Source organism: Salmo salar, chromosome 16 (assembly GCF_965601325.2).
Source record: "Salmo salar chromosome 16, fSalSal1, whole genome shotgun sequence".
Lineage (NCBI taxonomy): Eukaryota > Metazoa > Chordata > Actinopteri > Salmoniformes > Salmonidae > Salmo > Salmo salar.
Window position 1 is genome coordinate 56382165 of NC_138306.1, and position 60948 is coordinate 56443112.

The 60948-nt window shown below is 44.2% G+C and overlaps 1 protein-coding gene and 1 non-coding gene across 2 annotated transcripts; both read left to right on the plus strand.

The window, feature by feature from the left end:
* Positions 1 to 12382: 12382 nt before the first annotated feature.
* Positions 12383 to 55086, plus strand: LOC106574198 (bcl-2-related ovarian killer protein homolog A). Its single transcript, XM_014149864.3, has 4 exons — positions 12383 to 12739; positions 31968 to 32096; positions 43537 to 43700; positions 52015 to 55086. Exons 1-4 carry the CDS (start codon positions 12517 to 12519, stop codon positions 52138 to 52140), a joined length of 642 nt encoding a protein of 213 aa, XP_014005339.1. The 5' UTR covers positions 12383 to 12516; the 3' UTR covers positions 52141 to 55086.
* trnas-uga (transfer RNA serine (anticodon UGA)) lies at positions 15487 to 15562 on the plus strand. Its single transcript has one exon. It is a non-coding gene; the product is annotated as a tRNA-Ser (tRNA).
* Positions 55087 to 60948: the final 5862 nt, after the last annotated feature.

Below are 60948 nucleotides of genomic sequence, written 5' to 3' on the forward strand. Positions count from 1 at the left end.
GGGTGCAATAATTGAATAACGTAGATTTCTAAATTTATTTTGCAATGCTCGCGCACGCGACACGAGCAGTGTGGTCAGCCTATTAGTGCGTCACTGAACATGTTAGGGTTCATGTGTATATCTAATCTGTCTGTACGTTATAAGCTCCATATTACTATGTAACTGCGTTCTTATACGTGCCTTATTGATGTTAGTATGCTGGTATTTCATGCCTGTGTACCAGCCCTATTGCGTATTGTGTTTATCTCGCCCATATGTGACATAGTTCATGTGTGTTTTTACAGTTCAGGAAGTAAAATCTCAACCCATGGGTCTAGATGACTACCAACTAGACATTGCTTACTACAGTCGTGGCCAAAAGTTTTGAGAATTACACAAATATTAATTTTCACAGAGTCTGCTGCCTCAGTTTGTATGATGGCAATTTGCATATACTCCAGAATGTTATGAAGAGTGATCAGATGAATTGCAATTAATTGCAAAGTCCCTCTTTGCCATGCAAATGAACTGAATCCCCCAAAAAACATTTCCACTGCTTTTCAGCCCTGTCACAAAAGGACCAGCTGACATCATGTCAGTGATTCTCTCGTTAACACAGGTGTGAGTGTTGATGAGGACAAGGCTGGAGATCACTGTCATGCTGATTGAGTTCGAATAACAGACTGGAAGCTTCAAAAGGAGGGTGGTGCTTGGAATCATTGTTCTTCCTCTGTCATCCGTGGTTACCTGCAAGAAAACACGTGCTGTCATCATTGCTTTGCACAAAAAGGGCTTCACAGGCAAGGATATTGCTGCCAGTAAGATTGCACCTAAATCAACCATTTATCGGATCATCAATAACTTCAAGGAGAGCGGTTCAATTGTTGTGAAGAAGGCTTCAGGGCGCCCAAGAAAGTCCAGCAAGTGCCAGGACCGTCTCCTAAAGTTGATTCAGCTGCGGGATTGGGGCACCACCAGTACAGAGCTTGCTCAGGAATGGCAGCAGGCAGGTGTTAGTGCATCTGCACGCACAGTGAGGCGAATACTTTTGGAGGATGGCCTGGTGTCAAGAAGGGCAGCAAAGAAGCCACTTCTCTACAGGAAAAACATCAGGGACAGACTGATATTCTGCAAAAGTGACAGGGATTGGACTGCTGAGGACTGAGGTAAAGTGTCACGGCTGTTTGAAGGAGCGGACCAAGATGCAGCGTTTTGTGTAGTTCCACATATTTTATTTAATCCGTGAAACGTAATGCAATAACAAAATAAACTTAAGGACAAAACAACAAACCGTGACGCAGGAGGAACACACACTACTCAAAAAATATAATCACCCACAAAACACAGGTGGGACAAACATCAACTTAAATATGACCTCCAATTAGAGACAACAACAACCGGCTGCCTCTAATTGGAGGTCATGCCAAACAAAAACCAACCTAGAAATACAAACCTAGAAACTAAACAGAAATAGAAAAACGGACAAACACCCCCTGCCACGCCCTGACCACTCTACCATAGAAAATAACAACTTACTTTGGTCAGGATGTGACAAAGTCATTTTCTCTGATGAATACCCTTTCCGATTGTTTGAGGCATCCGGAAAAAAGCTTGTCTGGAGAAGACAGGTTGAGCTCTACCATCAGTCCTGTGTCATGCCAACAGTAAAGCATCCTGAGACCATTCATGCTCAGTCAAAATTGTGCCTAAGAACACAACCATGAATTAAAGAATGGTACCAACACATCCTCCAAGAGCAACTTCTCCCAACCATCCAGATACAATGCCTTTTCCAGCATGATGGAGCACCTTGCCATAAGGCAAAAGTGATAACTAAGTGGCTCGGGAAACAAAACATCGATATTTTGGGCCTATGGCCAGGAAACTCCACATACCTTAATCCCATTGGGAACTTGTGGTCAATCCTCAAGAGGACAAACAAAAACCCATAAATTCTGACAAACTCCAAGCATTGATTATGCAAGAATGGGCTGCCATCAGTCAGGATGTGGCCCAGAAGTTAATTGATAGCATGCCAGGGCGGATTGCAGAGGTCTTGAAAAAGAAAGGTCAACACTGCAAATATTGACTCTTTGCATCAACTTCATGTAATTGTCAATAAAAGCCTTTGACACTTATGAAATGCTTGTAATTATACTTCAGTATTCCATAATAACATCTGGCAAAAATATCTAAAGATACATAGGCAGCAGACTTTGAATATTAATATTTGTTTCATTCTCAAAACTTTTGGCCACGACTGTACTCAGTCAAGATGGCTTGCTAGTGATGTCATCACGTCCAGAGTCATTTCCTGGCCACAACTAAGATGGCTTTTGTTGACATACTAGCATTGTTAGCAACATAGCATGCTAACTCCTAGCCGCTAACCCTAATGCTAACTTGTCCATATTGTATATACTACTGTACACTACAGCCTAAAGCCTACTAGCCCTTTTTCTACTATGCTAGCTTCCCCCTGTAGATATTGTATGCTATGGTAACCCCCCCTGTATAGTACATTGTGATGTAGCCTGTTAGATATAGACGGCTAGTAGGCTAACATGCTAGTACTGCTAATGCTACTGCCATTGTCTTGGACTGCATATAGTTTGCTATGTTTGACCTACTAGCTGCTGCCAATACCTTAGCCATTATGCACACTACTTACATTGATTGGGAGTCCCATATGGCAGAGCACAATTGGCCCAGCGTCGTCCGGGTTTGGCCGGTGTAGGCCATCATTGTAAATAAGAATTTATTCTTAACTGACTTGCCTAGTTAAATAAAGGTTAAATAAAAAAAATAAACATTGCTCTTTTAGGCTACATTGCTCCTTGCTATCAGTATTACACAGCTATCTATTCTAATGCTATTACATAGCTATAACTGATCGGAAACTGTCACTGTGTAATGGATATATACTCTTTCTCTCAGTTTACTACATCATTTTTTATTGAACCTTTCTTTAAAGTCAGTTGTTTTAAGGGTCAAAGATTGTGTGGTACTGATTGAACTCAGACAAAACTAAAACTTCCTTGTGCAGCATCTCCCCTCCACGACCCCACACATGACTCAAGTTCACAGACTAAATTTAAAAAAAACAATTTCAGACAAAATAAACATTTCTTGAAAGCATTGTTTACTAATGGGGAATGCAGTCAGAGGCTATAAAGGTGCTGCAGATGACAGTCCCCCCCCCCCCCCCGCAGTTCTCTCTTTGTTGAAGCCATGAGTGCACGTTTCAGTGCCCTTTCTTTCCAGGAGGAACAAGAGAACAATGATTTTAGAAAAGGAGGAGGTATCTGAAGAAGAAGAAGATGGGGAAGAATACAACCCAGAGCACGATGCGTCATCTTCCGATGAAGAAGAAATTCCCCAAGCAGAAAGGGTGACATTTTTGTCAAAGAAAATCAAAATAACATGGTCCTTGTCACCATATGACAACCAGGGCAGGATGGCAGCACAAAATGTCATAAGGATGAACCCAGGGCCCACAAGACATGCAGTTGCCCATGCCCAGGCCATCACCTCAAGATTCTACATGTTCATCACACCAGCCATCGAAAAAAATCATCCTGGAGATAACACATTTGGAGGGTTTCCATAAATATGGAGACATCTGGAAAACGATAGATGAGATTGACCTGTGTGCCTACATAGGGCTGCTAATCTTAGTGGGTGTGTATAGGTCCCGAGGCGAGGCTACATGTAGTCTCTGGGATGCAGAGAGTGGAAGGGCGATTTATTTTTTATTTTTTATATTTTTATTTTTTTTCCCCCTGTGCCACGATGCCACTGAACGTCTTTCACACTTTCTCAAGAATGCTACGATTTGATAACCGTGAGTCAAGACCGGCAAGACGTGTGAGAGACAAACTGGCGGCCATAAGAGAGGTCTGGGAGAAGTGGGTGGAGCGTCTGCCGTACCTCTACAACCCTGGGCCTGAAGTAACAGTGAATGAGCAACTGGTTCCATTCAGAGGTACATTTTTTATTTTCATATCTGTAATGTAAGTGATTTTCACTGTTCATTTTATTATGTATTGCTGTAATATCATTGATTTATGTGATTTTTTTCTGTGACACTGATACTAATTACTGATAGTAATTTCTTTTGTCAAAATGTTGCTGTCCTTTCTGGCAATATATGCCCAGCAAGCCAGCAAAGTATGGCATCAAGATATGGGTGGCCTGTTAGCTACGCCTGTTAGACTGTTAGCTACGCTTGGAAGATGCAAGTCTACACAGGGAAGCCGACCAGTGGAGGCCCGGAGAAGAACCAGGGGATGCAGGTTGTGCTTGATGTGACAGATGGGCTGAGGGGGCACAATGTCACGTGTGACAATTTCTTCACCTCTTATGAACTCAGCCAGCAGCTCCTGAAGAGGAAGATCACCATGGTTGGCACAGTTAGAAAGAACAAGCCTGAGCTCCCCCCTGTACTCCTCGCAACAAGGGGGAGAGAGGCCTTCTCATCAAAGTTTGCCTTCACCCCCACCACCACTCTAGTTTCTTACCTCCCAAAGAGGAACAAGAATGTGGTCCTCTCGAGCACACTGCACAAAACGGTGATCGTGAGGACAGGAAGCAAGCCATCATCATGGACTACAACCACAACAAAGGAGGCGTGGACAAACTGGATTGGAATTTACAGCTGCAGGAGGATGACTGCCCGTTGGCCCCTGGTCATCTTCCATAACATCATTGATGTGTCCTCATAAAATACTTCATGATAATGAACAAGATCAACCCTACATGGATGCCTGATAAGAGGAACAAGAGGGTGTTCCTGGTGCAGCTGGGAAAGGCACTTGTAATCCCACACATTCAAAGAAGGGCGCGCCTCCCCCGCACAGCAGCCTCTGCAGCGCTTGTGAAAGCTCTTCAGGGGCCTGAATTTTGTCCTGATCCACCTGAGGCTGCAGCTGGGGCAGGCATGTTGTAATAAAAACGAGTGGTGTCCACTGATTAAATGCAGTCTTTCTGCATTGTGAAGAGGGGTAACCCAGATATTCACAAAGTTTGTGATGAATGACAGGTTGTTTCTTCTCGCAAAATAGATTTGGGGTTTAAAATTCAATTAAGCTGCTTTATTTTAGGGGTTTAGTGAAGGAAGGTCATTTTTTTACCCCTTAGGACAAGGGGAGTATACAGAATGTTAAGACTACACAAGGGTTAAGAACAAATTCTTATTTACAATGACGGCCTACCCCGGCCAAACCCTAACCCGGATGACGCTGACCCAGTTGTGCGCCACCCTATGGGACTCCCAATTACGTCCGGTTGTGATACAGCCTGGAATCGAACCAGGGTCTGTAGTGACACCTCTAGCACTGAGATGCAGTGCCTTAGACCACTGCACCATTCGGGAGCCCAGAAACCACTAGCACTTTCATTACTACCATCAGTCCAATTCCAATCGCTGTGTGTGTGCCCGATTGTGTCTTTCTTTCAGTCCCCTCTCTAAATCCACTACAGGGTTTGCCAAACTCAGCCCTGGGGCCCTCCTAGGGTGCACGTTTCGTTTTTTTACACTCTTGATGATGAGTTGGTCATTTTAATCAGCTGTGTAGGGCTAGGGCCTAGGACCGAGTTTGGGAAACCCTGCACTACAACACTATTCACTACTACCATCTGTCCCATTCCTATTGCTGTGTGTGTGTGTGGCTGTCTGTCTTGAGTGTGGAATAAAGAATGTTCTGTACATCTGTCTCCTACTAATACTGGTCATTACCCGTGTTCTGGTAGAGGACAGTTATAGCTATATATTAAACCTTCTGATAGAGGACAGTTATACCTATATATTAAACCTTCTAATAGAGGACAGTAATAGCTATATATTAAACCTTCTAACATAATAATAAACTCAGCAAAAAAAGAAACGTCCCTTTTTCAGGACCCTGTCTTTCAAAGATAATTCTTAAAAATCCAAATAACTTCACAGATCTTCATTGTCAAGGGTTTAAGCACTTTTTCCCATGCTTGTTCAATGAACCATAAACAATTAATGAACATGCACCTGTGGAACGGTCGATAAGACACTAGCAGCTTACAGGTGGTAGGCAATTAAGGTCACAGTTATGAAAACTTAGGACACTAAAGAGGCCTTTCTACTGACTCTGAAAAACACCAAAAGAAAGATGCTCAGGGTCCCTGCTCATCTTCGTGAACGTGCCTTAGGCATGCTGCAAGGAGGCATGAGGACTGCAGATGTGGCCAGGGCAATAAATTGCAATGTCCGTACTGTGAGAGGCCTAAGACAGAGCTACAGGAAGACAGGATGGACAGCTGATCATCCTCGCAGTGGCAGACCACGTAACAACACCTGCACAGGATCGGTACATCCGAACATCACACCTGTGAGACGGGTACAGGATAGCAACAACAACTGTCAAAGTTACACCAGGTACGCACAATCCCTCCACCAGTGCTCAGACTGTCCGCAATAGGCTGAGAGAGGCTGGACTGAGGTCTTGTTGGCCTGTTGTAAGGCAGGTCCTCACCAGACATCACCGGCAACTACATCGCCTATGGGCACAAACCCACCGTCGCTGGACCAGACAGGACTGACAAAAAGTGCTCTTCACTGACGAGTCACGGTTTTGTCTCACCAGGGGTGATGGTCGGATTTGCGTTTATCGTCGAAGGAATGAGCGTTACACCGAGGCCTGTAGTCTGGAGCGGGATCGATTTGGAGGTGAAGGGTCTATCATGGTCTGGGGCAGTGTGTCACAGCATCATCGGACTGAGCTTGTCATTGCAGGCAATCTGAGGGCTAGGGCCATTCCCCCCAGAAATGTCCGGGAACTTGCAGGTGCCTTGGTGGAAGAGTGGGGTAACATCTCACAACAAGAACTGGCAAATCTGGTGCAGTCCATGAGGAGGGGATGTACTGTAGTACTTAATTTATGCAGCTGGTGGCCACACCAGAAACTCACTGTTACTTTTGATTTTGAGAACAGTTGAACATATATATATTAAACCTTCTAACAAAGGACAGTCGAACCTATATATTAAACATTGTAACAGAGGACAGTTATACCTATATATTAAACCTTCTAATAGTGGACAGTTATACCTATATATTAAACCTTCTAACAGAGGACAGTTATACCTATATATTAAACCTTCTAACAGAGGACAGTTATACCTATATATTAAACCTTCTAACAGAGGAGCTGGGACAGTTGCACCTGTATTTAACCGGCACTGTAACTGTCGTCGTATATACTGGACCAAGGCGCAGCGGGTTGAGTGCTCATTTTGTCTTTTATTGAACACGTAACGAAACAAAACAAGAAAACGTACGAACAAACAGTATTGCAGGCTAACACAGCAGTGCAACAACAACTTCCCACAAAAGACAGGTGAAAACAGGGCTACCTAAGTATGACTCCCAATCAGCAACAACGATGTACAGCTGTTCCTGATTGAGAGCCATACCAGGCCAACAAAGAAATACACAATATAGAAAACCCATAGAAATACAAAACATAGAATAATCCCCAAAAACCCCGGAACACATAAAACAAACACCCCTCTTACATAAAGACATAACCCAACAAACCCCGAACCACATAAAACAAACACCCCCTGCCACGTCCTGACCAAACTACAATAACAAATAACCCCTTGACTGGTCAGTATGTGACAGGCACCTCTATCAGCCACTCTTTTCCAATGTCTGCGTCTGAAAGTCACCCTATTTACAATATAATGCATGTGCATTACTTCTGACCAGTATAGGGAATAGGGTGCCATTTCAGACAATAGGAATAGGGTGCCATTTCAGACACAGACAATATCTTTATTAGCTTCCTTGTCCATCTGGCTCACTTTAACAGAAGATGTTTCCCTGTCCATCTGGCTCACTTTACCAGAAGATGCTTCCCTGTCCATCTGGCTCACTTTACCAGAAGATGGCAGCGGTGAGCTGTGGACCACCATGATCATGAAACGGGCAGTGTGCTGTTCCCAACTTCCTGGTGGGTTAAAACCTGAGGGGATCGGAGACAATGGCTCTGTCCAAATGGGCACCCTATTCCCAGCGGCTCTGGTCAAAGGTTGTGCACTATATAGGGAAAAGAGTGCCATTTGAGACAAGACCAAGAGATTCAAACTCAGGACCCATAGCAGCCTAGTTACACAGTTATTTAGCCTGACAACTCAGGACCCATAGCAGCCTAGTTACAGTTATTTAGCCTGACAACTCAGGACCCATAGCAGCCTAGTTACAGTTATTTACCCTGACAACTCAGGACCCATAGCAGCCTAGTTACACAGTTATTTAGCCTGATAACTCAGGACCCATAGCAGCCTAGTTACACAGTTATTTAGCCTGACAACTCAGGACCCATAGCAGCATAGTTACACAGTTATTTAGCCTGACAACTCAGGACCCATAGCAGCATAGTTACACAGTTATTTAGCCTGACAACTCAGGACCCATAGCAGCATAGTTACAGTTATTTAGCCTGACAACTCAGGACCCATAGCAGCCTAGTTACACAGTTATTTAGCCTGACAACTCAGGACCCATAGCAGCCTAGTTACACAGTTATTTAGCCTGACAACTCAGGACCCATAGCAGCCTAGTTACACAGTTATTTAGCCTGACAACTCAGGACCCATAGCAGCATAGTTACACAGCTATTTACCCTGAGAACAACTCAAACAAAACCAGGATATGAAGATGATTAATAGTCAATTGGAGAATCCTATAAGAAGGTATTCTCTTTGCATGTCCAAACAAAATTCCTTGTTCCAGACAAATGGCTGTTTGAGAGGGTGTGGTGAATCAAGGTGTGGGCATACTGTTGTCATATAGGTTCATTCACTGTAAACACATGTACAACTCCGTATTCTAGCCCCAATGTAAACTTGCATCTTGTCTAATACTGTATGTCATTTAAAAACAGAATTCTTGGGTCCTCCCGAGTGGCGCAGCGGTCTAGGCACTGCAGTGCTTGAGGCGTCACTACAGATCTGGGTTTGATCCCGGGCTGTGTGACAGCTGGCTGCGACCGGGAGACCTATGAGGCGATGCACAATTTGCCCAGCGTCGTCCGGGTTAGGGGAGGGTTTGTCCGACCGGGATGTACTTGTCCCATTGCGCTCTAGCAAATCCTGTGCCGGGCGCATGCACGCTGACACGGTCGCCAGTTGTACAGTGTTTCCTCATCCGACACATTGGTGTGGCTGGCTTCCGGGTTAAGCGAGCAGTGGGTCGTGTTTCGGAGGATGCATGGCTCTCGACCTTCGCCTCTCACGACTCCGTACGGGAGTTGCAGCGATGGGACAAGACTGTAACTACCAATTGGGTAAAACGTTAAAAAAATATATATACATTTATAAGATTTCCTGAGTGTTCTCAAAGGTTTGTGTGACTCGTTAATGGCCGAAAGTGTCAGGATATTAATACTTAGATCAATACGGTACCAAGTTTTGTGAGCGAGATGTCTTTTCCTTCCTAAATTCCTATAAACTCCTCTTATTTAAGGCTGTGGTCTTCATACCCTCATGCTATTATTGTCCATGGTTTTAATTAATTCAACTAAACTCATGAACTAATAACAGAAAGAGAATACAGTACTTTAAATCCTGGTTGGACCACCAGGGAGAAAGAACTGTTGCTGTGTGTGTTAGCATAGGATACGTCCTCAAGGCCCCTCTGTAATCTTTATGTGACAGCTCCAAGAGCTTCCTTTACTTTCTCAAGATAACATTCCCTTTTAGCCAGAGCAGGGAAGGAGAAGGGAGAGCCAAAAAGTGGCATTTGTGGTTTGAACCAGGGAAACAGTGCACAAGCCATCTGTTGTCAACATTCTGCTGTCAACATTCTGCTGTCAACATTCTGCTGTCAACATTCTGCTGTCCACATTCTGCTGTCAACATTCTGCTGTCAACATTCTGCTGTCAACATTCAGCTGTCAACATTCAGCTGTCAACATTCTGCTGTCAACATTCTGCTGTCAACATTCTGCTGTCAACATTCTGCTGTCCACATTCTGCTGTCAACATTCTGCTGTCCACATTCTGCTGTCCACATTCTGCTGTCCACATTCTGCTGTCAACATTCTGCTGTCCACATTCTGCTGTCCACATTCAGCTGTCCACATTCTGCTGTCAACATTCTGTTGTCAACATTCTGCTGTCAACATTCTGCTGTCAACATTCTGCTGTCCACATTCTGCTGTCCACATTCTGCTGTCCACATTCTGCTGTCAACATTCAGCTGTCAACATTCAGCTGTCAACATTCTGCTGTCAACATTCTGCTGTCAACATTCTGCTGTCAACATTCTGCTGTCCACATTCTGCTGTCCACATTCTGCTGTCAACATTCTGCTGTGTTGATCATGTTCTTAAACAGATTTTTGAAGTAATTTTTCTTCTTGTTTGTCTTTTTATTCTCAGCCCAACATGTGGTTAATTCCCTTGAGCAGTAGTTACTGTACACACGTGAATAAGCTATACATACTGTATAGGACCGGTTTTGCAGACACTGAATAAGTCTAGTCCGGGACTAAAAAAGCACATTCAAATGGAGACTTCTGAGTGTCTATGAAACCGGTCCATAGGACACGTTACCCAAGATACTTAAAAAAAAATGACAATATCATCATCATCAGTGAGAAACGTGTGTAAGTCCCAAATGGCACCCTATTCCCTATATAGTACACTAAGATTGACTAGGGCCCTTTTGAAGTAGTGCACTATTTAGAGAACAGGGTGCCATTTGGGATGGCCCCATTGTGTAATAAGGGAACTGAAATCTACAGTTGTTCCAGGGTAATTCGGCTGAACTGTTGATGTACAGTAATTACAGGGCCTGTCTTGGCATGGTGAGCTAAGGCAGTATAATGACTTTTCACTAAGAGATCATGTGAAGAACCACTGTTGATTTAGCATGTGTTTTTGTGTTTTGTGTTCAAATAAATATACAGTGCCAGTCAAAAGTTTTAACACACCTACTCATTTCAGGGTTTGTTTATTTTTTACTATTTTCTACATTGTAGAATAATAGTGAAGACATCAAAACAATGAAATAACACATATGGAATCATGTAGTAACCAACAACAACAAAAAAGTGTTAAACATGCCAAGACTGTGCAAAGCTGTCATCAAGGCAAAGGGTGGCTACTTTGAAGAATGTCTAAATATATTTGATGAAAGAGTAGGTGTCCAAACTTTTGACTGGTACCACACAGACACAGACACACACAGAGACACACACACACATATATATATATATATATATATATATATCTCGACTCCCCTAGCTAACAAGGTAAGAATCTGTCGTTCTGCCCCTGAACAAGGCAGTAAACCCACTGTTCCCCGGTGTCGATTATGCCCGCCCCTCTCTGATTCAGAGGGGTTGAGTTAAATGCGGAAGACACATGTCAGTTGTACAACTGACTAGGTATCCCCCTTTCCCTTTATGTACCAGATGTGTATTTGTATAGACTACACCTAATATAGAAGAGGAACTTGAATTTCACTCAATTATATTCTATTTCCTTTCATTCAAATAGCAATTCTGCATCCTGTTTACTACTTCAATTAAAAAATTCAACAATTGGAATTTAGAAAATAGCAAAACTCACAAAGAGTCGGTGTGTCCAAACTTTTGACCGGTACTTTATATATTTTGAAATTACATTCAGACCAAAAAAAAGGTGTGGATCTTTCTCCACCCTCCCCTGATCCAGAATATACTATTTTAATCGTCATACTGTAGTTATAGACGAGAGAACTGAATATCCAATATTAAACTAGTTGTATACCTGCAGGAACCATATACCTACTGGCTCTCAAAAAATATCCACTTTCCTGTGGATATTTTGTCTCTAATTTCGAGCAGCTGAAGGCCAAACCTCACAGACCATCAGGAGTGTAAATTCAAATGTTATTCTATTCAACATTCTGCCTTGTAAGGTACATTTACACGATTTTATACTCAAATGTTTCAGGCTATATACCAATGAATTGTGTATTACAGCCTGATTAATCAGACTACCGATAGAAGTTTCTGTCTAGTGATAATGTAGGTCAATGTATAATCAGGGTAGTTCAATTTGGGCTCCCTGGCGCAGTGGTCTAAGGCACTGCATCTCAGTCCCTGGTTCGAATCCAGGCTGTATCACATCCAGACGTGATTGGGACTCCCATAGGGTGGCGCACAATTGGCCCAGCGTTGTCCGGGGTAGGCTGTCATTCTAAATAAGAATTTGTTCTGAACTGACTTGGCTAGTTAAGTAAAGGTTAAATATATATCTTTAAATCAGCCTATAACTCAAGGAATATGATTTTGGCATTGCCGTGACGGTGAACAAACCAATGCAATTCGTGAAGAGACATTCAATAATCCCTCCTTTTCGAAACGCCCTCAACCCGAGGGAGGAGGTAAGGAAGTAGCATTCTGGTGACAGAGAGAACCATAAACGGTGATCGAGATGGAGGCGCAGGCGGATTAATGCCAGCGCCAGGCAGGCGGGTTGTTTGTGATTAACTGCTGCTGGGGACTGGGGTATGGAGATGTTGCGTCGCTCCTCAGTATTCGCGGCAGAAGTGATGGAAGTATTTGACCGATCCCCCACAGACAAGGAGCTGGTGTCGCAGGCGAAGGCGTTATGCAGGGATTTCATCCATTCCAGACTGAATAGGACCGGAATTGGGTGGTCGAAGCCCGAGCATCAGTTGTCGGCATCAGGTGGGACTCTTGGAGAGATCTCATCTGTCCTCATGTGGTTAGGTAAGAACGCAGTTTGTGTATATTGGTGGGCTACTGTGTCTGTCTGAATGACAGGCTGCGTACCTATAAGTGCTGTATATCCTATTTTATACCATTTTATAAAGCACTTGGTAATAGATTGTCTACAATGTCCAAATATAAACGGAACGATCGTTTTTAAACCAACAATGCATGTTATAGGATGTTCATCCATAAAATTATGATTTAATTCATGGTTTATACACATATGTCCATTCAATAGAAAATTCCGTCAGAAAAACAATTGTCCAAACCACATGTTAAGCATGTTAATGGTAAGTCATCACAGGCATGATCAAAAAGTGTTGTCGGACAAAACGGTACTAAACGGACAAGCTATATAGCAACTAATGGATGCAGATTCGTGAGTTAAAACATGAGTGAAAACATTGGCTTATATATATATATATATATATATATATATATATATATATATATATATATATATATATATATATATATATATATATATATATATATATATTTACAAAGCTAACAGACTGAATTTCAATATCCACTTTCGGCGAAGACAATCTGTTCTTGTTTTCATCGTGTATTTCTGAGTCTTTCCTTTTAAATCTCGATAGAAACGGCTGGAGATGTGGAAAAAGATGAAAGCATCCATTTGATTTTGATTAATCCAACTACATTTTGACAACTACGTTTTGACATTAATTTCGTAGCACCCTCTTGAAGTGAGTTTTTACTCCCAAGTCAATACTCCATATTACGGAACGGAATACGGTACCGCTAGTTCTCTTGCTGGAAGGATGTATAGAAATGTACCATTTCCCCGTAGGGATTCTTTAAGAAGACATTTAAGAAAATCCACTAAATTGCTAAACAGTGACACTCAAATTGCCTCCCGTTTGAATTTCCCAGAAACGTGTTGTTGATGTAATTAAAAACAATACTTTTTCTGCTATCTTTTACAGCAAACAAAAATTACAAAATTGCATGGGGGACTAACAGGCTAATATTACATTTTGGTTGAAGGAGAAACAGAAAAAGAGACTGTATGATCTGTAATCTTAATTGTGTTTTATTCAAGGTGAGAAATGCAACATGTCCTCATTGGAAATGATGCAACACTGAAACCTAGCCACTCATCTCCTAGCAACAGGAGCTAGCTACACACGTTTTTTTAAGCTAACGTTATGTCCAGACAACATTGACACTCAATATATTTTTGTTCTCATATCTAAACCATATTCAAAATGGAATTTAAGCCAGATATTCTACTTTATTGAAATTGTATCGGTTTCGTTAAATTACGTTGTAATGTCAGACGCTAACTAACTAGCCTGGCTCCCGGGTTCACGTCTCGTCCAAGAAGGACAGCAATGGCACAGCTATGCTAGTTGGCTAGCTAACTCATTGTACCTTGACAACATTGACCTTCATGTAATTAGTTGAACAAAATAAGTATGTTGACTTGCCTTGTTAAATAAAAGTTAAATAAAAAAAAATGTTTTTTTTTTTTTTTTTTTTTTATCTCAGGCATATTCACAATTAAATTCACGGTAGATTAACTATCTAACAGGCATGAGCTCAGATCGGCTACAACCGTTTTTTTGTTGTTGCATCAAACAAACCTCTCCACTGTAGCTAGCTACGTTAGCCAATCAAACCAATGCTACATACTGTATAATAGCATAATTGTCATGCCCTGACCTGAGAGAGCCGTTTTTCTCTGTTTAGTTAGGTCAGGGTGTGATATGGGGTGGGCATTCTATGTATTTTGTTTCTATGTTTTGGCCAGGTGTGGTTTCCAATCAGAGGCAGCTGTCTATCGTTGTCTCTGATTGGGAACCATACTTAGGCAGCCCCTTTTCCCTCCTTGAGTTGTGGGATCTTGTTTTTGTGCAGCTGCCTTTGAGCAGCCTCAGAGCGTCACGGTTCTGTCTGTTTTACCTGTTTATTGTTTTGTTAGGTTTTCCTTCATTAAAGTATGTGGAATTACCGGCACGCTGCGCCTTCGCTTATTTACGACAGGGAGTTCGAGGACAGTGATCGTGACAATAATGCCGCGACAGTTTCATCAAACAGAAGTAAAATGTTACAGCTATGTCTATCTGTTAAATGCCTTCCCTGTAGCTCAGTTGGTAGAGCATGGTGTTTGCAATGCCAGCATGGCGTGTGCGATGCCAGGGTTGTGGGTTCGGGAGCCAGTACAAAAAAAAAAAATGCATGTAATGTATGTATTCACTACTGTAAGTCACTCTGGATAAGAGCGTCTGCTAAATGACTAAAATGTCTATTCTTACATTGATATTAGCTACTCTTTGGCAATATTGCTAATATTTTTTGGTGTCCCATCACAAAATTATTTATATAAGTGTTCATGCAATGTTGTTCTGCACGAAGATGGCTGTTGACTGTTGTTGCAGCATCTTAGCATGATTTATCTTGACTTTCTGGCAGTTGTGTAATCTATTCCAGGCATAAGTAATATAGTTGGTTGCGTAGGGCCCACAGATGCTAGGGGGCCCAGACCCAAAACATTTTATTTCGATTTTTTTTAGGAACTCAGTGGGGTGTCAATTTACTGTTGGGAGTAATTATTGTTGGGAGTAATTTCAAAATGTGTGCGTCATTCGTTTTCCTGTTGTTATGTCAGTCGCTGACAGTCACTCAATTAGCCATGTCAGCTAACAATTGTTAGATTGCTAGTTACTGTAGTCTAGCCATGTCACGTTGTATAATTCAATTTTAAAAATATTTTGGGTGGTCCCGTGTGGCTCAGTTGGTAGAGCATGGTGTTTGAAATGCCAGGGTTGTGGGTTCGATTCCCACGGGGGACCAGTACGGGAAAATCCTTTTTTTTTTTTTTAAAGAATATGAAATGTATGCATTTACTACTGTAAGTCGCTCTGGATAAGAGCGTCTGCTAAATGACTAAAATGTAAAAAATGTAAATGTATACTGATAGGAGACAGGCACGGGAATACAAAATACTTTAAAAAGAAAATTCTCTACCCAAAATAGCGTACGTCATGAACATGACTGGGACGAAGCCCAAAACAAACACGTATATATATAACACAGGGCTGTAAACCAAACAAAGAGCGAGGTGTAAACCTCTAATAAATACATGGGACGAGACCTGTAATAACAAGTGCACACTAACACAGTAACAAGCAAGCCGATACAGCAGAGCACAGGTACTCACAAAACCAACGGACATGGAACAATAATCAGCAAAGAGAATGGGGAACAGAGGGCACATATACAGTTGAAGTCAGAAGTTTACATAACCTTAGGTTGGAGTCATTAAAACTTGTTTTTCAACTACTCCACAAATTGCTTGTTAATAAACTATATTTTTGGCAAGTCGGTTAGGAGATCTACTTTGTGCATGACACAAGTCATTTTTCCAACAATTGTTTACATACAGATTATTTCACTTATAATTCACTGTATCACAATTCCAGTGGGTCAGAAGTTTACATACACTAAGTTGACTGTGCCTTTAAACAGCTTGGAAAATTCCAGAAAATGATGTCATGGCTTTAGAAGCTTCTGATAGGCTAATAGACATAATTGGAGTCAATTGGAGGTGTACCTGTATTTCAAGGCCTACGTTCAAACTCAGTGCCTCTTTGCTTGACATCATGGGAAAATCAAAAGAAATCAGCCAAGACCTCAGAAAACAAATTGTAGACCTCCACAAGTGTGGTTCATCCTTGGGAGCAATTTCCAAATGCCTGAAGGTACCATGTTCAACTGTACAAACAATAGTACGCAAGTATAAACACCATGGGACCATGCAGCCGTCATACCGCTCAGGAAGGAGACGCATTCTGTCTTCTAGAGATGAATGTACTTTGGTGTGAAAAGCACAAATCAATCCCAGAATCCCAGAAAGCACAAATCAATCCCAAATCAAAGGACCTTGTGACGATGCGGGAGAAACAGGTAGAAAGTATCTATATCCACAGTAAAACGAGTCCTATATCGACATAACTTGAAAGGCCGCTCAGCAAGGAAGAAGCCACTGCTCCAAAACCGACATAAAAAGTTTGCAACTGCACATGGGGACAAAGATCATACTTTTTGGAGAAATGTCCAGCTGGTCTGATGAAACAAAAATATACCTGTTTGGCCATAATGACCATCGTTATGTTTGGAGGAAAAAGGGGGAGGCTTGCAAGCCGAAGAACACCATCCCAACCGTGAAGCACGGGGGTGGCAGCATCATGTTGTGGGGGTGCTTTGCTGCAGGAGGGACTGGTGCGCGTCACAAAATAGATGGCATCATGAGGAATGAAAATTATGTGGATATATTGAAGCAACATCTCAAGACATCAGTCAGGAAGCTTGGTCGCAAATGGGTCTTCCAAATGGACAATGGCCCCAAGCATACTTCCAAAGTTGTGGCAAAATGGCTTAAGGACAACAACGTCAAGGTATTGGAGTGGCCATCACAAAGCCCTGACCTCAAACCTATAGAAAATTGGGGGCAGAACTGAAAAAGCGTGTGCGAGCAAGGAGGCCTACAAACCTGACTCAGTTACACCAGCTCTATCAAGAGGAATGGGACAGAATTCACCCAACTTATTGTGGGAAGCTTGTGGAAGGCTACCTGAAACATTTGACCCAAGTTAAACAATTTAAAGCCAATGCTACCAAATACTAATTGAGTGTATGTAAACTTCTGGCCCACTGGGGATGTGATGAAAGAAATAAAAGCTGAAATAAATCATTCTCTCTACTATTATTCTGACATTTCACATTCTTAAAATAAGGTGGTGATCCTAACTGACCTAAGACAGGGAATTTTTACTAGGATTAAATGTCAGGAATTGTGAAAAAACTGAGTTTAAATGTATTTGGCTAAGGTGTATGTAAATTTCCGACTACAACTGTATACGCATACTAATCGGGGGTAATGGGAACCAGGTGTGCGTAATGAGACAAGACAGTCCGGGGTTGGTGGTAATGAATCAGTGACGCCTAGAAGGCCAGTGACGTAGACCTCCGGAGCTGGTGAACGGAATGAGCAGCAGTACTGGGGGGGATTTGTGACAAGCCAGCTATCTAAACTCGTAGTAATCATGACCGAATACCAACTGGGCATGTAGGGCATGTGCCCAGGGGCTCTTGCATCGAGTCTGTTGATCTACTAATCTTCATCGTGATACTCCAGCCCTCGGGGGCATGATTGGTGTCACACTTTTTCCCCGGCCCCAGCTAACACACCTGATTTAAACAAATTGCACTCCGACGACTAGAGTCTTCCTAGAGATTCACCTGGAAAAACACACTATATATATTATAGTGTCACAAGACTTGTTTGCAAACTGTAGCAACACTAAAACTTTTTTTTTTTAAACAAGCAAATCTCTCATATCTAACCTACATGCTTGTGGTCGACAAAGAAAGCGAATAGGTTTCAAACATTGACTGAATTATAGTCAATGTGTTCACAGAGTTTAATGATGTCTACATGCAGTAGCCAGGGAGAGGTGAGGTGGGGAATGCGATTAGTCTAGATAGAACAGTATTTCTGTTTTTTCCCCTAGCACTACACAGCTGATCCAAATTATCAACATCATCAATTGTTAAAATGATTTGAATCAGAAACAGTATCTCTTCCTCGACTGACCCTGTCCCACACTGGGCTGTACTTGTACTCCTCAGTCTTTCCTTCATTGTTCTTCAGTGAGACGAGGTGGTGGCGTGGGGGGTGCCCTCGGTCTCATTTATCCGAGGCAGGCCTCTCCAGAGGAACACTGAGGGGGGGATAGATGGGAAGGAGAGAAAATTGACATGGTCTTATCAGTAAGGTATGCTATCAGTAAGGTATGCTATTCAATGACTACAGCTTAGCATTCAACACTATAGTGCTCTCAAAGCTCATCAATAAACTAAGGACCCTGGGACTAATCACCTCCCTTGTCAACTGAATCCTGGACTTCCTGACGGGCCGCCCCCAGGTGGTAAGGGTAGGTAACAACACATCCGCCACGCTGATCCTCAACACAGGGGCCCCTCAGGGGTGCGTACTCAGTCCCCTCCTGTAGTCCCTGTTCACTCATGACTGCACGGCCAGGCACGACTCCAACACCATGATTAAGTTTGCTGACGACACAACCGTGGAGGCCTGATCACCGACAACGACGAGACAGCCTATAGGGAGGAGGTCAGAGACCTGGCCATGTGGTGCCAGGACAACAACCTCTCCCTCAATGTGATCAAGACAAAGGAGATGATTGTGGACTTCAGGAAAAAGAGGACCGAGCACGCCCCCATTCTCGTCGACGGGGCTGCAGTGGAGCAGGTTGAGAGATTCAAGTTCCTTGGTGTCCACATCACCAACAAACTCACATGGTCCAAGCACACCAAGACAGTTGTGAAGAGGGCATGACAAAACCTATTCCCCCTCAGGAGACTGAAAAGATTTGGCATGGGTCCTCAGATCTTCAAAAGGTTCAACAGCTGCACCATCGGGAGCATCCTAGACAATCTGGACCCTCTCTTTCTAAAATTATCCGCCGCCATTGTTGCAACCCCTATTACCAGTATGTTCAACCTCTCTTGCGTATCGTCCGAGATCCCTAAAGATTGGAAAGCTGCCGTGGTCATCCCCCTCTTCAAAGGGGGTGACACTCTAGATCCAAACTGTTACAGACCTATATCCATCCTGCCCTGCCTTTCTAAAGTCTTTGAAAGCCAAGTTAATAAACAGATCACTGACCATTTCGATTCCCACCATACCTAATCCGCTGTGCAATCCGGTTTCCGAGCTGGCCACAGGTGCATCTCAGCCACGCTCAAGGTACTAAACGATATCATAACCGCCATCGACAAAAGATTGTACTGTGCAGCCGTCTTCATTGACCTGGCCAAGGCTTTCGACTCTGTCAATCACCGTATTCTTATCGGCAGACTCAACAGCCTTGGTTTCTCAAATGACTGCCTCGCCTGGTTCACCAACTACTTATCAGACAGAGTTCAGTGTGTCAAATTGGAGGGCCTGTTGTCCGGACCTCTGGCAGTCTCTATGGTGGTACCACAAGGTTCAATTCTTGGGCCGACTCTTTTCTCTGTATATATGAACGATGTTGCTCTTGCTGCGGGTGATTCCCTGATCCACCTCTACACAGATGACACCATTCTGTATACATCTGCCGCTTCTTTGGACATTGTGTTAACCTCTCTAGGGTATGTGGGACGAAATCGTCCCACCTACTCAACAGCCAGTGGAATCCCGTGGCGCGATATTCAAATACCTTAGAAATGCTATTACTTCAATTTCTCAAACATATGACTATTTTACACCATTTTAAAGACAAGACTCTCGTTAATCTAACCACACTGTCCGATTTCAAAAAGGCTTTACAACGAAAGCAAAACATTAGATTATGTCAGCAGAGTACCCAGCCAGAAATAATCAGACACCCATTTTTCAAGCTAGCATATAATGTCACATAAACCCAAACCACAGCTAAATGCAGCACTAACCTTTGATGATCTTCATCAGATGACACTCCCAGGACATTATGTTATACAATACATGCATGTTTTGTTCAATCAAGTTCATATTTATATCAAAAACCAGCTTTTTACATTAGCATGTGACGTTCAGAACTAGCATACCCACCGTAAACTTCCGGTGAATTTACTAAATTACTCACGATAAACGTTCACAAAAAACATAACAATTATTTTAAGAATTATAGATACATAACTCCTTTATGCAATCGCTATGTCCGATTTTAAAATAGCTTTTCGGCAAAAGCACATTTTGCAATATTCTGAGTAGATAGCTCGCCATCACGGGCTAGCTATTTTGACACCCACCAAGTTTGGCACTCCCCAAACTCAGATTTACTATAAGAAAAATTGGATTACCTTTGCTGTTCTTCGTCAGAATGCACTCCCAGGACTTCTACTTCAATAACAAATGTTGGTTTGGTTCAAAATAATTCATAGTTATGTTCAAATATCCTCTGTTTTGTTTGTGCGTTCAAGACACTATCCGAAGGGTAACGAAGGGTGACGCGCCGGCGCGTATCGTGACAAAAAAATTCTAAATATTCCATTACCGTACTTCGAAGCATGTCAAACGCTGTTTAAAATCAATTTTTATGCGATTTTTCTCGTAAAAAAGCGATAATATTCCGACCGGGAAACCCTGTTTTCGTTCAGACTAAAAAATCTAAAATGGACTCTTCACGTGCAGGCGCGCACCAGTCTCATTGTTCTCTGATCGACCACTTACCAAATGCGCTACTGTTTTTCAGCCATGGCCTGCAAAGTCATCATTCAACGTTCTGCCGCCCTCTGAGAGCCTATGGGAGCCGTAGGAAGTGTCACGTTACAGCAGAGATCCTCAGTTTTCAATAAAGAGAGTGTAGAAGGCCAAGAAATGTTCAGAGAGGGCACTTCCTGTTTGGAATCTTCTCAGGTTTTTGCCTGCCATATGAGTTCTGTTATACTCACAGACACCATTCAAACAGGTTTAGAAACTTTAGGGTGTTTTCTATCCAAATCAAACACTTATATGCATATTCTAGTTTCTGGGCAGTAGTAATAACCAGATTAAATCGGGTACGTTTTTTTATCCGGCCGTGCAAATACTGCCCCCTACCCTAGAGAGGTTGACTAACCTCCATATGAGCTTCAATGCCATACAACACTCCTTCCGTGGCCTCCAACTGCTCTTAAAACGCTAGTAAAACTAAATGCATGCTTTTCAACCGTTCGCTGCCCGCACCCGCCTGCCCGACTAGCATCACTACTCTGAACGGTTCTGACTTAGAATATGTGGACAACTACAAATACCTAGGTGTCTGGCTAGACTGTAAACTCCTTCCAGACTCATATTAAACATCTCCAATCCAAAATTAAATCTAGAATCATCTGTCTATTTCGCAACAAAGCCTCCTTCACTCAAGCCTCCAAACTTACCCTAGTAAAACTGACTATCCTAGGGATCCTTGACTTTGGCAATGTAATTTACAAAATAGCCTCCAACACTCTACTCAGCAGACTGGATGCAGTCTATCGCAGTGCCATCCGTTTTGTCACCAAAGCCCCTTATACCACCCACCACTGCGACCTGTATGCTCTAGTCGGCTGGCCCTCGCTACATATTCGTCGCCAGACCCACTGGCTCCAGGTCATCTATAAGTCTTTGCTAGGTAAAGCTCCGCCTTATCTCAGCTCACTGGTCACCATAACAACACCCACCCGTAGCATGCGCTCCAGCAGGTATATCTCACTGGTCATCCCCAAAGCTAACACCTCCTTTGGCCACCTTTCCTTCCAGTTCTTTGCTGCCAATGACTGGAACAAATTGCAAAAATCGCTGAAGCTGGAGTCTTATATTTCCCTCACTAACTTTAAACATCAGCTATCTGAGCAGCTAACCGATCGCTGCAGCTGTACATAGCCCATCTGTAAATAGCCATCCAATCTACCTACCTCATCCCCATATTGTTTTTATTCACTTTCTGCTCTTTTGCACACCAGTATTTCTACTTGCACATCATCATCTGCACATCTATCACTACAGTGTAAATTTGCTAAATTGTAATTACTTGACCTATTTATTCTCTTACCTCCTCACGCCATTTGCACACACTGTATATAGACTTTCTTTTTTTCTATTGTGTTATTGACATGTTTATTCCATGTGTAACTCTGTGTTGTTGTTTGTGTCGCACTGCTTTGCTTTATCTTGGCCAGGTCGCAGTTGTAAATGAGAACTTGTTCTCAACTAGCCTACCTGGTTAAATAAAGGTTAAATAAAAAATGTATTAAAAAAATTAATCCTGACGGGTTGCATCACTGCCTGGTATGGCAATTGCTTTGCCTCTGACGGAAAGGCACTACAGAGGGTAGTGCGAACGGCCCAGTATATCACTGGGGCCAAGCTTCCTACCATTCAGGACCTCTATACCAGGCGGTGTCAGAGGAAGGCCCTAAAAATGGTCAAAGACTCCAGCCACCCTAGTCATAGACTTATCTCTCTGCTACCGCACGGCAAGTGGTACCGGAGCGCCAAGTCTAGGTCCAAGAGGCTTCTAAACAACTTCTACCCCCAAACCATAAGACTCCTGAACACCTAATCAAATGGCTACCCAGACTATTTGCACACCTACTCAGGCTTTTATAAAGCTAGACAGCTTCAGTTAGCTTCAAAGTCAAGCTTTATCTGTACTACGACGGTGGATATTGCTCGCCCGACCGCTTGCAGCTAACTCCAGCAGGCTTGTAACTGCGTGTGCATGTCACACGTGGCTAGTCGAATGCCAAACTCTTCATTGAGACAATGCTGAAACATCAATCCATGGGTGAGTCAGAACTCTTTATTGAAACAATGCTGAAACATCAATCCATGGACAAGTCAGCACCACATTTTAATTTGTGACGAAATCAAAATGAAAGGAAAGTGATCTTCAGACTATGGTGTGAAATAGGCTCTTAGAAGTGACGTCTTTATTTTATTATTTATTGTTAATTGTTGTTCTTTGGTGTGCTTATGGGGTGGCAGGTAGCCTAGTGGTTAAAGCGTTGGGCCAATAACCGAAAGGTTGCTAGATCGAGTCCCTGAGCTGACAATGTAAAAATTTGTCGTTCTGCCCCTGAACAAGGCAATTAACTCACTGTTCCAATGCTGTCATTGTAAATAAGAATTTGTTCTTAACTGACTTGCCTAGTTAAATAAAAATGATCAACGCACAGCCACATTTTCCCACTCCTATCTGTGGAACAACTTGTTGTGTTCTGGCTATAGACATACAGTATTATCCATAGAAGGGGTTTGAACCTCTAACCCTGGCAATTTGATTGTTTAATCTCATGAGTACACTAGCAATGGCTGCCTGTCTTAACTTGAATGGGAACAGCCATCTATGGATTATACAGTGTATTCAGACCCCTTGACTTTTTCCAAAAAATTTTATACATTACAGTCTTATTATAAAATATATTAACAAATCTGTTTTCTCATCAATCTATACACATTATCCCATAATGACAAAGCAAAAACAAGTTTTTAGACATTTTTTGAAATTTATGAAAAAAGCAAAACGGAAATATCACATTTACATAAAGTATTCAGACCCTTTACTCAGTACTTTGTTGAAGCACCTTTGGCAGCGATTACAGACCCGAGTCTTCTTGGGTGTGACTCTACAAGCTTGGCAAACCTGTATTTGAGGAGTTTCTCCCATTCTTCTATGAATGCTTGGCATTCAGGCTAAAGAGTTCAATCTTGCTTTCTTCAGACCAGAGAATCTTGTTTCTCATGGTCTGAGTCCTTTAGGTGCTTTTTGGAAAACTACAAGTGGGCTGTCATGTGCCTTTTACTGAGGAGTGGCTTCCGTCTGGCCACTCTACCATAAAGGCTTGATTGGTGGAGTGCTGCAGAGATGGTTGTCCTTCTGTAAGGTTCTCCCATCACCACAGAGGAACTCTGGAGCTCTGTCAGAGTGACCATCGAATTCTTGGTCACCTCCCTGACCAAGGCCCTTCTCCTTCGATTGCTCAGTTTGGCTCGGGAGCCAGCTCTAGGAAGAGTCTTGGTGGTTCCAAACTTCCTCCACTTAAGAATGATGGAGGCCACTGTGTTGTTGGGGACTTTTAATGCAACAGAATTGTTTTGGTACCCTTCCCCAGATCTGTGCCTCGTCACAATCCTGTCTTGGAGCTCTACAGACAATTCCTTCGACCTCATGGCTTGGTTTTTGCACTGTCAACTGTGGGACCTTATATAGACAGGTGTGTGCCTTTTACAAATCATGTCTAATCAATTTAATTTACCAAAGGTGGACTCCAATCAAGTTGTGGAAACATCTCAAGGATGATCAATGGAAACAGGATGCACCTGAGTTCAATTTCGAGTCTCATAGCAAAGGGTCTGAATACTTATGTAAATAAGGTTTGTCATTATGGGGTATTGTGTGTAGATTGATGAGGGAAAACATTTATTTAATCAATTTTAGAATAAGGCTGTAATGTAACAAAATGTGGAAAAAGTCAAGGGGTCTGAATACTTTCCAAATACACTGTATGTCTATGGTTGGATGCGGCTGTCAGTTTGCCTTTATGCACATTTCAAAAAACAATCACGCGACAAACGTATAGTTTGGAAACCAAATGCTGTCCTTACTAAATGTTTTATGTGATAGGTATTTTTACAGAAAAAACTTTTTTACACACACACAAAAACCTTTAATTAATAAAATATTTAATCAGTCGTCTTCCACAAATGAAGGGGAAGATGACACAATCTTTGCGAGACAGATTGAATCTGATTTCATTGGTCCTCAACTCGCAGCTCAGTCACTTCATTCAGGATAAATGGAGTCAGCCCTGAGTAAGCCTGCCCTGGGGCAGGTTAGTTCTTAAGGATTCATTGCCATTGAAATGTACCTGGCTAAAAGGTGAGACACTTTCATGTTACCGGTTATCCCGAGTTGACCAAAGTTACCGCGCTAACTCATTATACCTGATTGGTAGTATAGGGCTCAGGACAAAGCCCTCTCTCTTGTCGTATTCTCTGTCCCACCACTACAGTACTGTGCTCCCAGTTCACACCCATCAAGCTGATCGCTGTGTCTGTGAATGCATCCATCCACACAACCAGAGACATAACTGTAAATCAACCATACACTAACACTATATACAAACAATTAACAGACCAATCAGTAATGAGGAATTGTAGATATACAGTGGGGAGAACAAGTATTTGATACACTGCCGATTTTGCAGGTTTTCCTACTTACAAAGCATGTACAGGTCTGTAATTTCTATCATAGGTACACTTCAACTGTGAGAGACGGAATCTAAAACAAAAATCCAGAAAATCACATTGTATGATTTTTAAGTAATTCAACACCGGTACAATTTTACAATCTCCGATGACGATGTCCTGAAGTTACTTCTTCTTCTTGTGGCTTTCCGGTAGACTAGGCGCATTGTTGCGTATTGCTGCTTTTCGCAGGTCGGAATGCGGATTGCACATTTTTGGTAAAAAATAATAATAAATTGCACCACCTTAAATTTTAAATTACACCACAATTTATTCCTGCACGTATACACACTCTCCCCCAAAAGACAACACCCGATCCCACTACTTTGGCCCTAAACGATCTTACACCAGACTGTCGGCCTGAGAGGATGGAATCCCTTCTCTCAAGACTTGCTGTAGATCTTCTGCACTGAAATCTCTCACCTCCAACACATTTCACTGCACTTGTCTGGTGAAATGTGACAATAAAACCCTGGTGGGGATGACGCCACGAAATCCACCTTCTTTACAATCGATGTATCAGTATTCCTCAACTGTGGAGCGACATTCTGAACCAGCTGCGGTTCATTCACTGCCATATCTTCCTCAGCTCAACTTGCTCCTTCAACTATTTCCCGCACATCTCTGTAGGAGAGCTGTTGAACATCTCGGATCCTTGCAACTTCAAACTCCTTTACCCTAGTAGGGCGCTCCAGGAATTCGGTGATTTCCACCACAATTGCTACACCGTGCATCATAAGATTCTTGAACTACATGTTGATTCCATTGACACACACTTGAGACATCATTTTTGGCACTGTAACGGTGTATTTTTTACGAAGGCTCTTACGTATCCAATCTTTACATGTGTACGCAGATACTCTTCATCAAACATCAGTAAAAACCGACGGGCTTTCTTCCTTCTGTCCATCCACTACATGGTACGGGAAACCGTGCTCCCACCACGCCTGGAATCTTCTTCTTAAGACTTGAAACCTCAATGTCCAGCGATACTCCTGATATCACACCTTTTTAATTGGTGCCCTGCTCTGAAAATTAATGCTCTCCACTTCAGATGTCACCAATTTATGGAGCAACAAAGCTTTGTCCTTCTGCTCTTCCGAGGCGCGTAAAATCAGAGCAAAACCACTCCTGGTAACTCTGACTGACTCTACCTTTCCTAATGCATCCTCTATATCTTTTGACCTCAAATGAATCTCCTCAAGTATACATCATTATTAACAAATCGCACTCCAACAAGAAACCAATGATAATCTACAATGTGCGTTGTTTTTGCTCTATTTTTCATTGCCACGGTCTTCCACTCACTCTCACCCAGCTTGCTTAACGCACCGTCAGAATCAACCAGCGCTTCTAATTCCATCATGATTCCGTCAATCTGTTACTTCTCCAACCTTCTCTCCATATCCTCCATCGCCTCATCCTCGCTACCCGCCGGCATTCCCGCTTTCAAAATAGCAGTTTGAACCAGTCCAACAGCTTTTTAAACAGGGCTCTTGACCCACCAGCCATCCTAATGTTACAGTATGTTATTCAGTTGCCTATGCAAAACCTCTCCCGGTCTTCTTCTTCTTGGTAAGGAATTATGGCGGCCACAAACAAGCATTAGAGGTGCATGCCTTCAACTACTGTACTGGTGTGTAATCAATCTGTAACGGCTGTCTGAAGAAGTAGACCAAGGCGCAGCGTGTTGAGTGCTCATATTTAATTGTAATCGAGACACTTTGAACAAAACAAGAAAATGACAGCCAAACAGTTCTGTCAGGTATAACAAAACACTAAACAGAAATGAACTACCCACAAACCCCAAAGGAAAACAGGCTGCTTAAGTATGACTCCCAATCAGCGACAACGATGTACAGCTGTCCCTGATTGAGAGCCATACCAGGCCAAAACAAAGAAATACAAATACATAGAAAAAGGACATCGAATGTCCACCCAAATCACACCCTGACCAAACCTAAATAGAGACATAAAAAAGGCTCTCTCAGGTCAGGGCGTGACAGTATCCTGGCTCAAAATGGCCAGAAACAAAGAACTTTCTTCTGAAACTCGTCAGTCTATTCTTGTTCTGAGAAATGAAGGCTATTCCATGCGAGAAATTGCCAAGAAACTGAAGATCTCATACAACGCTGTGTACTACTCCCTTCAGAGAACAGCGCAAACTGTCTCTTTTGTTACTTGTCATGCTGTGCGTTTTTTGTTGTTGTTGCGGATCCCAGGAAGAGTAGCTGCTTCTTCTGCAAGACCGAATAAACAGCTCAATGGCATTGTTCGGCCTGACACGGTATTCAGAAAATCCATTCCGGGGGGAAGTTACGTATTGTGGTGTATTCCTTTTATGAAAATGTATGCACAATTAAATCATTATACAGTATAAACAAGTTATTTCATTGTAAGACTTTTTTTTTACAGTTTATCTAGTGTCTGTAGTTTAAACTGTTAAAGAGCTGTACCATTTTGAAAACCAAAATAAGTTACCGTTTACAGCCATGTTGTTTAATGCAATTCCAAATAGTTATAATGCACAGTAATAACGTTTGGTGGCAGAACTTGTGTTATTATCAGATCTTCCAGGGAAAAAACCCTGGAAATCAATACAAAAAAAATATGTTTAAGTGAAATATTAGCTTTTGTCTGAAGCCAAAAAAGACCTTCTCTCAAACAGCCTAATACATTAGAAAAGGTTTAGCCCATTAATGTACTTTGTAAAGTAAACATATTTGTTTTCAACGTAAGACATAATCCCATTCCACTCATAATGTCTTTACATGAAGAAAAAAAAAAAAAGTTTACATTACCAAGTACATTAACGGGGTAAACCTACTCTACAAGTATGTATTAGGCTGTTGAATCCTAAAATCAACCCATCCGATGTGAGTACATCTGTTGTTGAAGTACAGCAGATCAGTAAAGGTACAGTACTGTAGCAGTAGTGAAGCTCCTGATGTTGAAATCCCTTATTAGTGAATAGGACAAATTAGATTTAGATTTTTCTGTCTTTTCCCGGCTTCATAAAAAAAAGCGAATATTTCACTTTAATAGGCTCTGTTTATAGATCCAGCTATTTTACAGGCTTTCTACAGGCTAGTAGCCAAGCCTGCGTGGTCAGATTAACTTGGTGTTGGAATTTGTCTCTCTGCTCTACTTTTGACCAGAGCCCCTGGATCAGGTGCACCTGACCTGCTGCAGCTAATAGCAGAAATGATACCAGTGTAAAGGAAGATAACTTACTGAAAGATTTGGTGCCTGAACTAGTACCTAGTGAACAGAGAACAGGGACGTCACTAGCGTGGTTCAACATCTGTTTGTACGGTCTTGTCAACTTCATACGGTTGACGAATGACCATAGGAGTGGTCTATACAAAGAGATCCTGTTAAAATAGTATTCCTTATTCTAGTGAGCTGAGCACAAACACACCTCGGACCAGACTAGGAAACCAAACCACCTCACTGGCTCACTACTAGAGGTCTTCACGGGTATCAAAAAAAAAGTTGGACCCGTTCTGAAATGGACCTGGGGCTTTCATACCCGGACCTGATATGCATACAAATATTTTTTTTAAATAGAGACCCATTCCGAACGGACCCGAGGATATCTCGACCCATTATCTATGAACATTTGAACATCTTGGCCATGTTCTGTTATAATCTCCACCCGGCACAGCCAGAAGAGGACTGGCCACCCCTCAGAGCCTGGTTCCTCTCTAGGTTTCTTCCTAGGTTCTGGCCTTTCTAGGGAGTTTTTCCTAGCCACCGTGCTTCTACACCTGCATCGCTTGCTGTTTGGGGTTTTAGGCTGGGTTTCTGTACAGCACTTTGAGATATCAGCCGCTGTAAGAAGGGCTTTATAAATAAATGTGATTGATTGAACCCGTTCCATATAGACCTGGTCTGACCCAGACCCGGTCTGATCCGATTTGTGTACTTTATTAGCCAGAGATTATAATGCTGGAGAGGAGGGGGAGAGAGAGGCAAAAGTGACCAAGCCGACTTGCGCTATAGTAGACTAGTAGCTGTCATAGCTAGGTTATTTATCATCAAAATATGATTACGTAGTACCTATCTTCACTGCATCAACACGAGAGAAGCTAGTCAAGCTAGCTAACATTAGGCTGGAGAATATGCGCTTTCTCTTTCCTACAGTAACACACAACAACAACTCCATTCAGAATATAAAGTAGCCCACCTGTTGGCTTTTGGTCATTGTGGCCTATCCTTCTCCTTGAGCTTGTGACTGTAGCCTGGTGCCCCTTTGATGATTTATGATTGGCCAACAACAACAAGCCACACGCGCCACGCTTCACTCTCGTGAAAAGCAAAGAGCAGCAGCATAAATTCTAACATTTCTCTCTCTCTCTCTCTCTCTACTGCTACAGTCTCGTTCGGATCTGTACGGGTCCTTCCGGACAAGTCAGTTAAAATTACACATACCTGAAACCTGCGACAATCCTTTCCGATCTGACCCAGACTGATCTGACATTATTTAGAGTTCTGGATCCGGACCTGCTCGGGTCTCGGTTATTCAGGTACAGATGGATCCGTTGTTGTTCCCTAGGCGATGAGTTATATTACCTGATTGGCTAAGTACCTGTTATGTTGTTCCCTAGATGATGAGTTATATTACTTGATTGGCTCACTACCTGTTCTGTTGTTCCCTAGGTGATCAGTTGGAGTACCTGATTGGCTAAGTACCTGTTATGTTGTTCCCTAGATGATGAGTTGGACTTCCTGATTGGCTCACTTCCTGTTCTGTTGTTCCCTAGGTGATGAGTTGGAGTACCTGATTGGCTCACTACCTGTTCTGTTGTTCCCTAGGTGATGAGTTGGAGTTCCTGATTGGCTCACTTCCTGTTCTGTTGTTCCCTAGGTGATGAGTTGGACTTCCTGATTGGCTCACTACCTGTTCTGTTGTTCCCTAGGTGATGAGTTGGAGTTCCTGATTGGCTCACTACCTGTTCTGTTGTTCCCTAGGTGATGAGTTGGAGAGTTCCTGATTGGCTCACTACCTGTTCTGTTGTTCCCTAGGTGATGAGTTGGACTTCCTGATTGGCTCACTACCTGTTCTGTTGTTCCCTAGGTGATGAGTTGGAGAGTTCCTGATTGGCTCACTACCTGTTCTGTTGTTCCCTAGGTGATGAGTTGGAGTTCCTGATTGGCTCACTACCTGTTCTGTTGTTCCCTAGGTGATGAGTTGGAGTACCTGATTGGCTCACTACCTGTTCTGTTGTTCCCTAGGTGATGAGTTGGAGTACCTGATTGGCTAAGTACCTGTTCTGTTGTTCCCTAGGTGATGAGTTGGAGTTCCTGATTGGCTCACTACCTGTTCTGTTGTTCCCTAGGTGATGAGTTGGAGAGTTCCTGATTGGCTCACCACCTGTTCTGTTGTTCCCTAGGTGATGAGTTGGACTTCCTGATTGGCTCACTACCTGTTCTGTTGTTCCCTAGGTGATGAGTTGGAGTTCCTGATTGGCTAAGTACCTGTTCTGTTGTTCCCTAGATGATGAGTTATATTACTTGATTGGCTCACTAACTGTTCTGTTGTTCCCTAGGTGATCAGTTGGAGTACCTGATTGGCTAAGTACCTGTTATGTTGTTCCCTAGATGATGAGTTGGACTTCCTGATTGGCTCACTTCCTGTTCTGTTGTTCCCTAGGTGATGAGTTGGAGTACCTGATTGGCTCACTACCTGTTCTGTTGTTCCCAAGGTGATGAGTTGGAGAGTTCCTGATTGGCTCACTACCTGTTCTGTTGTTCCCTAGGTGATGAGTTGGACTTCCTGATTGGCTCACTACCTGTTCTGTTGTTCCCTAGGTGATGAGTTGGAGAGTTCCTGATTGGCTCACTACCTGTTCTGTTGTTCCCTAGGTGATGAGTTGGAGTTCCTGATTGGCTCACTACCTGTTCTGTTGTTCCCTAGGTGATGAGTTGGAGTACCTGATTGGCTCACTACCTGTTCTGTTGTTCCCTAGGTGATGAGTTGGAGTACCTGATTGGCTAAGTACCTGTTCTGTTGTTCCCTAGGTGATGAGTTGGAGTTCCTGATTGGCTCACTACCTGTTCTGTTGTTCCCTAGGTGATGAGTTGGAGAGTTCCTGATTGGTTCACTACCTGTTCTGTTGTTCTCTAGGTGATGAGTTGGAGTTCCTGATTGGCTCACTACCTGTTCTGTTGTTCCCTAGGTGATCAGTTGGAGTACCTGATTGGCTAAGTACCTGTTATGTTGTTCCCTAGGTGATGAGTTGGAGAGTTCCTGATTGGCTCACTATCTGTTCTGTTGTTCCCTAGGTGATGAGTTGGAGTTCCTGATTGGCTCACTACCTGTTCTGTTGTTCCCTAGATGATGAGTTATATTACTTGATTGGCTCACTACCTGTTCTGTTGTTCCCTAGGTGATGAGTTGGAGTTCCTGATTGGCTCACTACCTGTTCTGTTGTTCCCTAGGTGATGAGTTGGAGTTCCTGCGGCCCAACATCTACCGTAACGTAGCTCGTCAGCTGAACATCACCGTTGCGTCTGAGAGTGTGGTGTCTGATGCCTTCCTGGCTGTGGCTGCAGAGATCTTCTCCACCGGTAGGTCAATAACTATTCACTACCACACCAGTAGGACTATACCTTTCTGACAACAAGCCTGGGGCAAACAAACAATTGCTCATTTTACATGACCTGTGTTGACTCGGATGTGATCTTTTCAGCAGCATGTTTCCATCTACTATCTACAATATGGTGGATTCATAACCAGGCCAGCTCAACTTGATTTGGCTTGGCTTAGTTCGCCGTAGTACTGTAACATATATTATAATGTATGGACGACACTACTCTGATTATAATGTATCTGGGTTGTAACATGATGCCAGTGGCAATGTTAGTACAGAGTTCTTGTATTGTGGCAAATATTAGCACAAGTATTCATGAAAAAGAGAAGTAAGGAAGCACAGAGGATGTTGGGGGCCTTTAGCTGTGTGCTTTGTTTAGAAAAGGAGGAACTAGTGGATTCATTATCAATCAAACACAATGAAGATATTTCAACTTCGGGAGCACTTTGCTTGACTCACTTCAAGGAAGACCAGCTCTCAGTGTGGTGTGTTACATTTATTTTACCACTCTTTAAAATGATTTACTGACAGGGTGCTAAAGCATAGTTCTGTGGGAGAAGGGAGAAATAGACCACTTCTGATATTTCTGTACAGATTCAGTATTTTTCTGTCTTTTAAGTTTAGATTAAAAGCTCATAGAGCTTCAGGGGATTTTACAACGTAAACACACTCTGAGCAACCTGGAGCCTGTAGAGGAGAGATTGAGACTCAGCAATGAGCCTGTAGAGGAGAGATTGAGACTCAGCCATGAGCCTGTAGAGAAGAGATTGAGACTCAGCCATGAGCCTGTAGAGGAGTGATTGAGACTCAGCAATGAGCCTGTAGAGGAGTGATTGAGACTCAGCAATGAGCCTGTAGAGGAGTGATTCAGACTCAGCCATGAGCCTGTAGAGGAGTGATTCAGACTCAGCCATGAGCCTGTAGAGAAGAGATTGAGACTCAGCCATGAGCCTGTAGAGGAGAGATTGAGACTCAGCCATGAGCCTGTAGAGCAGTGATTGAGACTCAGCCATGAGCCTGTAGAGGAGAGATTGAGACTCAGCCATGAGCCTGTAGAGGAGAGATTGAGACTCAGCCATGAGCCTGTAGAGGAGAGATTGAGACTCAGCCATGAGCCTGTAGAGGAGTGATTGAGACTCAGCCATGAGCCTGTAGAGGAGAGATTTAGACTCAGCCATGAGCCTGTAGAGGAGAGATTGAGACTCAGCCATGAGCCTGTAGAGGAGAGATTGAGACTCAGCCATGAGCCTGTAGAGCAGTGATTGAGACTCAGCCATGAGCCTGTAGAGGAGAGATTGAGACTCAGCAATGAGCCTGTAGAGGAGAGATTGAGACTCAGCCATGAGCCTGTAGAGAAGAGATTGAGACTCAGCCATGAGCCTGTAGAGGAGTGATTGAGACTCAGCAATGAGCCTGTAGAGGAGTGATTGAGACTCAGCAATGAGCCTGTAGAGGAGTGATTCAGACTCAGCCATGAGCCTGTAGAGGAGTGATTCAGACTCAGCCATGAGCCTGTAGAGAAGAGATTGAGACTCAGCCATGAGCCTGTAGAGGAGAGATTGAGACTCAGCCATGAGCCTGTAGAGCAGTGATTGAGACTCAGCCATGAGCCTGTAGAGGAGAGATTGAGACTCAGCCATGAGCCTGTAGAGGAGAGATTGAGACTCAGCCATGAGCCTGTAGAGGAGTGATTGAGACTCAGCCATGAGCCTGTAGAGGAGAGATTTAGACTCAGCCATGAGCCTGTAGAGGAGAGATTGAGACTCAGCCATGAGCCTGTAGAGGAGTGATTGAGATTCAGCCATGAGCCTGTAGAGGAGTGATTGAGACTCAGCCATGAGCCTGTAGAGGAGTGATTGAGACTCAGCCATGAGCCTGTAGAGGAGTGATTGAGACTCAGCAATGAGCCTGTAGAGGAGTGATTCAGACTCAGCCATGAGCCTGTAGAGGAGTGATTCAGACTCAGCCATGAGCCTGTAGAGAAGAGATTGACACTCAGCCATGAGCCTGTAGAGGAGAGATTGAGACTCAGCCATGAGCCTGTAGAGGAGAGATTGAGACTCAGCCATGAGCCTGTAGAGGAGAGATTGAGACTCAGCCATGAGCCTGTAGAGGAGTGATTGAGACTCAGCCATGAGCCTGTAGAGGAGAGATTTAGACTCAGCCATGAGCCTGTAGAGAAGCGCGATTGAGATTCAGCCATGAGCCTGTAGAGGGGAGATTGAGACTCAGCCATGAGCCTGTAGAGGAGAGATTGAGACTCAGCCATGAACCTGTAGAGGACAGATTGAGACTCCGCCATGAGCCTGTAGACAGATTGAGACTCAGCCATGAGCCTGTAGAGGACAAATTGAGACTCAGCCATGAGCCTGTAGAGGAGAGATTGAGACTCAGCCATGAGCCTGTAGAGGAGTGATTGAGACTCAGCCATGAGCCTGTAGAGGAGAGATTGAGACTCAGCCATGAGCCTGTAGAGGAGAGATTGAGACTCAGCCATGAGTCTGTACAGTAGAGATTGAGACTCCGCCATGAGTCTGTAGAAGCCTGAACAATCATTCGTCCAGGAGCCTTAAGACTGGAGACTGAAAAATGTCTTTATGCTGCTGCTCTGGGCTTCATATTCATAAAATTAGGAGTCCTGATCTAGAGTCAGTTTTGCCTCTTCACACTTGGTAGATTTTTTGCCAAAATACCCTCTGTTATAAATATACTGCAAACTGGTGACGTCACGACCGACACACGCCTGACAGTTGCCCCCTTCTAAACAGGGCAGTGTAAACACATTTGTATCGTTGAGCCAACGATGTTACATTAAAAATGTCAATAGCAGAGATTTCTTTTTTAAAACAGCTGAAATATAAAAACGTTCCTTATCTTTGAGACTTGTTTTCAGTTGCAATTTGCTTTTTTTATTTAACCTTTATTTTAACTAGGCAAGTCAGTTAAGAACAAATTCTTATTTACAATGACGGCCTACCCCGGCCAAACCCTAACCTGGGAGATGCTGGGCCAATTGTGCACTGCCATATGGGACTCCCAATCACAACTGGTTGTGATACAGCCTGGAATCGAACCAGGGTCTGTAGTGACACGTCTACCACTGAGATGCAGTGCCTTAGACCGCTGCGCCACTCGGGAGCCTTTTTAACTTATATAGTCCTGATGACTTCCATGATATTGATCAAATGAAGTCTGGTTTGTTCTAAGGTAACTTTAATATGCTAGTGTAAGCTATGGTTCAGCTAAAGGTCAACATTCAGCTAACAGCCAGCACGTTGATTTGAGAAGGATGAAGAAATTATTTTGTTTAGCTTGCTAGCTGACATTACCTAGCTGTTTAGCCTATCTATATAATAATTTTAATGACAGTGTATGATAATGTTACTGTACTTTTATATTCGTATGGGAGGGGTAAAACGTTCATTATTGATATGCTAACGTTACTTGATCATGAAGCATGTTGTTAGATAGCAGACTAGCAGGACTTCGCTAGCTGTGTATTGTCAGCTAATTTAATGTGTATGACTAGAAAATAAAACCATTTAATTTTCTGCACATGCTTGTGAATTGTTGCATCATTCAATAGTGTAATATGTTTTAGAAGAAAAGTTGCTCGGATTGTTAAATAGTTGGTGCTAACTGGCTAGTGGCTACTGTGATATTTATTGTCACTTTGAGCTGTGGACCCAGAATGTGGCGTTGCGGACCCAGAATGTGGCGTTGCGGACCCAGAATGTGGCGTTGCGAACCCAGAATGTGGCGTTGGGACCCAGGGGCGGCGGCCGAAGTGGCGTGCGGCCCGTGTGGCGGGGACCCAGAATGTGGCGTTGCGGACCCAGAATGTGGCGTTGCGGACCCAGAATGTGGCGTTGCGGACCCAGAATGTGGCGTTGCGGACCCAGAATGTGGCGTTGCGGACCCAGAATGTGGCGTTGCGAACCCAGAATGTGGCGTTGCGAACCCAGAATGTGGCGTTGCGGACCCAGAATGTGGCGTTGGGACCCAGAATGTGGCGTTGCGGACCCAGAATGTGGCGTTGCGGACCCAGAATGTGGCGTTGCGGACCCAGAATGTGGCGTTGCGGACCCAGAATGTGGCGTTGCGAACCCAGAATGTGGCGTTGCGACCCAGAATGTGGCATTGTGGACCCAGAATGTGGTGTTGCGGACCCAGAATGTGGCGTTGCGAACCCAGAATGTGGCGTTGGGACCCAGAATGTGGCGTTGCGGACCCAGAATGTGGCGTTGCGGACCCAGAATGTGGCGTTGCGGACCCAGAATGTGGCATGGCGGACCCAGAATGTGGCGTTGCGAACCCAGAATGTGGCGTTGGGACCCAGAATGTGGCGTTGCGGACCCAGAATGTCGCGTTGCGGACCTAGAATGTCGCTTTGCGGACCCAGAATGTCGCGTTGCCAGCCACAACGACAGGTAAGGCAAGGATGTCATGTGAATTGAAAAGTAGAAATCTCTTTCGGCACTCCACTTCATCTCTAGTAGTGGGAATAGGGCCTTAGATCACAATGAATCACATGGACAGGGGGGGACGGGGACCAGGGCCCGTATTCACAATGCTGATCTATGATCAGGTCCCCACCTGTCTATACAATCGTATATGTTGTGATCCGTAAGGAAAACTGATTCTAGATCAGCACTCCTATACTCTGAGATGGGTCTCCTCCTGTCAGACTCGGAATGGAACTGGTCGAGGGAAGAATTCTGGAACCAATATTTGGTTAGAATATGACAACCAGAAGCCTGGAAGCTGTGAATTCTAGACTGTAGATTATTTCCTGTTGCTGCTCTGCTCTCCCTTCAGAACAGAACTGGTAGAGGGCTGAACTCAAGGCTGGCCCATATTGGGTTAGAAAATGCACATGCCAGACTGCCAGACTGTTCTGTTCTGTTAGGCCCCACCTAGCCCAGGGAGTTTACTCCACAATTTAATCAGCCTTCTCCAGAGTAATTCCCTACAATCTCCACCCTGCTACAGTACCTCTAACTCTGCAACAAACGGAAATTAAAGGGATAATTTGACATTTGGGCAATTAAGCAAAAAAAATGTTCCGATGAACTCATGGCAACCATTTCTATGTCTCTGTGTGCAGTTTGAAGGATGTTGACGGTAGTTTCTGGAGCCATTGCTAACTAACTAACTAACTGAAAGTCTACCAGAGTTAGAAAAAAAGGGCTTTAAAAAGGGTAAGTATAAAAAAGGTGCATAGTTGCCAAAATGTCAAAATATCCCTTTAAGGAGTGGCAGCTCAAGGGCAAACATCAGTCGTTTGTTCCAAATTGCCCCCTATTCCTTTTATAGTGCACTACTTTAGACCCACCTATAGGGAATGAGGAGCCATTTGGGATGCAATCCAGGCCATGATCTTAACTGAATTTACTGTCTGAAATGGCTAAAGTATTCTTCTGAGAACCATAACTGTGGTTTTAAGCAGACAGACGTACAGTAAGTGGCTACAACAGGATGGTGAAATGAGATCATATCTGTGTACTAGGCATCCTGTTAGTAGCAAGAAACGCTGCAGAGCCATTCTTAGGGATTTCTCCTGTTGTTATTCTGCTGTTGACCTAGTCCTGTTGTTATTCTGCTGTTGACCTAGTCCTGTTGTTATTCTGCTGTTGACCTAGTCCTGTTGTTATTCTGCTGTTGACCTAGTCCTGTTGTCACTCTGCTGTTGACCTAGTCCTGTTGTTATTCTGCTGTTGACCTAGTCCTGTTTTCACTCTGCTGTTGACCTAGTCCTGTTGTTATTCTGCTGTTGACCTAGTCCTGTTGTTATTCTGCTGTTGACCTAGTCCTGTTGTTATTCTGCTGTTGACCTAGTCCTGTTGTTATTCTGCTGTTGACCTAGTCCTGTTGTTATTCTGCTGTTGACCTAGTCCTGTTTTCACTCTGCTGTTGACCTAGTCCTGTTGTTATTCTGCTGTTGACCTAGTCCTGTTGTTATTCTGCTGTTGACCTAGTCCTGTTGTTATTCTGCTGTTGACCTAGTCCTGTTGTTATTCTGCTGTTGACCTAGTCCTGTTTTCACTCTGCTGTTGACCTAGTCCTGTTGTTATTCTGCTGTTGACCTAGTCCTGTTGTTATTCTGCTGTTGACCTAGTCCTGTTGTTATTCTGCTGTTGACCTAGTCCTGTTGTTCATTCTGCTGTTGACCTAGTCCTGTTGTTATTCTGCTGTTGACCTAGTCCTGTTGTTATTCTGCTGTTGACCTAGTCCTGTTGTTATTCTGCTGTTGACCTAGTCCTGTTGTTATTCTGCTGTTGACCTAGTCCTGTTGTTATTCTGCTGTTGACCTAGTCCTGTTGTTATTCTGCTGTTGACCTAGTCCTGTTGTTATTCTGCTGTTGACCTAGTCCTGTTGTTATTCTGCTGTTGACCTAGTCCCGTTGTTATTCTGCTGTTGACCTAGTCCTGTTGTTATTCTGCTGTTGACCTAGTCCTGTTGTTATTCTGTTGTTGACCTAGTCCTGTTGTTACTCTGCTGTTGACCTAGTCCTGTTGTTATTCTGCTGTTGACCTAGTCCTGTTGTTATTCTGCTGTTGACCTAGTCCTGTTGTTATTCTGCTGTTGACCTAGTCCTGTTGTTATTCTGCTGTTGACCTAGTCCTGTTGTTATTCTGCTGTTGACCTAGTCCTGTTGTCACTCTGCTGTTGACCTAGTCCTGTTGTTATTCTGCTGTTGACCTAGTCCTGTTGTTCACTCTGCTGTTGACCTAGTCCTGTTGTTATTCTGCTGTTGACCTAGTCCTGTTGTTATTCTGCTGTTGACCTAGTCCTGTTGTTATTCTGTTGTTGACCTAGTCCTGTTGTTATTCTGTTGTTGACCTAGTCCTGTTGTTATTCTGCTGTTGACCTAGTCCTGTTGTTATTCTGCTGTTGACCTAGTCCCGTTGTTATTCTGCTGTTGACCTAGTCCCGTTGTTATTCTGCTGTTGACCTAGTCCTGTTGTTATTCTGCTGTTGACCTAGTCCTGTTGTTATTCTGCTGTTGACCTAGTCCCGGTTGTTATTCTGCTGTTGACCTAGTCCCGTTGTTATTCTGCTGTTGACCTAGTCCTGTTGTTATTCTGCTGTTGACCTAGTCCTGTTGTTATTCTGTTGTTGACCTAGTCCTGTTGTTATTCTGTTGTTGACCTAGTCCTGTTGTTACTGTTTATCGTTGTCTCTGATTGGGGATCATATTTAGGCAGCCATTTCCCCACTGCATTTTGTGGGATCTTGTTTTGAGTTAGTGCATGTAGCACCGCTGATGTTACGGTTAGTTGTTTGTTTCCTTTTGTTTTGTAAGTTTCACTAAATAAAACATGTGGAACTCAGAGCACTCTGCGCCTTGGTCCGTCTCTCCACACATCCGTGACAGGCTGTCACAAATGGCATCGTATTCCCTATACAATGCAGTACTTTTGACCAGAGCCACCAAAGGGAAATAGAGGTCCATTTGGGATGTATCCCAGCTCGAGTCCGGCTACATACAGTACATACAGTACATACAGTACTTACAGTAGTTACAGTACATACAGTACATACAGTACATACAGTACATACAGTACGTTACAGTACATACAGTAGTTACAGTACTTACAGTACTTACAGTAGTTACAGTACATACAGTACATACAGTACTTACAGTAGTTACAGTAGTTACAGTACATACAGTACATACAGTACCTACAGTACATAGTTCTTACAGTACATACAGTACATACAGTACATACAGTAGTTACAGTAGTTACAGTACATACAGTACATACAGTACATAGTTCTTACAGTACATACAGTACATACAGTACTTACAGTACATACAGTACATACAGTAGTTACAGTACATACAGTAGTTACAGTACATACAGTAGTTACAGTAGTTACAATACATACAGTACATACAGTATATACAGTAGTTACAGTACATACAGTACATACAGTACTTACAGTAGTTATAGTACATACAGTAGTTACAGTACATACAGTACATACAGTACTTACAGTAGTTACAGTACATACAGTACATACAGTACTTACAGTAGTTACAGTACATACAGTACTTACAGTAGTTACAGTACTTACAGTAGTTACAGTACATACAGTAGTTACAGTACATACAGTAGTTACAGTACAGTACAGTACATACAGTACATACAGTACATACAGTACATACAGTAGTTACAGTACATACAGTAGTTACAGTACATACAGTAGTTACAGTACATACAGTACATACAGTAGTTACAGTACATACAGTACATACAGTACATACAGTACATACAGTTCTTACAGTACATACAGTACATGCAGTAGTTACAGTACATACAGTACTTACAGTACATACAGTACATGCAGTACTTTCTCTCCATTAGTAACGTGGTGGAGAGAGTTATTTGACCAGGTGTAAGACAGGAGAAGTCTCACACTCATAGACAAGGGGTCTTTGTTGTGATGTCTCTTCTGTTTTGCGATAAACATAGTTACAATCTATCACAAGAGACTATAGTATCTATGGTATCTATAGTATCTATAGCTATACTAATTACAGTATAGTCGTGTTGACATTGTCCCATTCTGCCGGGGAATGACTGTTGAATCCATGACGTTGGACTTAAACCTTAAATTACACACAGAGTCCATTACATTGTTGATTATGTTACATTTTCAGATCAAAATCCCTAGAACTATTTGTTTGGATGAGAAAGAAGTGAGAAATCATTTTATGTTACTTTGAACTGAAATGATCTTATTTGGAGAAAGGAATTAGACTGTGCTTGGAGCTATTCAGTCCTCATAGCCAGAACACCTTACCATAAATGGTAGCGTACTAGATAAAATCTTTACTGAAAACAAATGCTTCAAGTTTGATAAATGTCTGAGCTAGTCAGGAATAATGTAACCCTTTTAGAGATGGCCTGGCTGTTTCTGGTGTACTGGTGGGGTCTTGTTCACGGGCAGTTAGGCATGTCTGCTGAATATCTGGCTGCTGCTTCTAGTTGCATAACTCCTCTCTCTGTCTCTGTCTCTCTCTCTCTCTCTCTCTCTCCCCTCTCTCTCTCTGTCTCTCTTACCTCTCGCTCTGTATCTTTCTCTCTCTTTCTCTCTCTCTCTCCCCCCTATCTCTCTGTCTCTCTTACCTCTCGCTCTGTGTATTTCTCTCTCCCTCTCTCTCTCTCTCTGTCTCACTTACCTCTCGCTCTGTGTCTTTCTCTCTCTCTCTCCCCCCTCTCTCTCTGTCTCTCTTACCTCTCGCTCTGTGTATTTCTCTCTCTCTCCCTTCTCGCTCTCTGTCTGTCTTACCTCTCGCTCTGTGTCTTTCTCTCTCTCTCTCCCCCCTCTCTCTCTGTCTCTCTCTCCCCCCTTTCTTTCTCCTCTTCTCTCTCTCTCTCCCCCTTTCTTTCTCCTCTTCTCTCTCTCTACCCCCCTTCACTGAAGGAGTTCCTGGCAGAGATGCAGTCAGCTCCTCAAACACACTCCGGGCTCTCAGACAGACAGGGAGCTCAGACAGACAGACAGACAGACAGACAGACAGACAGACAGACAGACAGACAGACAGACAGACAGACAGACAGACAGACAGACAGACAGACAGGGAGCTCAGACAGACAGGGAGCTCAGACAGACAGGGAGCTCAGACAGACAGGGAGCTCAGACAGACAGGGAGGGAGGGAGCTCAGACAGACAGGGAGGGAGGGAGCTCAGACAGACAGGGAGGGAGGGAGCTCAGACAGACAGGGAGGGAGGGAGCTCAGACAGACAGGGAGGGAGGGAGCTCAGACAGACAGACAGGGAGGGAGCTCAGACAGACAGACAGACAGACAGACAGACAGACAGACAGACAGACAGACAGACAGACAGGGAGCTCAGACAGACAGACAGGGAGCTCAGACAGACAGACAGGGAGCTCAGACAGACAGGGAGCTCAGACAGACAGGGAGCTCAGACAGACAGGGAGCTCAGAGAGACAGGGAGCTCAGAGAGACAGGGAGCTCAGAGAGACAGGCAGACAGGGAGCTCAGACAGACAGGGAGCTCAGACAGACAGGCAGGCAGACGGACAGGCAGGGATCTCAGACAGCGACCTCAGAGAGACAGGGAGCTCAGACAGACAGGGAGCTCAGAGAGACAGACAGACAGACAGACAGACAGACAGACAGACAGACAGACAGACAGACAGACAGACAGACAGACAGACAGACAGACAGACAGACAGACAGGGAGCTCAGAGAGACAGGGAGCTCAGACAGACAGGGAGCTCAGACAGACAGGGAGGGAGGGAGCTCAGACAGACAGGGAGGGAGGGAGCTCAGACAGACAGGGAGGGAGGGAGCTCAGACAGACAGGGAGGGAGGGAGCTCAGACAGACAGGGAGGGAGGGAGCTCAGACAGACAGACAGGGAGGGAGCTCAGACAGACAGACAGACAGACAGACAGACAGACAGACAGACAGACAGACAGACAGACAGACAGACAGACAGACAGGGAGCTCAGACAGACAGACAGGGAGCTCAGACAGACAGACAGGGAGCTCAGACAGACAGGGAGCTCAGACAGACAGGGAGCTCAGACAGACAGGGAGCTCAGAGAGACAGGGAGCTCAGAGAGACAGGGAGCTCAGAGAGACAGGCAGACAGGGAGCTCAGACAGACAGGGAGCTCAGACAGACAGGCAGGCAGACGGACAGGCAGGGATCTCAGACAGCGACCTCAGAGAGACAGGGAGCTCAGACAGACAGGGAGCTCAGAGAGACAGACAGACAGACAGACAGACAGACAGACAGACAGACAGACAGACAGACAGACAGACAGACAGGGAGCTCAGAGAGACAGGGAGCTCAGAGAGACAGGGAGCTCAGAGAGACAGGGAGCTCAGACAGACAGGGAGCTCAGACAGACAGGGAGCTCAGAGAGACAGGCAGACAGGGAGCTCAGACAGACAGGGAGCTCAGACAGGGAGCTCAGAGAGACAGGCAGACAGGGAGCTCAGACAGACAGGGAGCTCAGACAGACAGACAGGCAGGCAGACAGGGAGCTCAGAAATGCACTGCTTAGTGGTAATGCTCTGTCATGAATCCATCAGGCAGCATGATCATGTATAACCCAAGCCATTATCTCACGTCATTGCTATACAGTTTCAGTATTATACAGTAATCATTTTACATTATCCATTGTGTAATAAGCTTAAAGGAAATGGTCAATAAAGAGGTGTACATTTTTATTTTTTTAATTTACGATTATTGAAATGTGTTGGAAGCGCGATAACTTTATGAGCATGTCTGAAGATTCCTTGACTGACTGAAGACTGCATTCAGTCAGTATCGGAAGAGAGAGCGTCTGCACTGTTAGTCGTACTGGGTGTTTATGTGTCTGCTGTAGGAGGTTCTAGTGTCCTGAGTCTCTGTCTGCATCTCTCCTCAGGTATAACGTGGGGGAAGGTGGTGTCCCTGTATACGGTAGCCGGTGCCCTGGCGGTGGACTGCGTGAGGCATGGTCACCCAGCCATGGTCCACACCATCGTAGACTGCATGGGGGAGTTTGTCCGCAAGAGCCTGGTTTCCTGGTTGAAGAGGAGAGGAGGATGGGTAAGATAAACACTAGTATAGAAATACAGTAGAATCTATAGAACGTTAAGAGGTCCACCATGCCCTTTTTTGTATTGATTAAGTTTCTATGCTCACCCATAGACATCGGATTGCTAGAATGAAAAGCCTATCAAACGACCGCAGTCAGACATAATAAAAATGGGTACCATCAGCGTGGCTGACTTGGTGTCGGACGTGTTTCTACGGTTTCACCGTCGTGGTGGTTAATGTCTCTGCAGCAGGGAAGGTGGTTGACTGCTGACATTTGCTCAGACCGCACTGCCTTGTGGGAATGTTTACCTTTCATATAATGTGGGTCTACAGCAGGCCCTGTCAGTAGTACTGCATGGATACTAGTCAGAACCCTGTCAGTAGTACTGCATGGATACTAGTCAGAACCCTGTTAGAAGTACTGCATGGATACTAGTCAGAACCCTGTTAGAAGTACTGCATGGATACTAGTCAGAACCCTGTCAGTAGTACTGCATGGATACTAGTCAGAACCCTGTTAGTAGTACTGTATGGATACTAGTCAGAACCCTGTCAGTAGTACTGCATGGATACTAGTCAGAACCCTGTTAGAAGTACTGCATGGATACTAGTCAGAACCCTGTTAGTAGTACTGTATGGATACTAGTCAGAACCCTGTCAGTAGTACTGCATGGATACTAGTCAGAACCCTGTTAGAAGTACTGCATGGATACTAGTCAGAACCCTGTCAGTAGTACTGCATGGATACTAGTCAGAACCCTGTTAGTAGTACTGTATGGATACTAGTCAGAACCCTGTCAGTAGTACTGCATGGATACTAGTCAGAACCCTGTTAGTAGTACTACATGGATACTAGTCAGAACCCTGTTAGTAGTACTACATGGATACTAGTCAGAACCCTGTCAGTAGTACTGCATGGATACTAGTCAGAACCCTGTCAGTAGTACTGCATGGATACTAGTCAGAACCCTGTCAGTAGTACTGCATGGATACTAGTCAGAACCCTGTCAGTAGTACTGCATGGATACTAGTCAGAACCCTGTCAGTAGTACTGCATGGATACTAGTCAGAACCCTGTTAGAAGTACTGCATGGATACTAGTCAGAACCCTGTCAGTAGTACTGCATGGATACTAGTCAGAACCCTGTTAGTAGTACTGTATGGATACTAGTCAGAACCCTGTTAGAAGTACTGCATGGATACTAGTCAGAACCCTGTTAGAAGTACTGCATGGATACTAGTCAGAACCCTGTTAGTAGTACTGTATGGATACTAGTCAGAACCCTGTTAGTAGTACTGTATGGATACTAGTCAGAACCCTGTTAGTAGTACTGTATGGATACTAGTCAGAACCCTGTTAGTAGTACTGTATGGATACTAGTCAGAACCCTGTTAGTAGTACTGTATGGATACTAGTCAGAACCCTGTTAGTAGTACTGTATGGATACTAGTCAGAACCCTGTTAGTAGTACTGTATGGATACTAGTCAGAACCCTGTTAGTAGTACTGTATGGATACTAGTCAGAACCCTGTTAGTAGTACTGTATGGATACTAGTCAGAACCCTGTTAGTAGTACTGTATGGATACTAGTCAGAACCCTGTTAGTAGTACTACATGGATACTAGTCAGAACCCTGTCAGTAGTACTGTATGGATACTAGTCAGAACCCTGTTAGTAGTACTGTATGGATACTAGTCAGAACCCTGTCAGTAGTACTGCATGGATACTAGTCAGAACCCTGTTAGTAGTACTGTATGGATACTAGTCAGAACCCTGTCAGTAGTACTGCATGGATACTAGTCAGAACCCTGTTAGAAGTACTGCATGGATACTAGTCAGAACCCGTCAGTAGTACTGCATGGATACTAGTCAGAACCCTGTTAGTAGTACTGTATGGATACTAGTCAGAACCCTGTCAGTAGTACTGCATGGATACTAGTCAGAACCCTGTTAGTAGTACTACATGGATACTAGTCAGAACCCTGTTAGTAGTACTACATGGATACTAGTCAGAACCCTGTCAGTAGTACTGCATGGATACTAGTCAGAACCCTGTCAGTAGTACTGCATGGATACTAGTCAGAACCCTGTCAGTAGTACTGCATGGATACTAGTCAGAACCCTGTCAGTAGTACTGCATGGATACTAGTCAGAACCCTGTCAGTAGTACTGCATGGATACTAGTCAGAACCCTGTTAGAAGTACTGCATGGATACTAGTCAGAACCCTGTCAGTAGTACTGCATGGATACTAGTCAGAACCCTGTTAGTAGTACTGTATGGATACTAGTCAGAACCCTGTTAGAAGTACTGCATGGATACTAGTCAGAACCCTGTTAGAAGTACTGCATGGATACTAGTCAGAACCCTGTTAGTAGTACTGTATGGATACTAGTCAGAACCCTGTTAGTAGTACTGTATGGATACTAGTCAGAACCCTGTTAGTAGTACTGTATGGATACTAGTCAGAACCCTGTTAGTAGTACTGTTTGGATACTAGTCAGAACCCTGTTAGTAGTACTGTATGGATACTAGTCAGAACCCTGTTAGTAGTACTGTATGGATACTAGTCAGAACCCTGTTAGTAGTACTGTATGGATACTAGTCAGAACCCTGTCAGTAGTACTGTATGGATACTAGTCAGAACCCTGTTAGTAGTACTGTATGGATACTAGTCAGAACCCTGTTAGTAGTACTACATGGATACTAGTCAGAACCCTGTTAGTAGTACTGTATGGATACTAGTCAGAACCCTGTCAGTAGTACTACATGGATACTAGTCAGAACCCTGTCTGTAGTACTACATGGATACTAGTCAGAACCCTGTTAGTAGTACTGTATGGATACTAGTCAGAACCCTGTTAGTAGTACTGTATGGATACTAGTCAGAACCCTGTCAGTAGTACTACATGGATACTAGTCAGAACCCTGTTACTAGTACTGTATGGATACTAGTCAGAACCCTGTCAGTAGTACTACATGGATACTAGTCAGAACCCTGTCTGTAGTACTACATGGATACTAGTCAGAACCCTGTTAGTAGTGCTGTATGGATACTAGTCAGAACCCTGTTAGTAGTACTGTATGGATACTAGTCAGAACCCTGTTAGTAGTACTGTATGGATACTAGTCAGAACCCTGTCAGTAGTACTACATGGATACTAGTCAGAACCCTGTCAGTAGTACTGCATGGATACTAGTCAGAACCCTGTTAGTAGTACTGCAGGGATACTAGTCAGAACCCTGTTAGTAGTACTGTATGGATACTAGTCAGAACCCTGTCAGTAGTACTACATGGATACTAGTCAGAACCCTGTCAGTAGTACTACATGGATACTAGTCAGAACCCTGTTAGTAGTACTGCATGGATACTAGTCAGAACCCTGTTAGTAGTACTGCATGGATACTAGTCAGAACCCTGTTAGTAGTACTGTATGGATACTAGTCAGAACCCTGTCAGTAGTACTGCATGGATACTAGTCAGAACCCTGTTAGTGGTACTGCAGGGATACTAGTCAGAACCCTGTTAGTAGTACTGTATGGATACTAGTCAGAACCCTGTTAGTAGTACTGCAGGGATACTAGTCAGAACCCTGTCAGTAGTACTGTATGGATACTAGTCAGAACCCTGTCAGTAGTACTGCAGGGATACTAGTCAGAACCCTGTTAGTAGTACTGCAGGGATACTAGTCAGAACCCTGTCAGTAGTACTGCAGGGATACTAGTCAGAACCCTGTCAGTAGTACTGCAGGGATACTAGTCAGAACTCATTATTGATTTCCCAGATGACAGACTCAGTACGAAGACGGTCATAGTGGACAGTAAGAAAGCCTGTAAAAAAGGGTTCCCGAAATGGGTTCTTCGGCTGCCCCCATAGGAGAACCCTATGGGTTCTACCTGAAACCCTTTGGAAAAACCTGTTTGGTTTCAGGTAGAACCTTTTCCCCCCTAAGAGTGCAGGCACAGGCTTTCTTACTGTCCACTATGACCGTAATGTTGAAACCAGAAGGGTATACTATGTACGTAGCTAGATGTAGCCAGGCTTTCTTACTGTCCACTATGACCGTCTTCGTACTGAGTCTGTCATCTGGCAAATCAATAATGAGTGTACAAGTCTGTGTTAAAATAGCACCTATCTATTATCAACTATACTAAACGAACCAGGGACTTAGTCAATCACTGAACCATAGGCCTGTTACATAAGAGGTCAAAGCTGAGCAATGCAACTTCTCTTTCTGTTTCCTAACTTGTTCTTGTCCTTATACATACTATATGTTCTGACTAGTATCCATGCACTATGGGGGCAGCTGAAGAACCCTTTTAAGTTCTAGATAGCACCTTTTTGTTCTCTAAGAGTCTCTCTTTCTCTCTCTCGCTCTGTCTCTCGCTCTGTCTCTCGCTCTGTCTCTCGCTCTGTCTCTCTCTCTCTCTCTCTCTCTCTCTCTCTCTCTCTCTCTCGATTTTCTCGCTCTCTCTCTTTCTCGCTCTCTCACTCTCTCTCTCTCTCTTTCTCTCTCTCTCTTTCTCTCTCTCTCTCTCTCTTTTTCTCTACAGATACATTGTGCATTGACTATGACAGCTGTATGTGTTTCCCTATGTTGTACCCACCTATCAGGTCTGACCTGAACGGTTCCTGAACGGGTCCTGAACGGGTTCACTGAGAGAATAGCTAAATTAAACTGAGGCAAACAAGAGCCTGAAAACAACACAATCATGACTGTGCAAAAACAAAACTCTCTGTTCTGTACATAGTAAAAAGGCATTGTGTTTTTGTTAACTCTGTAATAGATATTTCTAAAAAAATTAAAAATAAACTTTAAAAAAACATCCGGAAATGGAGTTGAATTTAATTGAGCCATTACTTTAAGAAACTCCAAAGAATGTTTCAATAATAGTCTTGCTCTGGAGAACATCTGATAAAAATCTGTAAAGAGCAAAGTGTGGTGCTCAACTGGTAGTCAGAGCAGAGAGGAGGCCTGGCAAGGAGCCGTGGCCTAGATCCGCTTTGTTGGCAAAGCTTAAAAATCAACCAAGAATCCCTCTACACCAGGGCTGGGTTTGTGTCCCAAACGCCACCGTATTCCCTATGTAGTGCACTACATTCGATCAGGACCCATAGGGGTTTCATTTGGGACACAAACCCTTGGAATGGCCCATTGGAAGTTAAACATGCCAAGATAATGAAAGAGGTCCACGTGACCTAATCCCATTCCTCTGGCCTCATCTCTGCAGGTTCCAGTTGAAACCAGAAGGGTATACTATGTACGTAGCTAGATGTAGCCAGGCTTTTCTGAAATGAACTAGCTAACTACCCAGGCTTTTATGAAATGAACTAGCTAACTACCCAGGCTTTTCTGAAATGAACTAGCTAACTACCCAGGCTTTTCTGAAATTAACTAGCCAACTACCCAGGCTTTTCTGAAATTAACTAGCTAACTACCCAGGCTTTTCTGAAATTAACTAGCTAACTACCCAGGCTTTTCTGAAATTAACTAGCTAACTACCCAGGCTTTTATGAAATGAACCAGCTAACTACCCAGGCTTTTCTGAAATGAACTAGCTAACTACCCAGGATTTTCTGAAATTAACTAGCTAACTACCCAGGCTTTTCAGAAATTAACTAGCTAACTACCCAGGCTTTTCTGAAATGAACTAGCTTCAGTTAGCTTCACATTCCAGTTTAGGCTTCATCTGTGCTACGACCGTGGATATTGCTCTTCCGCCTGTCGGCTAACTCTAGCAGGCTTGTAACTACGAGTGCTAGTCGACCCCCAAAACTATTCAATGAGGCGATGCTGAAACATAAATATTATGGGCAAGTCAGAACTCTTTATTGAAACAATGCTGAAACTTCAATCCATGGACGAGTCAGTGCCACATTTCCATTTGTGCAGAAATCAAAATGAAAGAAACGTGATCTTGCATATTCACCAGACTATGTTGTGAAATAGGCCCTTAGAAGTGACGTCTTTATTTTATTACGTTTCATTAATGCCGTTAGGTAGCTGTTAACGCCGGCAGGTAGCCTAGTGGTTAGAGCATTGGGCCAATAACTGAAAGGTTGCTGGTTTGAATCCCTGAGCTGACATGGTAAAAAAATGTGTTGTTCTGCCCCCTGAACAAGGCACTTAACCCTGTGTTCCCCAGGCGCCTTGGATGTGGATGTTGGTTAAGGCAGCCCTGCCCTGGACCAGGTTAGTTCTGAATGTAGGATAAACAGAGTTAGCCCTGAGTTAGCCTGCCCTGGACCAGGTTAGTTCTGAATCCAGGATAAACAGAGTTAGCCCTGAGTTAGCCTGCCCTGGACCAGGTTAGTTCTGAATGCAGGATAAACAGAGTTAGCCCTGAGTTAGCCTGCCCTGGACCAGGTTAGTTCTGAATGCAGGATAAACAGAGTTAGCCCTGAGTTAGCCTTGCTTGGACCAGGTTAGTTCTGAATGCAGGATAAACAGAGTTAGCCCTGAGTTAGCCTTGCTTGGACCAGGTTAGTTCTGAATGCAGGATAAACAGAGTTAGCCCTGAGTTAGCCTGCCCTGGACCAGGTTAGTTCTCGAAGGATTCGTTGCCATAGAAATGTACCTGGCTAAAAGGCAAGCAACATTCCTATGATTGGTTATCCCGAGTTGAACTCAGAGTTGACCAAAGTTACCTTGCTAACTCCTTAAACCCGGAACGTTGTCGAGTCCTCTGGTTTCTCAAGACAGCTTGACCCATTTTATCAGATTAGTATGGAACACAATGTGTTGTGTAACCAACTACAACCTTGTAAAATTAGGTGCACATTTACCCCAATTCTAGACCTAGTTGTCTTTTTTTTGTAACATTCAAGTTGCCATACTGTACATTTCACAGAAATTCTTAGGCACTAACCGATTTACAAAAAAAAACTGAAAGGGTCAGGAAACGTTGCTGATAAAAAATTTAAAAAAAAAAAAAAAACATACCACAACATTGAGAAGGAAACGGCTGCTATTATCAGATAGTAGAACTGTGTTGATGTAGCCTGCTTATTTAGTCTCCATGTATTCTTCCTTTTTTTTCTTCTTCTTCTCCTTATCATGTATTTTTTTTTTTTATTGCCAGTCAAAACCTTTTGACCAATTGTCACAAGTGGTATTTTGAAATATGCGTTGTTAAGATCACAGTGTTTTGTTTGATTGGGACGTTGCATACTTGCACGTTCGCCATATTTCCTTCTACTTTTTTTTTCTGGACATGGTCAATGTAAACGTGTTTTTTAAACATTTTAACCTGACCTCTAGTCTAGATAATATCTATTTGAGTAGAGCGGCATGTCTCAAACACATTTTTGTAATATAATATCGTCCTGTTAATGCAGGTAATTTATTTGGTATTCATTGGTGATAGACTTACTGTTAAAGGGTCACTCCCTGTGTAAAGGAAATTGACTGGTATATTGGGCATCCCTCAACTGCCTGTGAAAACTTTGACCTGTGAAGTCATAAGTGCCCAGCTTCTGCTCAGAGGTCCCATGTCTGTGTCCTGACTCTCCACCCTTCTCCCTCAGAGGTCCCATGTCTGTGTCCTGACTCTCCACCCTTCTCCCTCAGAGGTCCCATGTCTGTGTCCTGACTCTCCACCCTTCTCCCTCAGAGGTCCCATGTCTGTGTCCTGACTCTCCACCCTTCTCCCTCAGAGGTCCCATGTCTGTGTCCTGACTCTCCACCCTTCTCCCTCAGAGGTCCCATGTCTGTGTCCTGACTCTCCACCCTTCTTGCACACATGTCCCCTCTTGGATTTAAAAGTATTGATTACTGTAATCATTGGCTGGAGGGAGTGTCCACTGTTGGTATATCCACGATGGGAAGTATACAATTGCACACTTTGGGAGAAGGTTGAAGAATTGGGACGTGCAGTATCTGAGTAATTGGGACGTGCGCGAGTAATGGGCGTGCAGCTGGATTGGGACGTGCAGTATCTGAGTAATTGGGGACGTGCGCGAGTATGGCGTGCAGCTGAGGATTGGGACGTGCGCGGGGGGCGTGCGTATCTGAGTAATTGGGACGTGCGCGGGGGACGGCCGTATCTGAGTAATTGGGACGTGCAGTATCTGAGTAATTGGGACGTGCAGTATCTGAGTGATGCTGTCTCTCTCCTCTCATAGGCTGACATTCACCCACTCTCTCTTCTCTCATAGGCTGACTGTCACCCACTCTCTCTCCTCTCATAGGCTGACTGTCACTCACTTTCTCTCCTTTCATAGGCTGACTGTCACCCACTCTCTCTCCTCTCATAGGCTGACTGTCACCCACTCTCTCTCCTCTCATAGGCTGACTGTCACCCACTCTCTCTCCTCTCATAGGCTGATATCACAAAGTGCGTGGTGAACACGGACCCCAGCTTCCGCTCCCATTGGTTGGTGTCTGCTACCTGCGCCTGTGGACATTACCTGAAGGCCATGGTGTTTTACCTGCTCCGGGACAAGTGACAACGGAGGATGAGTTGATTCACGGCCACACGATGGACATCCTGCCCCATCCGCCAGTGTAGGACAGGAGAGCCTTATCCTGGTCCCAGATCTGTTCGAGCTCCTGACAACTCTATTGCTGTCATTGTCAAGCCAAACATGTTTGTTTGTGTGTTTTCAATCAAGGAGTTTGTCAGGACAAGTGAGTGACAAGGAGTTGTCATGATAGCCCAAACAGACTGGCACTAAGCCAACCGGCGTCTGTCTGAGCTACAGCCATCCCTCCTCTAGAGTTTTAGATATGTTGTTGTTATGCACCTGCAGCAGTTTGCACTGAACCTCTGCCACTGCCACTGACGAGCACCTTGGGGCCTTCACAAACAAATTCAACAAACGCACCGGCATTGGAACATCAATGTGAATAAGCTCGTTAGCTACGTCTGCTTTGAACAAGGGTATTTATGATTTAGCTTGACAGTATTATTGTGACGTACAAGTACAGATTCTCCAGCTGTATTATGAGGTAGTAGTCTATACATACTGATCCATAGAGTTAACCGTTGACTTGAATGGGAATGCCCATTCTATTTATTCTATATCTGGATCTATGTTTTTCTATAGCTCTCTCTGTCACATTCCTTGTTTTCTTTATGCTTACATAGACTGGTTAACTGACGACGTCACACAAAAAAAAAACGCGCTTCTAAGAGGCAGAAGGACGTGTGTTGTGATTCTGGATGGCCAGACAGCTAGCAACAATGACAAGAAACTGCCCTGATTCTGGATGGCCAGACAGCTAGCAACAATGACAATAAACTGCCCTGATTCTGGATGGCCAGATAGCTAGCAACAATGACAAGAAACTGCCCTGATTCTGGATAGCCAGACAGCTAGCAACAATGACAAGAAACTGCCATGATTCTGGATAGCCAGACAGCTAGTAACAATGACAATAAACTGCCCTGATTCTAGCTGGCTAGACAGCTAGCAACAATGACAAGAAACTGCCCTGATTCTGGATGGCCAGATAGCTAGCAACAATGACAAGAAACTGCCCTGATTCTGGATAGCCAGACAGCTAGCAACAATGACAAGAAACTGCCCTGATTCTGGATGTCCAGACAGCTAGTAACAATGACAATAAACTGCCCTGATAGCTAGCAACAATGACAATAAACTGCCCTGATTCTGGATAGCCAGACAGCTAGCAACAATGACAAGAAACTGCCCTGATTCTGGATGGCCAGACAGCTAGCAACAATGACAATAAACTGCCATGATTCTGGATAGCCAGACAGCTAGCAACAATGACAATAAACTGCCCTGATTCTAGATGGCCAGACAGCTAGCAACAATGACAAGAAACTGCCCTGATTCTGGATAGTCAGACAGCTAGCAACAATGACAAGAAACTGCCCTGATTCTGGATAGCCAGACAGCTAGCAACAATGACAAGAAACTGCCCTGATTCTGGATGGCCAGACAGCTAGCAACAATGACAATAAACTGCCCTGATTCTGGATGGCCAGACAGCTAGCAACAATGACAATAAACTGCCCTGATTCTGGATAGCCAGACAGCTAGCAACAATTACAATAAACTGCCCTGATAGCTAGCAACAATGACAATAAACTGCCCTGATTCTGGATAGCCAGACAGCTAGCAACAATGACAAGAAACTGCCCTGATTCTGGATGGCCAGACAGCTAGCAACAATGACAAGAAACTGGCATGTTGGGCAATCGTAAGTGGCTCGTTTTGATCTTGTTCTTGATTCCATGTCTTGTTTTGAGGTGTTTTGACTGATGTCACGTCTATGCCTATATGGCTAATATTTGCTAGCTAGCCAACAACAGTAACGATGTATTTGAGAGACAACAAGTGCTCATTGTGCAACTTTATTTATGTTTTCAATAAACATTGTAGATGAAATATAGTTTACATGTTGTTAACAATCCAAGCCAACCACGTCTGTTTTGCCCCATAGTTGTGCATGCGTTGGTTTTGTTGCTAAACAACCAACCCGTCTTTTACTCCTGGGCAAATATTCAATTTAAAGCAAACATACACGTCAAGTGTTTTGCCAAGCAGCTGATCGCTTTCATCAGTTAAAGCCATGCCTGACGAGTAAAGATCCCTACTTGCTCAAGGCAATAAAAACATATATTTTTTTCAATTTAAAGCAATGGAATATTTGTATAAATTTGAGCATATGGCCCAGACAGAGTGGGAGAATCTCAATCGCTATTTCCCTTGATTCCTCACGTCCTCTCTCCTCACCTACTCAAAACCCATTGGATGAGCAGGTCAGAGCGGAGGGACCTCTGAACTTCTCATCCAATTGGTTTTGAGAAGGAGGCGAGGAGAGAGAATGCGAAGATTCAAAGAAATAGCAATTGAGATTCTCCCAGTGCTTCTAAATAAAGCAGAATTTTCAGCCCCTAGTGGCTGGAAATAAGAATGACCGAAAAATACAGGACGTGACGTTGTGATTTTATGATCTCTGTATTGATGATGGTCAGATGAATGCAAAGGATAATGGACTTCACTAAGTGAAATAATGATCAATTCCTCAGTTTGGATGGAAATATAGTTTTGATTATAAAGTTTGTTTGCATGCTTCATGTATGGGCTTGTAAGTAAGCATTTCACTGTAAGGTGTTGTATTCGGTGACAAATAAGATTTGATTTGATTTATGTGACGAGTGTGTGGATTTATAGAAGTCCCCCAGATTTTGTGTGTGTGTGTGTCTGTGTGGGGGGGGGGGGGGACTGTTTTTGTAGAATATTGTGCTATTATGGATCACTCCATCGTCTGAAACTTAAAATCCCATTCAGACATTTTTTTTGTCTGTTTTATTCTACAAGTTATTTTAATTTCATGAATAACTACACAGTAGCTTACATATATTATATTTGGCATGCAACACTTGAGTGTCTTCAGAAAATAAAATGTTTTATATTTCAGCATTTGTTTTAATTGGTTTCATTAATTGTCCGTATCATACATTGAAAATGGATAGCTACCAATTTTGCCTACTTTCAAGTGAATGGCCCAAATAGTCAGTCTGCCATATGCATTCTTGAATAGCTATCCTATCATGATTTACTGCCATCTAGCGTCCAACATATTTATATCACCAAACGTTTTTCTACATTGGAATGTGAGAGAAGCTTCATTCAGGTCATATTGGTAAAAGTGTAGGATGCAGATTAAATATGTGTATGGTATTAAAAAGATGTTTGAACGTTACCGTAGTAAATAATAAAACTTCCCCCATAGAAAATGTAATAAAACGTGAGATGTGGCTCAACATAATGATACTTTTCATTAAAAGCAGCTAGTACAAGTAATAACAGGGCAGTTGTACTGTGTGTTCTTAGCTCCCGTGTGGCTCAGTTGGTAGAGCATGGCGTTTGCAACGCCAGGGTCGTGGGTTCGATTCCCACGGGGGACCAGTACGGAGAAGAAAACAAATTATGAAATGTATGCGTTGGCTACTGTAAGTCGCTCTGGATAAAAGCGTCTGCTAAATAACTAAAATGTAAAATGTTAGCTATGCTCTCTCACATACCCCTTCACTCTCTCTGTCAGGACTACCTGGCCTGACGATTCCTAGTTGTTCCTGGTCGTGTTGCTGATCAAGTTTTGCTGTCCTGCCTGCTGCCGTGGACCCCTGACCTGATTCACCCGGCCATGCTCCCTCACGGACCTTGAATTTCAGAATGCCTGGTTATGAAAAGACAACTGACATTGACTACTGAGGTGTTAAACTTTTACACACTTTAACCTTCATGGTTATTATTTCACCCTGCTGGTCATCTATGAACATCTAAACGTCTTGGTTTACTATCTGACCTTAATAGCCACATGTACTTCTAGCCCAAAGGCCGGCAGATGGTGATATTGGGTCGACATCAATACCAGATCAATATCGCCATATGCCTCACTCTTAAATCTTCACCTGGCACTGCCAGAAGAGGACTGGCCTTGTTCCTCACTAGGTTTCTTCCTTGGTTCCTGCCTTCTAAGGAGTTTTTCCAAGCCACTGTACTTCTGCATCGCTTGTTTTGGGGGGTTTTAGGCTGGGTATCTGTAAAGCACTGCTTTATAAAATAAATGTGATTGATTGGGAGGTGACAGCTGCAGGGAAAAGAGATTAACAAGTAATCACAGGATGGACCAAAGGGGGTAGGAGTAGAACGGGGGGTAGAAGTAGAGAAGGGGGGGTAGGAGTAGAGAAGGGGGGTAGGGGTAGAGCGGGGGGTAGGGGTAGAGAAGGGGGGTAGGAGTAGAGAAGGGGGGGTAGGAGTAGAGAAGGGGGGGTAGGAGTAGAGAAGGGGTGTAGGAGTAGGGAAGGGGGGGTAGGAGTAGAGCGGGGGGGTAGGAGTAAAGAAGGGGGAGTAGGAGTAGAGCGGGGGGTAGGAGTAGAGAAGGGGGGTAGGAGTAGGGAAGGGGGGATAGGAGTAGAGAAGGGGGGATAGGAGTAGAGAGGGGGGGTAGGAGTAAAGAAGGGGGTGTAGGAGTAAAGCGGGGGGTAGGAGTAGGGAAGGGGGGGTAGGAGTAGAGAAGGGGGGTAGGAGTAGAGAAGGGGGGGTAGGAGTAGAGTGGGGGGGTAGGAGTAAAGAAGGGGGAGTAGGAGTAGAGCGGGGGGTAGGAGTAGAGAAGGGGGGTTAGGAGTAGAGAAGGGGGGGTAGGAGTAGAGCGGGAGGTAGAAGTAGAGAAGGGGGTAGGAGTAGAGGAGGAGGATAGGAGTAGGGAAGGGGGGTAGTAGTAGAGAAGGGGGGTAGGAGTAGAGCAGGGGGGTTAGGAATAGAGAAGGGGGTAGAAGTAACGAAGGGGTGTAGGAGTAGAGCGGGGGGTAGGAGTAGGGAAGGGGGGGTAGCAGTAGGGAAGGGGGGTAGGAATAGAGCAGGGGGGTAGGAGTAGAGCGGGGGGTAGGAGTAGGGAAGGGGGGATAGGAGTAAGGAAGGGAATATAGGAGTAGGGAAGGGGGGATAGGAGTAGAGTAGGGGGTAGGAGTAGGGAAGGGGGGGTAGGAGTAGAGAAGGGGGGTAGGAGTAGGGAAGGGGGGATAGGAGTAGAGAAGTGGGGTAGGAGTAAAGAAGGGGGGTAGGAGTAAAGAAGGGGCGTAGGAGTAGAGAAGGGGGGATAGGAGTAGGGAAGGGGGGATAGGAGTAGAGAAGGGGGGGTAGGAGTAAAGAAGGGGTGTAGGAGTAAAGCGGGGGGTAGGACTAGGGAAGGGGGGGTAGGAGTAGAGAAGGGGGGGTAGGAGTAGAGAAGGGGGGTAGGAGTAGAGAAGGGGGGGTAGAGGTAGAGCGGGAGGTAGAAGTAGAGAAGGGGGTAGGAGTAGAGGAGGGGGATAGGAGTAGGGAAGGGGGGTAGTAGTAGAGAAGGGGGTAGGAGTAAAGAAGGGGTGTAGGAGTAAAGCGGGGGGTAGGAGTAGAGAAGGGGGGTAGGAGTAGAGAAGGGGGGTAGGAGTAGAGAAGGGGGGTAGGAGTAGAGCGGGAGGTAGAAGTAGAGAAGGGGGTAGGAGTAGAGGAGGGGGATAGGAGTAGGGAAGGGGGGTAGTAGTAGAGAAGGGGGGTAGGAGTAGAGCAGGGGGGTTAGGAATAGAGAAGGGGGTAGAAGTAAAGAAGGGGTGTAGGAGTAGAGCGGGGGGTAGGAGTAGGGAAGGGGGGGTAGCAGTAGGGAAGGGGGGTAGGAATAGAGCAGGGGGGTAGGAGTAGAGCGGGGGGTAGGAGTAGGGAAGGGGGGTAGCAGTAGGGAAGGGGGGTAGGAGTAGAGAAGGGGGGTAGGAGTAGAGAAGGGGGGTAGGAGTAGAGAAGGGGGGATAGGAGTAAGGAAGGGAATATAGGAGTAGGGAAGGGGGATAGGAGTAGAGAAGGGGGGTAGGAGTAGGGAAGGGGGGATAGGAGTAGAGAAGGGGGGTAGGAGTAGGGAAGGGGGGATAGGAGTAGAGAAGTGGGGTAGGAAAAAAGAAGGGGGGTAGGAGTAAAGAAGGGGGGTAGGAGTAGAGAAGGGGGGATAGGAGTAGGGAAGGGGGATAGGAGTAGAGAAGTGGGGTAGGAGTAAAGAAGGGGGGTAGGAGTAAAGAAGGGGGGTAGGAGTAGAGAACGGAGGATAGGAGTAGGGAAGGGGGGATAGGAGTGGAGAAGGGGGTAGGAGTAGGGAAGGGGGGTAGAAGTAGAGAGGGGGGGTAGGACTAGAGAAGGGGGGGTAGGAGTGAGAAGGGGGGTAGGAGTAGAGAAGGGGGGTAGGAGTAGAGAAGGGGGGTAGGAGTAGAGAAGGGGGGGTAGGAGTAGAGAAGGGGGGGTATGAGTAAAGAAGGGGGGTAGGAGTAAAGAAGGGGGATAGGAGTAGAGAAGGGAGGATAGGAGTAGGGAAGGGGGGATAGGAGTAGAGAAGGGGGTAGGAGTAGAGAAGTGGGGTAGGAGTAAAGAAGGGGGGTAGGAGTAAAGAAGGGGGTAGGAGTAGAGAAGGGGGGATAGGAGTAGGGAAGGGGGGATAGGAGTAAGGAAGGGAATATAGGAGTAGGGAAGGGGGATAGGAGTAGAGAAGGGGGGTAGGAGTAGGGAAGGGGGGATAGGAGTAGAGAAGGGGGGTAGGAGTAGGGAAGGGGGGATAGGAGTAGAGAAGTGGGGTAGGAAAAAAGAAGGGGGGTAGGAGTAAAGAAGGGGGGTAGGAGTAGAGAAGGGGGGATAGGAGTAGGGAAGGGGGATAGGAGTAGAGAAGTGGGGTAGGAGTAAAGAAGGGGGGTAGGAGTAAAGAAGGGGGGTAGGAGTAGAGAACGGAGGATAGGAGTAGGGAAGGGGGGATAGGAGTGGAGAAGGGGGTAGGAGTAGGGAAGGGGGGTAGAAGTAGAGAGGGGGGGTAGGACTAGAGAAGGGGGGGTAGGAGTGAGAAGGGGGGTAGGAGTAGAGAAGGGGGGTAGGAGTAGAGAAGGGGGGTAGGAGTAGAGAAGGGGGGGTAGGAGTAGAGAAGGGGGGGTATGAGTAAAGAAGGGGGGTAGGAGTAAAGAAGGGGGATAGGAGTAGAGAAGGGAGGATAGGAGTAGGGAAGGGGGGATAGGAGTAGAGAAGGGGGGTAGGAGTAGAGAAGTGGGGTAGGAGTAAAGAAGGGGGGTAGGAGTAAAGAAGGGGGTAGGAGTAGAGAAGGGGGGATAGGAGTAGGGAAGGGGGGATAGGAGTAGGGAAGGGGGGTAGGAGTAAAGAAGGGGGGTAGGAGTAGAGAAGGGGGGATAAGAGTAGGGAAGGGGGGATAGGAGTAGAGAAGGGGGGTAGGAGTAGAGAAGGGGGGTAGGAGTAGAGAAGGGGGGTAGGAGTAGAGAAGGGGGGGTAGGAGTAGAGAAGGGGGGGTAGGAGTCGAGAAGGGGGGTAGGAGTAGAGAAGGGGGGTAGGAGTAGAGAAGGGGGGGTAGGAGTAGGGAAGTTTTTTTTAATTCAGAACACCTTTCTACATAGCTTCACACACACACACACACACACACACACACACACACACACACACACCAGCGATCCCTATTTGAACAAGGAATCATTCATGATCTGACTTTGTCATCTTCATACAAATGACCACTGTTACGGTTGATTGTATATTGATTTAAATAACATTAGGACTATTAACTGTCACAGTGCTCATCTGTATGACGATAACAACGTCAGATCATGATGATGCAGGTTTTATAAACGTCATTTGTGCTCATGTGATGTTGGTTATTATAAACCGGTTTCCACTAGTTACCACAGCCACAAAGTTAAAATTGGCTATATCGTAAACATTAATGAAAACAAAAATGTACTTGTTGCTCTTAATTTAAGGTTAGGGTTATACATAAGCAGTATTGGATACATTTATTTTTAAGGTCAGGGTTAGGTTTAAATTCTCACATTATAAGAAGATATATTGTAGAAATAGTCGCGTTTATAACTTCGTGGCTGTGGTAACTAATGACGAAGGCATAAACCGGATGAGACGCGGATATAGAGAGGCCCGAGTCGGTGGGAAATCTGTCTCCCTCCAGCAGGTGGCGATTTTTCGTTGTTTCGCCCACCAAGCAAGGAACTTTTGTATGGGGTTCAATGCGAGTGTCGAATTTGCTCAACAAAAGTGTTTTTATGTTGATTTGATCGAATAAAAATGTTGTAATGCTTAAGTTATTATGAGTGTACTGATATTAGTATAGACACGTGACATCCTGGCAACTTTAAGAAGCTAAATCTGATTTGTTTTCAAATTCTTTGTGGGTCTGAGGGAAATATGTGTCTCTAATATGGTCATACATTTGGCAGGAAATTAGGTGCAGCTCAGTTTCCACCTCATTTTGTGGGCAGTGTTGCACATAGCCTGTCAGCTCTGCCTCTCTCAATAACAAGGCTATCTATGCTCACTGAGTCTGTACATAGTCAAAGCTTTCCATCATTTTGGGTCCTGTCACGATTATCAGGTATTCACTGTTTAGGGCAAAATAGCGTTCCTGTTTCCTTTATTTGGTGGTTAGTTCTTTCCAATGTGTTCAGTAATTATGTTTTTGTTGTTGTTTTCTCATGATTAGATTGGGTTTCATTCAGCGTAGACTGCTTAGGGGAAGATGGCTTATAATAATGTCTGGAAACCATGTGTTTAGATGTTGCTAATTCCTTTCCACCTATCCCGCTCCTGTTGGATGGTTGTATAACTTTTTTTCTGGATTTTGATCATTAGCGCATATCGTCCTAATTCAGCTCTGCGTGCATTATTTGGTGTTTTACGGTTGCACACAGAGGATGTTTTTGCAGAATTCTGCATGCACAATCAAAATTTGGTGTTTGTGCCATTTTGTGAATTGTT

Excerpts from the sequence above, each read along its gene's own strand:
- LOC106574198 (XM_014149864.3), top strand. The coding sequence starts at position 12,517 with ATGGAGATGTTGCGTCGCTCCTCAGTATTCGCGGCAGAAGTGATGGAA. Across the intron at positions 12,740-31,967 it reads ATCTGTCCTCATGTGGTTAG|GTGATGAGTTGGAGTTCCTG; the intron begins GTAAGAACGCAG and ends GTTGTTCCCTAG. Across the intron at positions 32,097-43,536 it reads TGCAGAGATCTTCTCCACCG|GTATAACGTGGGGGAAGGTG; the intron begins GTAGGTCAATAA and ends ATCTCTCCTCAG.